This window comes from Gobio gobio, assembly GCF_949357685.1.
Source record: "Gobio gobio genome assembly, chromosome: 10".
Classification (NCBI taxonomy): domain Eukaryota; kingdom Metazoa; phylum Chordata; class Actinopteri; order Cypriniformes; family Gobionidae; genus Gobio; species Gobio gobio.
Window position 1 is genome coordinate 58,014,116 of NC_137116.1, and position 72,089 is coordinate 58,086,204.

The 72,089-nt window shown below is 42.8% G+C and overlaps 1 protein-coding gene across 1 annotated transcript; it reads left to right on the forward strand.

Annotated features, from left to right (window-relative positions):
* Positions 1-29,010: 29,010 nt before the first annotated feature.
* Positions 29,011-52,046, forward strand: LOC307132713 (uncharacterized protein). Its single transcript, XM_079827223.1, has 3 exons — positions 29,011-29,049; positions 31,109-31,327; positions 47,157-52,046. Exons 2-3 carry the CDS (start codon positions 31,168-31,170, stop codon positions 48,608-48,610), a joined length of 1,614 nt encoding a protein of 537 aa, XP_079683349.1. The 5' UTR covers positions 29,011-29,049; positions 31,109-31,167; the 3' UTR covers positions 48,611-52,046.
* The last annotated feature ends 20,043 nt before the right edge of the window (positions 52,047-72,089 follow it).

Genomic DNA, 72,089 nt, shown 5'->3' on the forward strand with positions numbered 1-72,089 from the left:
GTGAAGAGACGCCCCCTCCGCACCCAGACCATGAATATGCTGCACTGCCTCCCTCACTTGAAGATCAACTTGAAGAAGCTCGCAAGACCATCTGTGAGCAAGAAGTGTTAATAGCAGAGCTTCAACAAAAACAGTTTATAGTGTCAAATTTTCAAGGTAATGATAAACAGGTATCATTTTATAAAGGGTTCCCAGATTATGCTACAGTTAAAGCTGTATTTATGGCCCTGCAACCTACTGCAGAAAATATGGTGGGATGGAGTCAGGCTCAGCGACTCAAACATACAAATGTGGAGGTAATTCGGCAAGGCTTTAGCGCCTCTAAATTGTCCACTATGGACCAGTTTTTCTTTTTCACAGTCAACAGTAAGCAGGATCTGCGTGACCTCGATCAACTTTTTGTACTTTATGTTGGGAACACTTCCAATTTGGCCTTCAAGAAAAACTGTGGGTGGACGAGCTTATGCCAGATTGTTTTAAATGCAAGTTCCCAGGTACTAGAGTTAGGCTATGTTGGATTGCACAGAAATTCATGTACAGAAACCTAGCTCCAAGGTTCTTAACTCAGTGACTTACTCACACTACAAAGGTAACACCACATTTAAGGGTCTAATTGTCATTGCACCCTCAGGTGAAGTGACTTTTGTCAGTGACTTATATACAGGTTGCATATCTGACAAGGAGATAACAAAACAATCGGGTATCCTTTCTGTGCTTGAAGAAGGAGATATGGTCATGGCCGATAAAGGTGTCACAATTCACCAGTGTGAATGCCCATGAGAACCACCTGAGGGCACTCCACTCCAGACTGTCACTCCATCAAGGACTACATTACCCATAATCATTTGCCCAGACTCATCATCACTCATTGTTTGCACCTGTGTCACATTACCTCATTACCCCATTACCCCAGCCTATATAAACCATATTCACTCTTTCATTAATGGCGAAGTCTTGTTTGTCTATACTGCATTTCTGAGCATTCTCCCTGGTTTCATGTCTCTTGGTTTTGGATTTCTTGCCTGTTCCGTGGATTACCCGTTTGCCTGTCTCTCCTGTCTTTATTTGCCTGTTTGGACTGCTTACCTGTTATGACCTCTTGCCTGTTTTTGACTACGAGTGTGGATTACCCCTCCAATAAAGCTGCATTTGGATCTTCTACCTTCTGTCTCAGAGCAGTACATTACTGTAGAGGTTCGGGTAAGAAGGGCAAGGAAGAGGACACAGGGGTCGGCTGAACTACTGACGTTTTTATTAATAAACTCAAGGTCGTTTCGTATTCGCACTAGAGTGCACATTCAACTCAATACATTCGTCGTAAACACTTCCGGGTTGCTTCCATCCAGGAACTCAGGGCACACGTCAGTAGTTCCTCCTCTCTCTCCCCGTCCTCCGTTTCTCCATGGCTCTTATACTCTCCCCGCGCCCATTACTGGAATGAGAGACAGGTGTAGGTGGTTTGTGTCTAACCCACTCACTTACCGCTCGTCTCCCGCCTTTCTCTCCTGCTGCAAACCTCGCTGAACCACGCCCCCTCTGCCACAATTACAAAAGGCTTTCTCATCAAGGACCTTCTCTCTGAAATGCATGTCTCCCTTGTAATCCCTCCTTTTTTAGGCCCAAGTGGGCATTTCACTGCAGATGAAGTTCGAAAGACTCAAGCAATAGGAAGACTGCGAATCCATGTAGAACGAGCCATTAGGCAGATTAAAGAGTACCATATATTTGATAAAGTGTTACCCATGACACTGGTAGGCTCTATTAACCAGCTGTGGGCCGTTTGTGCCCTTTTAACAAATTTCCAAGGTCCTCTCTTTTGAAATTGTAATGTCAAGTCAAGTCAAGTCAACTTTATTTATATAGCGCTTTTAACAATGTAGATTGTTTCAAAGCAGCTTTACAGTGTTAAACAGGAAAATAATGCAGCATAATTTTATTCAGCTGTATAGCCATTCTGTAAACATAGGTACATAATGTAAATATGTACCTATGTTTTGTAAATATCTACAACTGTAATGTTAATATTGACAAATATATTCAAACTTTGTGTAAGTGGTAATCTTTTTATGAATGTGTACTAAACCTTAACCATTAGGCCCTATTATTGTTAATCTTTACTACATTATATTGTTTATCTTTACTAATCTATACAAAACCTTAACCATTATTATTGTTCATTTTTAGGAATCTATACAAAACTCTCACTTTTATAATAGTTCATCTTTATAAATCTACAACACCTTAACCGTTATTATTGGTATTGGTCCTTTTTGTGAATCTATACAAAACTCACATTTATTGTTCCCTGTTTTTTTCTTTTTCTTTTCTTTTTTTTTTTTTTTACAAATCTGACCTAGTAATCACTTCACATGCTCTTTGATATACCTGTGACTGATTATTTTTTTTATGTGGGAATGTATAAGCTAATGGATCTCTCTCCGAATGAATAAAATGTCCATGTATCTAAAGAATAAAGTACAATTGTATTACACATGGATGATGTCCTTCATAACTTTACAACTTAGTATACAGGAACCAGAACTGGTCAGAACATCAGAAAGAGGTCATTCAAAAACATTGATAGGCACACTGGTCTAGGCTTGTAAAGGTAACTTTGTACATAGTTATTGGTTTGGAGGAAAACAGTCAAATGGCCTGCTTGTAATACTGTAAGTTATTAAAAAGAACTGGAACAGGTCAGAACATTAGAAAACAGGCTATTCAAAACATTGATAGGCACACTGGTCTAGGTTTGTAAAGGTAACTTTGTACACAGAGCCGGCCCAAGGCATAAGCGAACTAAGCGGCTGCTTAGGGCCCCCTTGGCCACCAAGAGCACAATAAATTACCATCCGGCAATATTATTTTACGATGATTGAAATTGCGAAATGGCCTTAAACAATTACTAAATAAACTGCAAAATGTTAAGTTTTCTAATATATGCATGGATTGATACTGACAGCCCTGCACAAGCTCGCGGCGCCATTGGCTGGACACTATTCGCTTGTTAGTCAGGGTTCAAAGTCCAAAGTGCGGAAAAATCAGCACATTTAGTGGGGGAAAAAATACAATATTTGCCTTTAGAGTCTAGAACTAATACAATAATACTCAAGTAAAGTAAAAATATCTCACTTTTATGCATATGTAAACTTGCAGGATATTAAATCAAATCCCTGTCAGAATGTGTGCTAATATTTTGAACACTGTCCCCCATCATGACATCAATACTTATTGTGGGTGCATAAGCATGTGGTCAGCCTCTGTTGTTGTTATTGTCATAGCCCTAGTTGTATATTTTGTTTTAGATTCTACAATTCTCCTTTTTTCCCCCACAGAGAGACAGTCCACCCTGGAGAAACTAATGAGGACACAACACCAGTCCAGTCCAAAACTTCTAAGCAAAAGAAAAGGCAGGCCAAACCCCAAGTTTGCTGAAGAGGAGACCAGTAATGATGGACCATCTAGCCCCAAAAAGGTCACAAGATTATAATTTTTTTTGTTTTCCTCCAAAACCTAAATTTCTTTTCGACTGCAGAAAGAAAGACATCGACATCTTGGATGGCATCTTGGATGGGGGTTACATTTTTGTCAACATTTCTGAACAAGCTTACATTAGGCAATATACACAACAAGCTTATTTATTTACTTATATATCTTAAGTTTTTCTTTTAGTTGAAAACTAACAATATGTGTAAACAAAAAATATAAAGAGCAAAAGCATTAAAAAGCAAAAGCTTAAGCAGCGCAAACGGAAAAAAAAACTTTGATAAAAGAGACTGTGCCAGTTATCGTACAGAATGTACATGAACTCGAGTAGCATTATGAGATGTTGAGATAAACAATAATCTCATCATCTTGTGTTAACAATAATCTCAGTAAACAATAATCTCAACATGTTGAGATAAACAATAATATCCACGTTCGAGTGAGAAAACGCACTACGCTGACAAACGTTGCAGAGACACAGGGCCCTATTTTAACGATCTGAAACGCAAGTGTCAAAGCGCGAAGCGCAAGTAACTTTGTGGGCGGGTCTCGGCGCTGTTGCTATTTTCCCGGCGGGATAAATGGCTCTTGCACCCGGCGCAAATCTAAAATGGGTTGGTCTGAAGTAGCTTCATTATTCATAGGTGTGGTTTGGGCGTAACGTGAATAAACCAATCCGAGCGTCATCCAACATTCCCTGTAAAAGCAGGTGCGCAAGTTCCATTATGGATTGCTATTATTATGGCGTATTTACCAGGCGCACGCCAGGAGCGGTTCACAGCCGAGGAGACTGATGTGCTTGTAAGAGCAGTGAAAGACAGAGAAGTTGTGTTGTATGGGGATGGGAGAAACCCACCCAAAATAGCGTCGGTTAAACAGGCGTGGGAGGAAATAGCCACAATTGTTTCATCAGCTGGCATCCCCAGGACGTCGCACCAGTGCCGCAAGCGCTACAATGACATCAGAAGACGGGGAAAGTCCAAGCTTGCCAGCATCAATCGGGCACGCCGTGTAACGGGAGGTGGATCTGCCTCTATTCAGGACCTGACGCCAGCAGAGGACATCGCTGCGTCCACCCTCACCGATTTTTTTTCCTGGTTCTTGACGGACAAACCAATTTGTTAGATGTCCTTATATACATATATGTCTTGCCAGAAGTTGCCACTATTGGGCAAACAGGTCTCCTTAATTATTAGACTACAATTAGCCTGAATAATTTGTAAGCTAGATTTATGCCTATTTTTTCACATCTTCGTGGCACACCACAATGATTTCCGTCATCTCATGTGTTAATATTTTTTAGTGTAACAATTTATGATTTGCAAAAATAACTGTTGCATCTGTGTAGATTACATGAGCAAAGTGTATGCGCGTTGTGTACGCTATACATTATGGTCAAGCATGCGCCCTTAAAATAGCATAATGAACAACGCGCAACGCGCCACTGACTTTAGACTAGGTTTTTTCTGGTCAGTGGCGCAATTGTTTAATGGAACAGCAAAATAGCACCAGGGATTGTTTGCGCCGGAACACGCCTCCTTTTTTGCGCTGAACCGCCCAGGTAGCGCAAGTTCATTCACTAGTTTAGCGACGTGCTTCTGTGGAGGGAAAAGCGCGCTTTGCGCGGGTGCAAAATAGGAATGACACATGCGTCGGTGTACAAAGTCAATTGCGCTGGGTGCAAGATAGGGCCCACAGTGTGCAAAGGGAAGTTTCTTACAGCACTTTGCGTCTTCTGTTCTTAAACCTGTCTCCCTCAACAAACTTAAAGGAAGTATATGTCTCTAAATCATTTTGCTATCTGATAAGTTATCATCTCGGATCACTTGGGGTTCAGCTGCGCTTACCGTGCGCTTCGTGAATGCAGTGATGGACAGCTGTTTATCCTCATTCAAACTTTATTCCCAAAACTTTACATATTGTTCCCCTATACTTACACATGTATACTTTATAGGTACACTGTAATTACCGAAAGTTACACTGTAAATTAGTTTTAATTACGTAGTACTCTCCGGGCCTTAATCTAAAGCGTTACCGAAATCTCATCATTCAACAAATATGGCTGAAGCTGTCTTATTCCCTGTATGCTGTCTGGCTCAGTCTGTAATTCCTCAAATAAAGGTGAATAATTAGACAGCTTGAAATTGCCCGAACTGTAGTACGTACTTTGCCCCTGTTAATTTGGAAAAGAGGCCTAAGGAGTGACGTCACATGGTTCATGTCTGTAGAGGCATCTTATTCTTGTTCGTGGTTGTGAAGAGCAGCTGATCCCATCTAGTTCTTGGTAATGGAGGCAGATAAATTCAGAGAGAGTGTGATATCATCATTTAATTTTTTTCAGCTCTTTGTTTTTAATGTTTTGTACTAATATTTTTGTCATGTTTTATAAAGAGGCAAACTAGTGATGGAAATTTGGACAGGGAGATTTTGGAGAAAATAAAATTACACCATGGACCTCGATTCCCTTCTGCTACAACTTCAGTTGTTCCACCATCACCTACCTCACCATCTTCTGCCTCACCTTCTTCCGCACCACCGGTTCCTAACTGCCCACCTGCACCACCCTCAGCTCCACCTTCACCTGCCTCCTCATCGTCTGCTTCATCTACCTCACCTTCTCCTGATCCTCCTTTGCCTGACATCATAGCACAATTAAAGGCAGAAAATGAAGCTCTCAAAATGGAATTAGAGAACCTAAAAACAAATGTTGTCAGTCGTAAGTGTTAATTAAAAAAATTCCAAATATTTATAAACTAGTTAGCAATCCATATAAGTTTGCCCTACTGAAATTTTTTTTTAAACTGTTTTGTTTCCTAGAAATGCCAAAACTCCTTAGTACAATGAGCAAGCTGGGGAAATGAATCGAAGCAAAGGAGCAGAGCCCACAGGAACAACTGGCATCACCTTCCAGCATACAGGAAACTGTGAGTATGCTGTTTTCCAAACCACTACTGTAGTAACAGCTATAACAGCAAGGTATGACAGCAATGACTTATTAAAAAAACAATTCAAATACCAATAAAACATGAAGAAGAACCTTATACATACACAAAATGGCAGCTAGCACAGCACAACATTCTGAAACCTTTGTTTTGATAATAGAGACAGTGTATTTAGGCCACGCCCACATTGACTTTGTATTGCGAGAGGCTCCCTCCTTGTCATTTATGACTTATAACAAAAAATAAAACAATGTCTAAAAGCTGCTATGTGACATGGTGTAAAGCAAACAAGCTAAACAACACAGAAATATGTTTTTATAAGCTGTCGACCCCAAAAAACGAGTGTTTAAGGACATTAAAGTAGATACAGGCAGTTGAGACAGAGCGTACGCGTCTCATTACTCTGAGAACTAACGTACGCCCGCTGGAGGAGAACGTAATCGGCAATACAGTATAGCTTATCTTACAGAAATATAATATATAAAACTGACATTTGGATATTTGACTCACCAGTGACAAAAGGTTTAAAGTTGTAGTCGGCAACTCAGGAGGATTGAGATAACTTAGCCACAATTTTGAATGTTTACAATATCATGTCCCTCCCCCACTACCACGAGCTCCTCCCATTGAGCTCGTGCTCCGCAGCTCGTCATCAGATTTTCTGTGAACGCGCCCGTCTCTTCAGCATCGATCTTCTTTTCTTCATGTGTTTTCTTTACCTTAGTTGTTTTGGACCTCCTAGCTCTGTATCCACTGAGCAAAGTTATGTCCAAAAGACGTCTTTTCAATGTCTTTGCCACTAGAGGCGTAGCCTACGTTGAAAAGACGTCCACTGAGGAGCCAGAATGAAAGTTTTTATGACGTCTATTTTTGACGTGTTCTGCATGTCCGATATAGACGTTCATGGAACCTCAAGGTTAAAAACTAGTTAAAATGTGCTCATTGTGGACCTTTCCATTTGTAATTGCAAAGCAACTCACAGACAGTGTGTGTTTGTCCAGAAATCATGAAAAACAAGGAGCTGAGAACACCTTTAGTCACTTTATCTTTGCTTTCTCAGCCACAACTATAGTGTTTCACACACACAGTTACAGCAGCCAAAGAAAAGCTAACACAATTACGGGGACCAAGAGCCCAACTAAAGCAAACGCTTCCCACCACAATGGTGATTTCAAATGAAACATCAATATCAACATCTAAACCTCTGTTAATTCTCAGTAAGAGCTTCTGTAGACGTCTGACAGAAATAGTCAAAGTGTCTCTTATGTCTGTGATGAAGGGCAGCACCAATGGGAAACACTGTTTCCTCACAGCAAGAAGATCCTGGATTGAATCCCACAATTCTCTCACGATCCAAAGATGTGTGAATTGCAGATTCTAAAGTGTCTAAAGGTGTGAGCTAAGTTTCTTTTATTTTCATGATTTCTGGACAAACACACACTGTCTGTGAGTTGCTTTGCAATTACAAATGGAAATTATGTCCACAATGAACACATTTGAACTAGTTTTTAACCTTGAGGTTCCATGAACGTCTATATCGGACATGCAGAACACGTCAAAAATAGACGTCATAAAAACTTCCATTCTGGCTCCTCAGTGGACGTCTTTTCAACGTACGCCTCTAGTGGCAAATACATTGAAAAGACGTCTTTTGGACATAACTTTGCATCCGAGGAATTTGAAGCTTGTTAGTCGATTTTCTCTCTGCCATCACGCTTTGTACAATCCAACTGCAAACTTCAGGCGTGTGCATGTGATATTGTAAGTACGTGCGCGAGGGGGTGGGGGGTGGGGACGACCTGTGATTGGATATCACACAGCCCTGCGCAAAAAGTTGGGACAGTATGGAAAACGCAAATAAAAAAAAAAGAAGTGATTTCTAAATTTACTTTGACTTGTATTTCATTGCAGACAATATGAACACTAAATATTTCATGTTTTGTCTGGTCAACTTCATGTCATTTGTAAATATGCATCCTTTCCTGTCATTCAGACCTGCAACACATTTAAAAAAAAGTTGGGACAGTAAAGCATTTACCACTTTGTAATGTTGCCATTCCTTTTCACAACACTTAAAAGACGTTTAGGGACTGAAGACACCAAGGGCCCGTTCTTCGTACCTCGCTTAATACATCTAAGATGATTTGACAGATCCCAGATCTTCTAATCGTGATAACTGATCTCTGGCTAATTTGGTTCTTCAAACGAATTTGCGGATTGGATTAAAATATCTGGATTAAATGATCTAAGATTACCGAGCGTTCTTTTTCCCCCTGAAGAGGGCAGATGCATCGATACTCAAAACCACGATCAGCAATGCAGCGATTGGCTGGCGTCAAGACAGCAACGTAATGACATCATATAATTAAAAAGCCACCTGGCAAAAAACTTGACAAATTACACAAAAACCCCCACGAATTTCTGAACCTTTATAAGGAAACAGCCAAACGACCAAACCAACATAAAAGTTATAATAGATAAATGATAAATGTTTAAGAGATTATGTTGAAAATGTTTAAAAGATTACCAATTATTTATATTCACGATTTTATCCAGTATTTGTACACCCTTTACATTTTTATTGCAATGCTGTAATTTAATTTTTAATTCAATTTGAAGCAGATTTGTAACGTGACAGTATTCAAGTTTCTTATGGGTCAAGATCAAATTATCCTCTCTTGCGCTGCATCAAGCCACTCCCATAATATCCGTGATCATTTAATGCATGGCTCAGATTAACTGTACAACGTGTGTAAACCAATAAAAATAAAATTATAGAAAGTAATTATTCCATCACAAATAAATCGCTCAATCAAGTGGCTGTCTATAGTAGGCCTATTATACACAACATTATACATTCTCATATACATATACAATATAAACATTTTATATTATTATTTAAAATTATTATTATTACCCCTGGTTCAATAATGAACTCTTGTAATAAAGTAGCAGTGGCTGGGACAGATTTTAAGTATCACCTCAAGATGCAATCTAATCCTGTTTACATGAAATAAGCCTGCTCCCGAGCAGGTTTAAGCTTACGGACCTGTTACTATGACAGCAAGTCCAGGATGAGCTTCGAAGAACCAAACAATCCAAGATCATGTCAAATCGTCAACAATCAAATCCAGCTAACTGAGTTAGCGAGGTACGAAGAACGGGCCCCAAGTGATGAAGTGTTTCAGGTGTAATTTTGTCCCATTCTTCCTGCAAACAAGTCTTAAGGTGGGCAACAGAACGGGGTCTTCGTTGTCCACATTCTCTATTGGAGACAGGTCGGGACTGAGGCAGGCCAGTCAAGTACCCGAACCCTCTTCCTCCGCAGCCAGGACTTTGTAATGTGTGCAGAATGTGGTTTTGCATTGTCTTGTGGAAATATGCATGGACGTCCCTGGAAAAGATGTCTTCTTGAAGGCAGCATATTTGAAGCCCCTTGAGATGCAGCATCTCGTTTTCAAGGGGGACCAAGAACATACAACAGATACAGTGCACTCAATACAATACAAAACAAACAAAACATTACAAGACAAATCTGCTCAAAGATCCTCCCTACCCTCCCAGGACCATTTCAGAGTCTGCAGAGTATACAAATGTTTACAAAGACAGTTGTTTCAGGAACCATAACAATTACAAAAACTGACTTTCAGTTTTTAAGAACAAGATATTTCAAGAAACCATTACAATTAAAAGCATTTACAATCAGTTTTCAAATAGTTTAACAAAAAAGTTCTAAAGGAGCTTAAAGTAGTATTAGATCTCACAGATGGAGGCAGATTATTCCAGTCTGAAGGAGCATTATACCAAAAGGACCTCCGACCGACTACTTTGCACATAACAGGGACCGTAAAAGTCAGACATTGAGAATGTCGAAGAAAATAAGTTGGAGTATATTGTACAAAAAAACTTTTCAGATATGGTGGTAAGTTCAAATAGATGCATTTAAAGTTAAATTGAAACCAGTGATACTGTCGTCTTTTATCAGGCAGCAACCAGTTAAGCTGATTATATAATTGGCAATGATGAGTTCTATCTGGGCACTTTAAAATGAACCTACACAGATTATTAAATAGAACATCTAATGGTTTAAGATATATATTGTACGTGTTTTGATAAACTATATCTGCCTAATCAATAATTGGTAAAATTAATTGGGTAATTATCTTTTTTCGTACTCTAAATGTAAAACAATTTGATGACCTGTATAGAGGCATTAAACAAGAGTATGTTCGTTTTATTATGTAATCAATATGTGGTTTGAAATTTAATTCTGGATCAAGCCAAATTCCCAGATATTTAACAGAGGTCTCTTTTGTCACTGGAGTACCATTATCAAAATACAGGTTAAGTTCAGCAGATTTAAGAGAATGATGAGTACCAAAGAGCATACATAATGATTTTTTCATATTGAGTTTTAAGAGGTTACTTTTAAGCCAATTTTGAACTGATTTAAGATCTGTCTGTAATTTGTTGTGAAGAAGAAATTAGTTGGAACTTGAAAAATAGACAACAGTATCATCTGCATATAAATGTACTTGACAATTATTACACACTTGCGGGAGATCATTAACAAAAATAGAACAAAAAAGTTGGCCAAGGATAGAACCCAGTGGCACACCTTTTTCCATAATACATTCGTCAGCCTGTGCATCTTTAAATTGAACAAACTGACGTCTGTTATTGATATAAGCATTAAACCATAAGAGAGCATTTCTATTAAAACCTACGGATTTAAGCTTGTGCAGGAGCAAGTAGTGATCTAACAAGTCAAAAGCCTTGGAGAGGTCAAGAAATATAGCACCTTTACAGTGGTTCTTGTCACAGGAGGAGAATACATCGTTAGTGAATTTAATTAAAGCAGTTGTAGTAGAGTACCCAGAACGAAAACCTGATTGATAAGGAGATAATATGTTTAATTGATTAAAGATATTGATATAATTGTTGATAAATAATCTTTTCAAATATTTTGGTAACTGTACAAATAATAGAAATTGGACGGTAATTACATAAATCTGTATTGTCACCTCCCTTAAATATTGGAGTTACTCTTGCTGTTTTCCAAACAATTGGAATGGAACTCATATCTAAAGACATATTGTACAAATCAGAAAGTGGATGTATTAATATACTGGATCCAAGTTTAAGAAATTTGGCTTCCAACCCATCAGGTCCAACACTACCATTTTTTAATTCAGAGATGGCTTGAAATACTTCAGATGGCTGAATTCTAGAAAATGAAAAGGATCCATCAGTTTGATTTGATGAACTAGAAGAAACTAAATAATCAGAATATAGTGAACTACTAATTTGAGAAAAATGTGCATTAAATGCCTGAGCGATCATAAGAGAATCAGAAATAACATTATCATTTACAGTAACGCTATTAATAGAGTCATTATTTGATTTATTAAGGAGGTGATCCAGATGTTTCCAGAACTGTTTCGGATTATTCCAATTTTGACTAAAGGCATCCTTATAATAATTAGATCTTGCATTCCGAGTTTGTGTTTTGCAGTGGTTCCTAAGTTGTCGATATATTTCCCGATCAGTAGGGTCTCTAGATTGTTTACATTTTTCCCACGCTCGATCACGTTTTTTAAAAAGGCATATTAAATCAGGACTAATCCTTGGGAGATGTCGACCTTTCACACGAATCGTTTTAAATGGAGCATGTTGATTAATTACATTGTTAACTTCAGAATAGAAGAAATCCCATTGTTACGTGTATCTGTGCTTATACCGTTTTGAGTCCATAGGTGGCGGGGGAATCCCCAACTTGTGACAAAGACATGACGTCACCCGGGATACCGGATAAAAGGGCGTTGGCGGCGACATGGAAGCTCTCTCTCTCATCTCGTGTCCTGTTGACATCACGGCTGCCGCTCTCCTCGCCTCTTAGAAGCATTTTTGTTCTCCTTTCTTTATTTGGTTAATTGGTGTTTCTTTGTGGTTTTGTTGAGTATAACTATTTGTTTAGACTTAGCATTATTTACTCACTTCTCCCTAAGTTCAGTAACTGGTAGGAATTATTTCATTATTTCACTTTATGGTTATTTAGAAAGATTATGGAGGTAAGCAGAGGCCCGGAAGATTCACTTGTCTTTGTTTTGTCGGAAGCCAGGTAAGAACTGCTGAGTACAGACGCAGGCAGGTGTTCTCTGTTTACTTTCTTAGTTGTCCTACCAGTTTACTGTTGTTTATTACTTGCTTGGTTTATGTTTGTTAATAGTTTATGACCTGTTTTGTATTCTGATTTGTATTCTCTTTTGGGTTGTGTACATTTGTTTCTCTTGTTCATTTCTATAGTAAAAGAAGGCGTACATGGCGTCTTGAAGCGTTACCTTGTGTCTGTGATTGACTCATGTGTTCGGTCCGAATCAGCTGTTTAAGTTAATTTGATTAATGAGCCTTATTTGCTGGTTATGGCCATAACATTTCTCAACATTCTGCATTCTCAGCATTCTCAACAGAAGGAATTAAATAAAATCTAGTCCAATTAATATTAGCCAGGTCATTTATAAATTGTTCAGTATTTATGTTTTTGCATTGTCTGACTTTAATATATGTGACCCGTTACGGCAACCAGGGACACAAGTCGGCAGCACAAGTTTCGAGCAAAATGAGAATGAAGCGGGTTTTTTTCAAAATTGGTGATTTTCACTTTTTTGCCGAATCTGTTAGTTGAGATCATGAAGAAGCCGCTCCATGTTTGAGATAGCAGTATTGGTATATTTAATAGCATACACTTTGAGGTTGAAATCGCCTTGTTTTTAGGATATTCTAGCATGCAGCAGATGCGTGTTTCTCTTTTGTTATTGTCCCGCCATCTAAGGGAAGCGTGGCTCAATGTTGCCAAGTCCGCTGTTTTTCATGTCCGCGGGTTGAAGCGACCCCAATTATGTGATATTTAGCCCCGGGAATGTGAATTTTAGTAGGCAACCATGCCAAAAAAACACATATTTTACCCCCTGAAATGCGATTTGTACCGGAGAAGCCCCCCTGAAACGCGATTGGGCTTGTTTTGGGCTAGTTTTGAGTACCAATTGTGCGGGTTTTGTTGTGAAAACCTGGCAACCCTGGTGGCTGATACACAAGCAGCGAGCAACGAGCAGCTGATACGAAGTGCAAACCTCCCAGATAACACAATGTCTGAAGCAGTAAAGAACCAACACGATCATCTTTCCCTTGTGCCGAAAGAGAGGGCTGAGTACAATGACATGACTGAAAGTAAACATACATACAGGTCCTTGAAAGTGCTTGAATTTATTTTGTGCAAGAAGTTTTCTGGAAGAAATTCCATATTATTCTCTCCGGTCCGATAATGTGTTATTTCGCCAACACTTCGTGGACTATGGTTGATTTACGTTTGTTACTTGCATTTATGCATTACATTAAGTGTTTCCCGCGTGAGGTACTTTGTGTTGTACATTGCCATCATGTTCACGCGCGCACAAAACCACTACGGTACCTCAGCGTTTCACAGACACACAGTGAAATATTGCAAAAATAGACTGGTTACATGAGCCTAAGCTCTTTTCAATAAAATCCATGCAAAAGTTAATATCAGATCATTTTAGAATACAGTATAGGATGTACCGAATATTATTCAGTTTTATGCAAAACAAAAATATGACAAATAGAATATCAGACCTCTGTCATATGGCCAAAAGTAAAGGGTTGAGAGAGGAAATGTCATTGCTGGCTATGCAGGCCTCACTGAGTCTTCGGATTTCAACAAAAATATCTTCATTTGTGTTCTGAAGATGAACGGAGGTCTTACGGGTGTGGAACGGCATGAGGGTGAGAAATAAATGACATTATTTTCATTTTTGGGTGAACTAACCTTTTAAAGACCTAAAATAAAAATAAGGCAGCAATGCGATTATGCTAATAGATGATATTTACACTAAGTGCAAATAGCTGTAGATGCTGTTTACTAAGTGAAAATAGTGATATATTCTATTTACACCATGTAAAAGATTCAAGATTCAAGATTCAAGAGTTTTATTTGTCACATACACAGTTATATACACAATATACAACTGGCAGTGAAATGTAAACAGGTCCGCTCCATGGACAGTGCAAATAACAGTTACAAGAAATTAAATAGAAATAGAATAAAATTAGAATAGAAAGTATTAACATAAGTAGAATTATAAATAAATCAAGTTAAGATAAAAATAGGAAATAAGATAAAAATAAAAATATAAAAAATATGTGGATATGATAAGTGAGATAAACTGTAGACTTAAAAATAAGTGGTTAACATAAAATATATAATATGTATATATAAAGAAGTATAATGTGCAAGGTTTATTACAGGTTGTTACGCAGTAACAATAGGGACGTAAAGTGCAGTGCAATTGCAGTATGTGGATGTTAATGTTAAAAGACTGGATGTTTATGTGTGTGCGGGGGTGAAGTGAGTCACGTGACTGAGTTCAGGAGTCTGATGGCCTGGGGGAAGAAACTCCTCCTGAGTCTTTCAGTCTTTGCCATCAGGCTACGGAAGCGCTTACCAGATGGCAGCAGGGTGAAGTGAGAGTTTGCAGGGTGATTAATGTCTCTGATGATTTTAGTAGCTCTACCTCTGCAGCGTTTGGTGTAGGTGTCCTGCAGAGACGGGAGAGCTGAGCCTGAGATGCGCTCGGATAAGCGCACCACTCTTTGCAGGGCTTTGCAGTCGTGACTGGTGCTGTTCCCGTACCACGCTGTGATGCACTGAGTCAGGACACTTTCTATCGCCCCTCGATAGAAAGTTTTCAGGATGGCTGGTGAAACCCTGAATTTCCTCAGCTGGCGCAGGTGGTACAGTCTTTGCCTGGCTTTTTTCACCTGTGTCTGGATGTGTGTAGTCCAGGTCAGATCCTCGGAGATGTTCACACCCAGGTATTTGAAGCTGCTCACTCTCTCTACCGGTGTCCCGCTGATCATGAGAGGGGAGTATGACCGATGCTGTCTCTTCCTGAAGTCCACAATCAGTTCTTTGGTCTTGTTAACATTCAGAGAGAGACAGTTGTCCTGGCACCAAGATGTCAGTTGCTCCACTTCGTCCAAGTATGCCGTCTCATTGTTGTTGGAGATGAGACCCAGGACAACAGTATCATCAGCAAACTTGATGATCGAGGTGGAGCTGTGTGTGGACAAACAGTCATGGGTGTAGAGAGAGTAGAGCAGGGGACTCAGCACACAGCCCTGTGGAGCTCCAACACTCAGGGTGATGGAGGTGGAGGTGAACTGGCCTACTCTCACCGCCTGGGGTCTGCCAGTGAGGAAATCTTCAATCCAGAGGCAGAGAGAAGAATTCAGGCCTAGATCCAGGAGTTTGTGTGTTAGCTTAATGGGAACTATGGTGTTAAAGGCTGAGCTATAGTCAATAAATAGCAGCCTGACATAGTTCCCACTTTTGCTGTCGATGTGAGTGAGGCAGGAGTGAAGGACGTGAGAAATGGCATCTTCAGTCGATCTATTGGGACGATAGGCAAACTGAAGAGGGTCCAAAGTGTCAGGAATGGAGGAGCAAATGTTGTTTTTAATGAGTCTCTCAAAGACCTTCATGACTAAAGATGTGAGAGCCACTGGACGATAGTCATTTAGGCAAGAGGGTTTACTGATCTTAGGTACAGGGATGATGGAGGATCGTTTGAAGGAGGTGGGGACAACAGATGTAGCAAGGGACTCGTTGAATATGGATGTAAAGAGCCCTGCGAGCTGATCAGCACAGGACCGCAGAACACGACCTGAAATACCATCCGGCCCAGCAGCTTTCCTGACATCCACACGTTTGAGTGCCCTCCGAACCTCGTCCTCCGAGACAGAGATCACGTGACCGTTGCTGCTCTGAGGGACTCTCTCTGACGCGTAGTCTCTGATTGCAAAAGTAGTTCTTTGCAATATGTGTAAATAGTAACTAGATGCTATTTGTATTTTTTTTTCACAGATACATACTATTTGCACCTCAGTATTGTTGTACATTAACAGGATGCAATAATAACAGAGTGTAAAGATTAAATTTATTAAAATTATTAAATAGATGCTGCCTTAATGGGACACTAAAAGCCCTTCCTACACCTACCCCTAACCCTACCCAATAAACACCTTTAGAACATTTTCTTAATTTTTATTGAAAGTGAATGCCTTTCTGATGTGATATGTGATGAGAGGGATGAAGGATGAAGGGAGAAAAGCGAGCTCTGCAAAAGGCGGATTCAAACCCGGGTCAAACTCGTCAAAAACAAGATCCTGAAGCTTTACACTTTACTGACTGCGCCACTGAAGATGTTTTGTGTTTGCTCAAATGTTTGCTTTTGTGTCTCTTTATCAATTGTGCTCAGCTGATTGCCGCTAGTTCGCTGTGCGCCTGTTTATTCTTTCCTTTGATTTGTCTGCTATTTAGTTTCTTTTTTTTCTTTGCTAGATTTTCTCATGTCTGCTCACGCTAACTCACTCCTTGTCTATTCCTGTCATGAGAAGCTCCGATTTGCTTTGTTCTCTGTCCAGTTTACATGTGCCTGCAGTGCCACCCTCTTTGGTCCCGGATTGTCTTCCTGGTTCTGGACTTATGCCTGCCTACTGATTTCTGGACTTGCATTTCTCCTCTGGATTTGTTAATGTTTCCTGGACTGACTCCGGTTACCGACCTGATCGCCCGGTTTTTGACTACGATTTTACGATCTACAGAACTCATGTTTGTTCATTAAATGTTCTGATCTATCTTTGCTTTTTATGTTTGATTTATTATATTTCATTTATTTATTTTTTACAAAATGTATGTCTTTTGTAAGACAATTCGATTACCAAATGCATTTTTAATAAAGTTGAATTAGTTAACCTTGTATGTCATTTGTATGTTAACCTTGTATGTCACTTCAAAAGTGTGTTGCAGGTGTTTATTATAATTAATTAATTTACTGTTCGGCCCATAAATAATAATAAGGATAAACAATAGGCCAATATAAAAAGTTTAATGTCTGACATTAAAAAGGAACCACATAACAAGCTAAATGGGGAATATCTATAGCTAGCATAAAAGTTCAGCACATAGATGGGTCATTCCCATTCAGTCGGTCACTCTCGACGCCACGTCGGAGTACCGACGAATAGGAATCTCGCTCGCGAGAGCCAATCTACTTCGAGTGTAACTAAACGAGCCAATGCACATTGGCATGCAATGATTGCACCAGGTGCTCATGCCACGCCGTGCGGGTATAAATGAGACACAGGTGATTGCATCAAATCAACCTTTTGCTTCGGAGCCGGGTGGTAGATGGTAACGCCAGATATCACTCACTACTTCGCAGTCCTGACTGAAGACGGAAGCCGCCTTTCGGAAGCGATCTCTTCAGTCGGTGTTGGTGTGACGGCACAGCAGCGGTCACGTGGTTCTCGGATCATCTCTCTGTGTTGTTTGTTTAGAGCAATCACAAAGGCTGTTCTCACAGCTGGTTCGGTGCGCTAGGTGGAGAGCGCTGAAAAGCCGTTCTTACAGCTGGTAAGAGAGCGCCTTCGTGTGAGAGCTGCACCCACCCCCTGACTGTGTCGCCGCGACCCCGCCCCCTGCGTGCTTCAGCACCAAGGAGAGCGTCCTTCTGAAAGAGCAAACACAGATAGAGCTTGCGTCTTTTTCAAGATGACATTCTATCTGTGTGTTTCTGGATGCGGTGGTTACCTGTCACCAAGGGATGGTCACCAGCGCTGTATCTCGTGTTTGGGCGTTCAGCACGCTGAGGCAGCGTTGGTGGATGACTCATGTTCTCACTGCGGGAACATGACCATCTCGGAGTTGCGGTCTAGACTCCATCTCGCAAGGGGTGGAGTCCCCGTGCCTCTGCCTCGATCTAACCCTCCACAGAGGGTTACTTCAGGCAGTAGCACGGGTGATTTGAGGGTTACGGTGAGCGCGCTTCCCCCAGGGACCCCCGGGGAACCCTCATCCCTCACGCACTCCGCAGCCAGTAAAGCTGCCGTCGGAACGTGGTGGGCCGTCCTCGAGATGTGCACCATCCGTATCCTTCGGGGCTCCCCCTGATGATCAAATGTCCATCGCTGCATCGGAGGGAGGGTCAGACTTCTCTGGAGATGACGTGTCGGCGCAGGGGGCTCCTTCAGGAAGATCCGCTGTGCCCGATACGGATCCGGAGATGATGGCCATGCTTTCCCGGGCCGCCGAGAAGATCGGGCTCGTGTGGAACCCTCCACCGTGTCCCGAACCTTCAAGGTTGGATGATTGGTTTCTCGGGGTGGCCCGTGCTGGTTCTCATTGTTGAGATGGCGCCGCCGTGTTCGGTCGCCGTTCAGGTCGCTCCGCTAAGACTTTGCTTTTATTTATTATTCTACTCTCTTTTACTCTCTATTTTTTCCAACGGATCATCTGCTTTGATCTGTTACGACAGCAAAACACTTCTGGAATTTGGTTACCGCTACACTGACCTGTTTCAGGACACTTTCTCCAATCTTCCATCTGAGATTCGCCGGGACGCCGAGTTGAACAATGGCCACTCGAGTCGACGGCGAAGATTCAAAAAACACCGCGGGAAACGCGCTGGGATCCGCAACAGACTGAGAAAAAGAGCATTCAGTCCTCCTCTCCCGAGCATTTTGCTCGCAAATGTCCAATCCTTGGAGAATAAGATGGACGATCTTAGAGCCAGGATAAGTTTTCAACGGGACATGAGAGACTGCAACATCTATTGTCTGTCCGAAACATGGCTCACGCCAGCGGTCCCGGATACAGCCGTGACGCCGTCCGAGAACTTCTCTGTTTTTCGGATGGACAGAACAGCCGAGGCCGGGAAATCTAAAGGCGGTGGAGTGTGTTTCATGATAAACAAGAAATGGTGCGATCCTAGGAACATCTCCATTCTTTCGCGATCCTGCTCGCCTCACTTGGAACATTTAACTATCATTTGCCGGCCTTTCTACCTGCCGAGGGAGTTTTCCTCGGTCATCGCCACTGCCGTTTATATTCCACCACAGGCAGACACGGGGCTGGCTTTATCTGCCCTCCATGATGTGACCAGCGGCTTCATAAACAAACACCCCGACGCTGCTTTCATCGTCGCGGGTGATTTTAACAAAGCAAACCTAAAGAAAGTATTGCCAAACTTTCACCAGCATGTCTCCTGTCTCACACGAGGAGCAAACACACTGGATCATTGCTACTCTCCGTTTAAGAACGCCTACAAAGCTCGGTCACAGCCAGCTTTTGGCAAATCGGACCATGCCGCCATTTTCCTCACACCGGAATATAAACAAAGGCTCGTTCAAGAGCCTCCGGTGAGGAGGGAAGTCAAACGCTGGTCATCCCATTCAGAGATCACGCTACAGGCAGCTCTTGATGACGTCGACTGGGACATGTTCCGCGCGAGTTCTGAAGACGTCAGCGAGTTCACAGAAGTGGCGCTCTGCTTTATCAACACACTGACAGAGCAAGCCACACAAACAATAACTATAACGTCCTTCCCTAATCAGAAACCGTGGGTGGACAGTTCAATTCGCACTGCAGTAAACTCGCGCACTACCGCTTACAATGCCGGTCTCCTAACGGGGGATATGAGGGAGTACAAAGCTTCATGTTACGCCCTCCGGCGCGCCATTAAAGCCGCAAAACTCCGATATAAAGACAGAGTGGAATCTCATTTCCAACTCAACGACTCCCGGCGGATGTGGCAGGGACTGAGGACCATCTGTGCTTTTGGAACTAAATCCTCTGCAGAGGTGAGAGCTGATCCGTTGCTGGTGAACGAGTTAAACTCTTTCTACGCTCGCTTTGATGGTAATCGCGGCAGCGCGGCTCCGGCGAGTGACGCGTCAGAGAGAGTCCCTCAGAGCAGCAACGGTCACGTGATCTCTGTCTCGGAGGACGAGGTTCGGAGGGCACTCAAACGTGTGGATGTCAGGAAAGCTGCTGGGCCGGATGGTATTTCAGGTCGTGTTCTGCGGTCCTGTGCTGATCAGCTCGCAGGGCTCTTTACATCCATATTTAACGAGTCCCTTGCTACATCTGTTGTCCCCACCTCCTTCAAACGATCCTCCATCATCCCTGTACCTAAGATCAGTAAACCCTCTTGCCTAAATGACTATCGTCCAGTGGCTCTCACATCTTTAGTCATGAAGGTCTTTGAGAGACTCATTAAAAACAACATTTGCTCCTCCATTCCTGACACTTTGGACCCTCTTCAGTTTGCCTATCGTCCCAATAGATCGACTGAAGATGCCATTTCTCACGTCCTTCACTCCTGCCTCACTCACATCGACAGCAAAAGTGGGAACTATGTCAGGCTGCTATTTATCGACTATAGCTCAGCCTTTAACACCATAGTTCCCATTAAGCTAACACACAAACTCCTGGATCTAGGCCTGAATTCTTCTCTCTGCCTCTGGATTGAAGATTTCCTCACTGGCAGACCCCAGGCGGTGAGAGTAGGCCAGTTCACCTCCACCTCCATCACCCTGAGTGTTGGAGCTCCACAGGGCTGTGTGCTGAGTCCCCTGCTCTACTCTCTCTACACCCATGACTGTTTGTCCACACACAGCTCCACCTCGATCATCAAGTTTGCTGATGATACTGTTGTCCTGGGTCTCATCTCCAACAACAATGAGACGGCATACTTGGACGAAGTGGAGCAACTGACATCATGGTGCCAGGACAACTGTCTCTCTCTGAATGTTAACAAGACCAAAGAACTGATTGTGGACTTCAGGAAGAGACAGCATCGGTCATACTCCCCTCTCATGATCAGCGGGACACCGGTAGAGAGAGTGAGCAGCTTCAAATACCTGGGTGTGAACATCTCCGAGGATCTGACCTGGACTGCACACATCCAGACACAGGTGAAAAAAGCCAGGCAAAGACTGTACCACCTGCGCCAGCTGAGGAAATTCAGGGTTTCACCAGCCATCCTGAAAACTTTCTATCGAGGGGCGATAGAAAGTGTCCTGACTCAGTGCATCACAGCGTGGTACGGGAACAGCACCAGTCACGACTGCAAAGCCCTGCAAAGAGTGGTGCGCTTATCCGAGCGCATCTCAGGCTCAGCTCTCCCGTCTCTGCAGGACATCTACACCAAACGCTGCAGAGGTAGAGCTACCAAAATCATCAGAGACATAAATCACCCTGCAAACTCTCACTTCACCCTGCTGCCATCTGGTAAGCGCTTCCGTAGCCTGATGGCAAAGACTGAAAGACTCAGGAGGAGTTTCTTCCCCCAGGCCATCAGACTCCTGAACTCAGTCACGTGACTTCACTTCACCCCGCACACGCATAAACATCCAGTTTAAACATTAACATCCACATACTGCCATTGCACTGCACTTTACGTTCCTATTGTTACTGTGTAACAACCTGTAATAAACCTGTTTGCACATCATACTCCTGTTTGCACATTATACTCCGATTTGCAATTATACCTATTGCATGCACATCATACTTCTCTATATATAAATATATATATATATTTTATGTTAACCACTTATTTTTAAGTCTACAGTTTATCTCACTTATCATATCCACTTACTTTATATTTTATATTTTTATTTTATTTTTTTATTTTTATCTTATTTCCTATTTTTATCTTACTTGATTTATTTATAACTCTACTTATGTTAATACTTTTTATTCTAATTTTATTCTATTCTATTTTAATTTCCCTTGTGTTCTTGTAACTGTTATTTGCACTGTCCATGGAGCGGACCTGTTTACATTTCACTGCCAGTTGTATATTGTGTATATAACTGTGTATGTGACAAATAAAACTCTTGAATCTTGAATCTTGAATCAGCGCCCCACCCCGGTTCCTTTCTTCCCGGAGGTGCACGAGGAGCTCACTAGGTCGTGGACGGCACCTTTTACTGCCCGAAACCGGCCCAGTGGATCCTCCTCCCTCACCACCCTCGATGGCGGACCTGCAAAGGGTTACATGCAGGTTCCTCCCGTGGAACGGGCCGTTGCTATGCAACTGTGCCCTAACTCCACATCCAGGGGGAACCCGTGTCTCCCCTCCCGAGCCTGTAGGTACTCGTCCGATCTGATCGGAAAGGCCTACCAGGCTTGTGGAGAGGCAGGCTCCGCCTTACACGCTATGGCGTTGTTGCAGGTTCATCAGGCCCAGGCACTGAAGAGCCTGCACGAGGGTGGTCACGATCCCGCAGTTCTCCAAGAACTGAGAACCGCAACGGACCTCGCGCTTCGTGCGACGAAGGTTACGGCGCGGGCCGTGGGTCGTGCGATGTCCACTAAGGTGGTCCAGGAACGCCATCTCTGGCTTTGTCTGGCAGACATGAGGGAGACCGACAAGATCAGGTTCCTTAACTCCCCCGTCTCCCAGACCGGCCTCTTCGGCGACGCGGTCCAGAACTTCGCCCAGCAGTTCTCGGCCGCACAGAAGCAGACTGAGGCCATCAGTCACATCCTGCCACGGCGGTCAGCTGCTGTCTCCACCCCGCCGCCGGCAGCACCTCAGTCTGCTCGTCGCCGAGGGCGGCCGCCTGCGTCTGCCTCCGCTCCCGCGTCGCAGCAGCAGCCTCCACCCAAGCGACGTCGTGGAGCCGGGCGCAAGCAGGCCGCCCAGCCCGTCCAGGCTCCTGCCAAGAGAGGTGGCAAAGGCAAGGGCAAGGGCAAGCGGCCCTGAGACGGGCGACCCGGAGATGGGGAGGACTGCTCTTCTGGAGACGGTGACCGCACCGCTCCATCCCCCGGAGGAGGGCCAGGAGGAGAATTTTGTGTTCCGTTTTTTTCTGTTCCGCCGCTGGGCTCAGCCCCAGCGGTACCCAAATTTTCAATAAAAGAGCAGTTTCCTCCATCTCTGGGTCCTCAGGGGGCTCGGAGAGTTGTGGCCGGTCAAACGCCGGACCACACTCATCCTCCCCCTTCGCCAGCAGGCAGCAGTGGACGACCTCCTCACGTTCCTCCTGCCCACCTGTGGAATCAGGTAAGTGTTGCACAGCACACTCTCACCTCGCTGCGGGCCGCCTCCACGAGACAGCCGCCCCAGCCCGGTACCTGCATTCCACCTCGCTGCCCCACCATGGGTACGCCGGTGGTCCCTATGGTCCCGCTTGCACGGTCTCTGCGAGCCTGGCTAGAGCTCCCCAGTCCGTCTCGCTGGCTCATTCGGACCATCAGGCTCGGCTATGCGATTCAGTTCGCCCGGCGCCCCCCCAGGTTCAAGGGCGTCCGCTTCACCTCGGTGAATGCTGCAGATGCCCATGTCCTGCGTGCGGAAATCGCTGTCCTACTGGCGAAGGACGCGATAGAGCCGGTCCCTCCAGCCGATATGAAGACCGGCTTCTACAGCCCGTACTTCATTGTACCCAAGAAAACCGGTGGGTTACGGCCAATCTTGGACCTGCGAGTCCTGAATCGGAGCCTCCACAAGCTACCGTTCAAGATGCTCACGCAGAAACGCATTTTCGAATGCATCCGTCCCCAAGATTGGTTTGCAGCGATCGACCTGAAGGACGCGTACTTTCATGTCTCGATTCTTCCTCGACACAGGCCGTTTCTGCGCTTTGCGTTCGAGGGTCGAGCATATCAGTACAGAGTCCTGCCCTTCGGGCTGTCCCTGTCCCCCCGTGTCTTCACGAAAGTCACGGAGGGGGCCCTTGTGCCCATGAGAGAACAGGGCGTTCGCATCCTCAACTATCTCGACGACTGGCTCATTCTAGCACAGTCCAAGGATCAGTTGTGCGAACACAGGGACCTGGTGCTCAGACACCTCAGCCAGTTGGGTCTTCGGGTCAACTGGGAAAAGAGCAAACTCGCCCCCGTGCAGAGGATCTCTTTTCTCGGTATGGAGTTGGATTCGGTCGAACAGAAGGGTTAGGGTTAGGGTTAACCTAACCCTAACGCCTCACGGAGGAGCGTGTCCAGTCGATGCTGAACTGCCTGAACACGTTTCAAGGCAGGATTGCGGTTCCACTGAAACAGTTTCAGAGGCTCCTGGGGCATATGGCGGCCGCTGCGGCAGTAACACCGCTCGGCCTGCTTCATATGAGACCGCTTCAGCATTGGCTACACGGCCGAGTCCAGAGATGGGCGGGGCAACGCGGCACTCACCAGGGTGAGCATCACACCGGCCTGCCGCCAGTCCTTCAGTCCATGGTCAGACCCCTCGTTCCTTCGGGCCGGAGTGCCCCTGGAACAGGTGTCCAGGCACGCTGTGGTTTTCACGGATGCCTCTGCCATGGGCTGGGTAGCCACGTACAACGGGCATGCAGTGTCAGGGGTTTGGACGGGCCCGCACCTGCATTGGCATATCAATTGCCTCGAGTTGCTAGCAGTGCATTTTGCTCTGAGCCGCCTCAAAGCGCGGTTACGGGGCTAAGATGTACTGGTCCGCACGGACAACACTGCGACCGTTGCGTATATCAACCGACAAGGTGGTCTGCGCTCCCGTCGCATGTCGCAACTCGCCCGCCATCTCCTCCTCTGGAGTCAGAAGTGTCTGAGGTCGCTTCGGGCCATTCATGTCCCTGGTGTGCACAACCGTGTGGCCGACGAGCTTTCACGAGCTGCGCTCCCAGGCGAGTGGCGACTCCACCCCCAGGTGGTTCAGCTGATTTGGAGACAGTTCGGGGTGGCACAGGTCGACCTGTTTGCCTCCCCAGAAACGTCCCACTGCCAGTGGTTCTATTCGCTGACCGAGGGTACACTCGGCACGGATGCCCTGGCGCACAGCTGGCCCCAGGGGCTGCGCAAATATGCGTTTCCCCCAGTGAGCCTACTTGCACAGACTCTGTGCAAGGTCAGGGAGGACGAGGAGCAGGTCCTGCTGGTGGCGCCGTACTGGCCCAACCGGACCTGGTTTCCAGAACTTATGCTCCTCGCGACAGCCCCTCCTTGGTCGATTCCTCTGAGGAAGGACCTTCTGACTCAGAGACGGGGCACCCTTTGGCACCCGCGTCCAGACCTGTGGAAGCTTCATGTCTGGCCCCTGGACGGGACGCGGAGGTTCTAGGTGACTTACCCCAAGAGGTAGTTAACACCATCACTTCGGCACGAGCACCGTCTACAAGACAGGCTTACGCCTTGAAGTGGAACCTGTTCGTCGAGTGGTGTTCTTCTCGCCGAGAAGACCCCCGAAGATGTTCGATCGCGTCTGTGCTTTCCTTCCTGCAACAGGGGTTGGAGCGTAGGCTGTCGCCCTCCACCCTCAAGGTTTATGTTGCTGCAATATCCGCCTATCACGACCATGTAGAAGGTAAGACGGTTGGGAAGCACGACCTGGTCGTCAGGTTCCTTAGGGGGGCGAGACGGTTAAATCCTCCTCGCCCCCCCTCCATACCCTCTTGGGATCTTGCTCTGGTGCTCCGAGCACTTCAGAATGCCCCATTTGAGCCTTTGCAGTCAGCAGAGCTAAAGATTCTGTCAATGAAGACTTTGCTGTTGGCTGCATTGGCCTCCATCAAGAGGGTAGGGGACCTGCAGGCATTTTCGGTCGACGAATCGTGCCTAGAGTTCGGGTCGGGTGATACCCACGTGGTGTTGAGACCCCGGCCTGGCTATGTGCCCAAGGTTCCTACCACTCCCTTCAGGGACCAGGTGGTGAACCTGGAAGCGCTGCCTCCGGAGGAGGCAGACCCAGCCCTAGCTTTGCTCTGTCCCGTCCGCGCTCTGCGGGTTTACGTGGATAGAACTCAAAGCTTCAGAACCTCAGTTCAGCTCTTTGTCTGTCACGGAGGCCAGCAGAAGGGAAAGGCTGTCTCCAAGCAGAGGATGGCCCACTGGATAGTGGATGCCATCACCTTGGCTTACCAAGCACAAGGTGTGCCCTGTCCGCTCAGGGTGCGAGCACACTCTACTAGAAGTGTTGCATCCTCCTGGGCGCTGGCACGTGGCGCCTCGCTGTCAGACATCTGTAGAGCTGCGGGCTGGGCGACACCCAACACGTTCGCTAGATTCTATAGCCTACGTGTAGAGCCGGTCTCCTCCTGTGTTCTCACCTCAAACGGGTAGAAGCACTGAGAGGCCCCGGCTCTTGTCGGCTTGCTGCGCTACGGCGCTTATATTCTCCAGAAGCAAACTCTGTGAGTCCTCCACCGCCCTCGGTGCCGGACGAGGCGGAACGTCTGGCATCAGGCCCCTTGCCGCTGAATCCTTGAGAACCGGTATTGGGCTTGGGCCATATGAGTGACCCTGCGGGGATCCCATATTTTCTTCCACGGTCGCTCCTACGGGAAGCCCGTGTCTTTCCCTTGGGAGAGCCTTCCCTGCAGTGGGACTGAGCCCCCTTCTCCTGGCGGGCTACGGCTCAGCATTGTACTCCACATAACTCCTTCGGGGTACGATGTGGGCTCCGCAGCGTTCCCTTCTCTAGGGCACGCTTTCCCAGTGTTATCCAATAATCACTGAGCGGGTCATGCGGAACAGCGGTGATGGACTTCCCGGTGTGAGCCCCGTCTCATAAGGTAAGAGAGCTCAGGTGGCTCACACAGGGCACTGGATGGGGGCAGAAGCCATGGCGCTTTGGTAGGGATTCCTATTCGTCGGTACTCCGACGTGGCGTCGAGAGTGACCGACTGAATGGGAACGTCTCGGTTACGTATGTAACCCTCGTTCCCTGAAGGAGGGAACGGAGACGCCACGTCCCGTCGCCATGTCCTCTGTACCCTGCTGGGGTGCCTGTCTACCTACCCGGCTCCTCAGCAAAAGGCTGATTTGATGCAATCACCTGTGTCTCATTTATACCCGCACGGCGTGGCATGAGCACCTGGTGCAATCATTGCATGCCAATGTGCATTGGCTCGTTTAGTTACACTCGAAGTAGATTGGCTCTCGCGAGCGAGATTCCTATTCATCGGTAGTCCGACGTGGCGTCTCCGTTCCCTCCTTCAGGGAACGAGGGTTACATACGTAACCGAGACGTTCCTGGTATGCTGTAACATTTTGGCTTCATAAATGTTGGGGGAAAAAAGTACATGTTTTTGATTTTCATGTTTTTAGCATTCTACCAAAATAGTGACACGTTAAACTATCAGGAATACATATTGGTCAAGCTCAGGGACTTAAAAAAATAATTATGGGTAGATTCATTGTTCAGACACTGGCAGTGAAGGTGTTCCACCCTGTTAGGGACATATACACAGTTATCACAAAATATTAATAATGTAAATGTTAAACAATAATGAGCTTTTCTTGGATAGTATATGTCCCTTATGCCATCATGGTATTGTTTTTTATTCTTGAAACAATAACACAACTATTATTGATGAATAGAATGTCTTGATTATTAAGAACAGGTACTTTTTGTACTCATTTTTGCCAACAGGATGGTAAATAATTAAAATAATTTGTTCAAAAACATATACTGTATATGCTGTTAATGCTCCTCACCTCTCAAAATAAGACATAAGTATGCAAAACATTTAACGTTGCTGTCAAATTATTATTTAAAAAGGACCCGCCTAACAGGGTGGAACCATTTATAACAGGGTGCATTGATTATTATGTCAACCACATTTACAGTATCATTTTTATATGGAGAGTGGTGGAGATGCAACATTGTTTACATTAATGTTAATGGTTTTCTTGTATTTCGCGCTCAGGTATTCCTTACTAATTAGTCACACTTATACTCATTGGTGGTCAAATGTGACCATACACATTAACTATTTTTATAATAAATAGCCTATATTTTAGTTCAATAATATTTATTGAATATTTTGAGGAGATCTTTTGGTACGAAATACTATTTGTGCAATAATTATTGTCCATTAATGACCACTTAAAACATATTTTTTCTATTTTTATTATTTATATTACAATTAGTGTAGTAATTAAGGTTAAAATAGAGAATTCCAATGCAAAGAGGCAAATTAGAGTCATTTTGTGACTGTTTTTTTTTTTTTTTTTTGTAATGCCATTACCCACTATAGGTGCCTTTATGGCTCTTTAATCAATATACATGTATCTAGTCTAGTTGCTCAAAAAGTATTGCAGATCATAACTGCTTACTTATTTGTGAAATTTTAAAATGTTAATAATAGTGAATAGTAAAGAATGCAAGCAAATATAATTTAACCCCAAAAAAGTTTAAAGTAGTGCTAAAAGGCAAACTTATTTTCCCTTATATGTAGAGTAGGCTATATACATATGAATTCATACTGAATCAAGATCGAAATCAATATTTGTGCCCATCGTCTCATAAGCTAATGCTGATTTTAGGCATCTAGGCTGTAAATCAACCAGTTAGCTATGGTGTTGTGGCACATACATTATACAGGTTATATATATATATTTTATAAGTCGACTAAAACTTGATTAACAAAAAAGATATGTGAATGACTAAATCTGACTAAAACTAACAACGACATTTGGCACAAGACTAAGACTAAATTAAAAATAGGTGACAAAATTAACACTACGTGCCACATATGTTGCCACAATGTAAATGTTGCTGGGATTAACTCTCAATGTAAACCGTATTATTAATTTACAATTGTGATATTAAATGCATTTCACCAATACATTAAACTCTGAATTTTTAAATAGATTTTTTCTAAGTAAATGTCTATTCACTGATTTTAGACTCAGCAGTGAACAGGACTTTTATTTTGGTGTTGTGGTGTGACGTCATAAGGCCGCGCCGCACTCCTGCATCTGCTGTGGTTCTGCTGAAGAGAGGTTTGTGTTTTAGGCGTTTAAGCGTTTAAAGTGACACATAATGAATGATGTATTATTAAATGTAACTTTGCATTGCTTTATCTAACATTTATCAGCGTTGTGTGAGTAAAGTAACAGAATAAACTCATGAGTAACAGAAGGAGTGGCTCATTTCGCTCTTTTGAACCGATTGATTCACAACAAATCATTAAATAGCTGAACTGCCTAATATAAGGGTCTGTATAATTTGCTTTGTTTTGTTAATTTGTTGTGTTAGTTTTGAGTGTTTTTGGTCCATCACTCTGAATGAATAGAGATGTAATTGTATAATAGAATTCATGATTAATTGAATTAATTCATGATAGAATTCAATAATATATTATTTAACAGACACTTAAATGTAAGGCATAGTTCAGTAATACTCAAAAGATGAGCATCGGAATTCAACAACAGTCCAACTAATATTAAGAATAATAACATTAATAATAATACTTCATCCCCTGTCTGTATAAGTGCAGTGTAAGCTAGCCGTACTCAAAGCTTGTGAATTATGCTGCCTTCACGTGCTATCGGAAATGTCCTAATTCCCACTTTAGAAGTCGTGATTACGAGCTTGTTGCATTCAAGTGCTTTGTTGTCGGAGTGAACAGGAATCATGGTGGACACCAGGTTATTCTTGCCTATTTATTGGGAAAGTCTTATTAAAACCATCATCATTTGTAGTCTCCATGCACCGACAACCATAAACATTCCACATAGTCCGCTTTCTGCTGATTCTGTAATTTCAGTCAAATGCAGGCTATTTTCGCTGTGTACCAAACATACAATACACTTCATATGATTACTCACATGTAAATATGTACTACGTTAATGTCAAGACAAGACGACCAAGCTGTTTTGGACCTGCCACAGCAGTCCAGTTCTCCCCGCCACCATGTTTAAAGCTTATGACACGCCCATCTCGGGAATTGGGGTATCAAAATTATTTCCGAACTTCCCAGTGGTAAACACGACTTCAGAGGGCGTTCATGTGCAATTTTTACCTAGGAAACTCGTATTTACGATAATTCCGATAGCACGTGAAGGCAGCATTAGTCCCAGAGGCAGCGGTTTCAGATGCTGAATTCGCCTGAGACCAGGGAATTATTTTCTATAGATGGTTTACTTCTAGCAAATTAATAATAACAACAGCAACTAATTCATAATAAAAAATATTTTGTTTTGGTGTGTGATATGTGTATTATTCCAAATTAAAAAGGAGTGAGAGAAGTTGTTTAAGAACCAAACACTGCGTCAAAAAGACTTTCTTGTGAAAATGAGATAATTGAAGATAATTGAAGAGGTGTTTTGTTAATATCAAAACTGCATTTAAGAAAAAAAATTATACTACCAAGTTGCTTAAATAAATGGTTAGGGAAAACAGAGCAATCTTTTTTAATAATTAACTCTTCAAACATTTATTTTTTAGATCAACTTGATTTAATTGATAATAAATGCAGTAATCAATCGATTAGATCTCTTCTCCTCCATCTAAATTAGTTTGGGTTCATATGTTTCCCTCATTTGAGGGGGAGATTAGTGGATATTGTATAACAAATAAAACCAAAGAAGTGTTATTTAACATTATTGACAGAATATATCCTGAGAAACACATTAGATATGAGATGTCTCAATTTATACTTTTTTATTATTTATACAATTTACTTCATTCAAATGAATGACTTTCCAAAAGAAACATATATATATATATTATTGATTTGTTTTTGTTTTTAGGAAAATGTCATATTCATCAAACTAAATGGAGTAATTTAAAACCAAATTTTGCTCATTTTTTTGCTCATTTTCAAAAAAGTGTGAATTAATTTAACATGATTGCGATGCCCTTTACTTTTAAGTTCAACTTTTTTGTTTATTTTTATTTAAATCGTTATACAAAATGTGTCAAGAAATTCTGTAAATTCTGCTGTTGAAATTAAAATATATATATATTAAAAAAAACACTCACTCTCTTGCCAGTTGAACTACTGAACTAGGAGAGATTTGGGATTTATTTTTCTTTCTGTTAATTATTCTTAAACAGGAAAAACACAGAAAAACTCCTGGAGAAGCGACTGAGATCCACATGACACTATTATAAAGATGGAGTTTATTAAAGAGGAGAGTGAAGACCTGAAGATTGAAGAAGTATTCAGTTTGAAACATGAAGAAACTGAGGAACAAATAGAGAAAGAGGAGAGAGAAGACCTGAAGATTGAAGAAACATTCAGTTTGAAACATGAAGAAACTGAGGAACACACAGGTTGGTTTCATTCTCAAAGCTGAATTATGGCCTAATATTTTGTTGGTCCCCATTTTGCTGTCATCGAGGCATGGACTCCTCTAGACCCCTGAAGGTGTGCTGTGGTATCTGGCACCAAGATGTTAGCAGCAGATCCTTTAAGCAGGGCTCGACATTAAGCTTGTTCACGTGCTTGTTTTTGTGTTGTAAATATCATTTATTCTGAAGCAATATTCTCACCAGTGTTCAATCAGATTTGACATATTTACATGTGATATTTTTACCTTTTATAAAGGGCATTTTTTCCCTAATCTTATTAAATATAGGCTATGCTTCAGCTTTCATTTTATCTTCTTAAATTTGATCTATAAATTAAATTAGAATAAGACACTATAGGGCTGTTACCAATCAAATTAAATAATTTTGCATTGAAAAATTACAACTGCATTAAATAATGTTATGAGATTGTTTAAAACAAGAAGAGTTGGAAAGAAGGTTTCAGCATGGGACTAAAACGCCAGTAGGTGGCGGCAGGTGAACGTCTGAATGAGCGAGTCATTGAGTCGATTCGTTCAGGAATGAGGCAGTCGTTTACGAATAGTTTATTGAATCTTTTATTCAACCGATTCATTCAAAACGCTGAATCATTCACTAACACACTGTTGTGGTGACACGCTTTTTGCTGTGATCTTGTTTGGAACTATTTTCGCTGCTGAAATGGAACAAAAACACTCAATATTGCATCTAAAATGTAAGTGACTTAGTCATATGAAATCAGTGTCATTTTCAGGCGTGATGTTATTCAGGAAAACAGCACTCTTGGTAATGTGACGTTGCAACTATCATATGTTATAAATATAAATACATTTCTACATTTTTAAGGTTGTGTGTTAAGTGAGTTTCTCTGTGTGAGCGGTGCACATTTGTTTTGATTTCTCCTCGAGAGGCTGCCCGAGCGTCAACAGTGCAACGTTATAGTTACCGTCAGTTCAATACATATTATTATCCACTATCGATCGTCACTTACAGTACACTAATGAATGCAGAATCATTCTTGCATTTTGGTTATTCCCTAGTTATTTTTAGTTAAGGCCGTTTTATCAGGCTACTTGTCCGTCGGACAAGTAAGACTCTTTCACTTGCTTCTTCAAAAAAATCCACTTGTCCCGGACAAGCGTTAATGTCGAGCCCTGCTTTAAGTCCTGTAAATTGTGAGGTGGGGCCTCCATGGATCGGACCTTTTATTTGTTCAGCACATCCCACAGATGTGCACAGAGCTTTGTTTACAAAGGAAATACATTAGCAGATAAATGTCACATCGCAGCCATGAAAACAGGCTGAATTGTATCAGAAATATCCAAATGTGTTTACTGTTTGCGTGATCTCATGCTCAAGGAAAGAAAGATAGTAATGCATCTTTATTTGACTTATGCAGATCAGGAGGCAGAGGAAAGGCCTGAAGACAAGTCTCATGTCAGTGATCAGGGGAATGAGGTTGTAGTGACTGACCCTTTGACTTTGACGGTAACTTGTGAAAAGCTTGTTGAAGCTCAAAAGAATGACGTTTCACTTGACAAACCTGCACTTGATGTCTCATTTTTGGTGAAAGATGGACTGCTGATGCGGAAGTGGCATGAAAATAATACTATTGAGGATGAGTGGAATGTTTCAGGTTGTGCTTCCTTACATTTTTCATTGGCGCATGATCATTTGCTGTCAGGAAATTTAGGGGGAGACGAGAACGTACAACCATGTTTTACAGCATTTGTTTGGTATGGTTTGAAGTGTGATGTGGTACAGTATTGCATGACTTGTCATGATTGCCAGTATGATGGGAAACCAAACCAGGTGATTCCACCAGCCACTTTAATCCCAGTTCCCTTTCGTTCAGTCACTACGACGTAACGTTAGTGACTAACGAATGGGGGTTTCGCTTAGAAGCCTATCATCTTCGAGCTTAGAGAAAACGCACAATGGCGTGCCAATGCCATGGGGCATGCGGAATTTGCATACGTAACTCCGCCTCACCGCGTGAGTATATAAGGAAGTACGTGGCAATATCGCATTATGTTTCTGCTTTCGGAGCCAAGAGTACCTACCTCTTCACTCCTACAGCCTTCTGAGACTCTGTCAGCTTCTTCGAGACGAGCAGCTTTCCAGTCGGTGTTGGTGTGACGGCGCGTTCCAGTGATCGCATACTTCCTGCCTGCTGATCTGCGCAGTGGTCCGTTTGACAGCTGGTGTGTGTTTCCCTGGGCGCTTCGGCATCGACTGCGAGGCTTTCCTCTCACAAAAAGAGCTTGCGCGTGGCCCGTCTTTTTCAAGACGGCTCGCCCGTGCACTTCCGGGTGCGATCGATCTCCGCTGCTGTCTATGGGCACATTCACTGCTCAACGTGTTTGGGCTTCAGCACGTTCGGGCAGTGTTTGTGGATGTGTCATGTTCCCACTGCGGGAACGTGACCATCGCAATGTCGCGGTCGAGACTCAATGATCTCCGTGAGGAGGGAGAGTCCCCTCTGCCACACCCCAATCTACCGTCTCTGAGTGAGATGGTGCTTTGGCTGGTGGCCAGGGTGACCTGACGGCGGTGCTGTGGTATTAAGAACCCCGACGATCATTCCTCGGGCCACACCCCCCTCTCGCACATCGCTTCCCGAGAGTGTTGGACTGAAACAGCGGCCCATCTCTGACGCCCCCTTCGTTCAGTTCACGCTCCGGATAGCAGTGAGATGTCGATCGCCGCATCCCAAGGTGGGCTGGAGTCCTCTGGGGATGACGATTAGGTGGTGTCAGCACTGCCTGATCCGACCTAAAGTTGACAGCCATGTTATCTCGGGCAGCCGCGAGTCTCGCACTGGTGTGGAACTCTGCCCTGTCACGAGCGCTCGTGGTTGCGCGATTGGTTTTTGGGGGCGGCACCCGACAGCTGTTGGGCCCCGCCCCCAATGCCTTTCGCTCCCGAGGTGCATGAGGAGATCACGCGGTCCCGGAAGTCCCCCCGTTCCCTCCGCCTTCTCTGCCCTTGATGGGGCCGCGGCCTAGGGTACACTGGGGCCCCCTCCCCCCCACTGTTGAACTCTCTGTTGCGCACTACGGTGTCCACAGAGGGCTTGACGTGGCGTGGTGTGGCTGTCCTAAGCACCCTCCCAAAGCCTGTGGGCTCGTCTACTTCGGTGGCGTGGTCAGTCAAGTCAAGTCAAGTCAACTTTATTTATATAGCGCTTTTAACAATGTAGATTGTTTCAAAGCAGCTTTACAGTGTTAAACAGGAAAATAATGCAGCATAATTTTATTCAGCTGTTTAGCCATTCTGGAAAAAAAACGCTGATGTCATCAGTTCATTTCAATTATCATACAGTGACAGTGTGGGCTTAAGATCAATAATTCGATCAGTAATTTAGTTTAAATGGTTAATTTAGTTTATTAATTAGATTTATTTCGATGTTTAGTTGTAAAATTTAGTGTCCCCCAACTGAGCACGCCAAGCCAGAGGCAACAGTGGCAAGGAAACCAAAACCCCATCAGGTGACCTAATGGAGAAAAATAAACCTTGGGAGAAACCAGGCTCAGTCGGGTGCCAGTTCTCCTCTGGCCAATTAACAAACAGCGTATTATTATTATTATTATTATTATTATTATTATTCTGGCAGCTTTACAGCTCAGAGGTTATAATAGATCAGAATATTCGAGGGACCGGGGGCAACATGCTGAAGACGTGTTTATTGAGGATGATGTTGATTAAATAATTATTAAAGTGCAATATTGGAATGATCGGAGGCAACACGCTGGAGACGGGTTTATTGAGGATGACATATCGATTAAAGTATTATTTATTTGTAATATTTGAACAATCAGAGTCAACACGCCAGAGACGGGTTTATTGAGATGCCGTGTCGATGAGGCAGTTTCAGGGGAAGTCTAATCACGGTCTCAGACACTTCGGGGTCCTGTGTTGGTCTTCTCTGGGTGCAGGTCCACCATCTGAACTGGATACGGCCCGGATCCGGCTGACTGCAGTAAACCTCGGGATAAAACAGAGACACTATCATTAGCGTAGATGCCATTCTTCTGATGATGTAACGAGTACATCAGGTGTTATGGGAAGTGTTCCCGGTTCCGGCTGACCTAGTTAATGCAGCCTAACAATCATTTCATTGAAAAAGTGTTTTATGTGTATGCCACAGTAAAGAGATGTGTTTTTAGTCTAGATTTAAACTGGCAGAGTGTGTCTGCTTCCCGAACAATGTTAGGAAGACTGTTCCAGAGTTTCGGAGCTAAATAGGAAAAGGATCGACCGCCTGCAGTTGATTTGGATATTCTCAGTATTATCAACTGGCCAGAATTTAGAGAGCGCAGTAGACGTGATGGAGTATAATATGTTAAGAGCTCGCTCAAGTATTGGGGAGCTAAACCATTTAGTGCTTTGTGAGTAATAAGTAAGATTTTAAAATGTATGCGATGTTTAATAGGCAGCCAGTGCAGTGTTGACAGAACTGGGCTAATATGGTCATACTTCCTGGTTCTAGTAAGAACTCGAGCTGCTGCGTTTTGGACCAGCTGGAGTTTATTTATTAAGCGAGCAGGGCAACCACCCAGTAGAGCATTACAATAATCTAACCTTGAGGTCATGAACGCATGAACTAACTGTTCAGCATTTTGCATTGAGAGCATGTGCCGTAATTTAGATATATTTTTAAGATGGTAGAAAGCAGTTTTAGAGATGCTAGAAACATGGCTTTCAAACGAAAGATTGGTATCAAAGAGCACACCCAGGTTCCTCACTGACGACGAGGACTTGACAGAGCAGCCATCAAGTGTTAGAGAGTATTCTAGGTTACTACTTGTGGAGCTTTTTTGTCCAATAATTAAAAATTCTGTTTTTTTCTGAATTGAGTTGCAGGAAATTACCGGTCATCCAATGTTTTATATCAGCTATGCATTCCGTTAATCTTGTGAATTGGTAAGTTTCTTCAGGGCGTGAAGAAATATAGAGCTGAGTATCGTCAGCATAACAATGAAAACTAACGCCATGCTTCCTAATGATATCTCCCAGTGGTAGCATGTACAGAGTGAAGAGTAGCGGTCCTAGCACTGAGCCTTGTGGTACTCCATACTGAACTTGCGATCGGTGTGACATATCTTCATTTACTACTACAAACTGATAACGGTCGCATAGGTATGATTTAAACCATGATAATGCAATTCCACTAATACCTACATAATTTTCGAGTCTATTCAAAAGAATGTTGTGGTCGATAGTATCAAATGCAGCACTAAGATCGAGTAACACTAATAGAGAGATACAGCCACGATCGGATGATAAGAGTAAATCATTTGTAACTCTGATGAGAGCAGTCTCAGTGCTATGATACGGTCTAAATCCTGACTGGAAATCCTCACAGATACCATTTCTTTCTAAAAAGGAGCACAATTGTGAAGACACTGCCTTTTCAAGTATTTTTGACAGAAAGGGTAGATTTGAGATTGGTCTATAATTGACTAAATCTGTAGGATCAAGTTGCGGTTTTTTAATAAGTGGTTTAATAATAGCCAACTTAAAAGTTTTCGGTACATATCCTAATGACAAAGATGAATGAATGATATTAAGAAGAGGATCTATGACCTCTGGTAGCATCTCTTTTAATAGCCTAGTCGGTATAGGGTCGAGCATACATGTTGTCGATTTTGATGATTTAACGAGTTTAGCCAATTCTTCTTCTCCTATAGCAGTGAATGAGTGTAATTTTTCCTCAGTGACACTACAATGCTCTGTCTGATGTGATACTGTAGTAGACAGCTGCATGGTTACAATTTTTTTTCCTAATATTATCAATCTTACATGTGAAGAAGTTCATAAAGTCATTACTGCTGTGCTGTTTACAATCATCAGAAGTTGAAGCTTTATTTTTGGTTAATTTAGCCACTGTATCGAATAAATACCTTGGGTTGTGTTTGTTTTCTTCCAAGAGAGTTGAGAAATAAGCAGATCTAGCAGTTTTTACGGCTCTTTCCACGAATTACGAAATACCTCTAATTTTGTTTTCTTCCAGCTGCACTCCATTTTTCTGGCTGCTGTTTTAAGGGCCCGGGTGTGCTCGTTGTACCATGCCATTGGACTATTTTCTTTAATCTTCTTTAAGCGCAGAGGAGCAACTGTGTCTAAAGTACTGGAAAAGAGAGAGTCAATAGTTTCTGTTGCAACATCGAGTTCTTCTATACTATCTGGGATGCTGAGCAGATGATACTGATGAGGGAGATTATTTAAAAAGCAATCTTTAGTAGCGGCAGTGATTGTCCTGCCATTTTTGAAGCGAGGGGCGGCTTTGCAACCTTAGCTAAATTAAGTATACATGATACTAAGTAATGATCTGAGATGTCATCGCTCTGCTGCAGAATTTCAACGGTATCAACATTTATTCCATGTGACAATATTAGGTCTAAAGTATGATTATGGCAATGAGTGGCTCCTGACACGTGTTGCCTAACTCCAATAGAGTTTAGTGTGTCTTTAAATGCTAATCCCAATACGTCTTTTCCGTTGTCCACATGGATATTAAAATCACCAACAATTAGTACTTTATCTACGGCCAGTACTAACTCTGATAGAAAATCAGCAAATTCTTTGATAAAGTCTGTATTATGCCCTGGTGGCCTGTAAACAGTAGCTAACACAAATGTTGAGCGGGTTTTATCATGTACACTACATAACATTACATAAAGCACCAAAACTTCGAAGGAATTATATTTGAAACTAGACTTCTGAGTAATACTGAAGATATTATTATAAATTACAGCAACCCCTCCCCCTTTACCTTTCAGATGCGGCTCATGTTTATAACAATAATCTTGGGGGGTGGACTCATTTAAGGTAATGTAGTCGTCAGATTTTAGCCAGGTTTCTGTCAAACAGAGCACATCTAGATTATTATCTGTAATAATATCATTAACAATAAGCGCTTTTGGGGAAAGGGATCTAATATTCAGCAACCCAAGCTTTATCAATTGTTCATTTGTATTATATCTTTTGTTTATTTGTTGGACATCAATTAAATTTTTACTGTTGAATGGTTTTGATGTTTTTTTGTATTTACTAATTCGGGGAACAGACACAGTCTCTATATGATAATATCTAGGTGAAAGAGTCTCTATGTGCTGGGATTTATCTGACTCCGGTAACGTGAGACAGCTAGCAGACGGTCGGTTTAGCCAGTTTGTCTGCTTCCTGACCTGGGCCCTAGTGAGTCAAGGTTTAGCTCTAAGACTGCAGCTACGGGCAGGCCGCCGCCCCTTTGCACATGCACAAGGGTGGAGCCGACCCAGGGCTCTTCAATGAGCTGCGTGCCGCAACTGATCCCGCCCCCGGGCGGTGAAGGTGGCCACACGCTCCCTGGGTCAGGCGATGTCCACAGCTGTGGTCCGGGAGAACACCTGGCCTTACCTGGTGATGTGGAGGACGTTGAGCGGGCCCGCCTACTCAACTCACCCATATCCCAGGCTGGCCTCTTCGGCGGCGTGGCTGAGAGCTGCGTTCCCCCGCCGAGGGCGCCCTCCCTCCTCCCGCCCGGCCCCAGCAGCAGCCTTCACCTGGGCCACGCCGTGGAGGTGGTTGAGGATGTCGCCCAGTCCGCTCCCCAGCCTGGTTAAATGCCAGGCTGGAGGTGGACAACTCAGAGATGGGTTCCAGTTCTTCCCAGAGGATGGTAGCAGGGCCTCTCCTTCCCCCGGTGGAGGGCCGGGGGAAAATCCTTCCTAGCAGCGCTTGGGAAGAACTCATGTTCCTGTCTCTGAGGACCCAGAGACCGGTGATGACGGTGTGCGCCACCCACGGGTCCCGCCACTCGCATCCCTCTCTGTCGCCACCCTCCTGGCAGAGCAGACCCCAGTGGAACGCGCGTCCTTCCCTGGTCTCCTCGGTCAGGACGCAGCCGTTAACCGCACCCCCACACTGGGACGCCCAACAGCCTCCCTTGTCCGGGTCGGTAACGCTGCATCGCTGCCCCACTCCGGGTACGTCTGTAGTCCGAATGACCCCGCTGGTGCAGTTCCTGGGAGCCTGGCTTCAGATTCCAGGGCTGTCCCGCTGGGTCGCGAAGACAATCAGGCGCGGCTACGCGATTCAGTTTGCGCAGGCTCCTCCCTGTTTTCCGCTTTACTATGGTCGGGGCCAATGCCCCTGTCATACGAGCGGAGGTTGCCACCCTACTGGCGAAGGGTGCGATCGAGCCTGTCCCTCCAGCCGAGATGAAGTCCGGGTTCTACAGCCCCTACTTCATTGTACCCAAAAGACCGGTGGGTTAAGACCAATCCTGGACCTGCGCATCTTGAACCGTTACCTACACAGGTTTCCATTCAGGATGTTGACAGCCAAACGGCTTTCCAAATGCGTTCATCCGGTCGATTGGTTTGCAGCGATCGACCTGAAGGACGCCAACTTCCATGTCTCCTCCTTCCTCGACGCAGAATGTTCCTACGGTTGGCTTTCGAGGGGCGGGCATGTCAGTACGCGGTCCTCCCATTCGGGCTATCTCTGTCCCCTCGCGTCTTTACGAAGATTGTCGAGGCAGCCCTTGCGCCCCTTTGCGGACACAGAGATCTGGTTCTCCACCACTTAGCCCGTCTGGGCCTTCGGGTCAACTGGGAAAAGAGCAAACTTTGCCCCGTGCAGAGGATCTCTTTTCTCGGTATGGAGATCGACTCGGTCGCCATGTGCGCGCAGCTTACGAGCGAGCGTGCGCAGTCTCTGCTGACTTGCCTCCGTCAAATCGAGAGCAAGTGTGCGGTTCCACTGAAACTATTTCAGAGGCTCCTGGGGCATATGGCATTTGCAGCCGCGGTGACGCCGCTCGGATTGCTTCATATGAGACCGCTTCAGCACTGGCTTCGCGATCGAGTCCCGAGATGGGCATGGCAGTCTGGCACGTTCCGGGTCCAAGTGACTCGGGCCTGCTTACAGACGCTCACCCCGTGGTCGAACCTCGAACCGGTGGCCCTTAGAACGAGTTTCCAGGCATGTTGTCGTATCGACGGATGCCTCTGCCACGGGCTGGGGTGCCATGTGCAATGGACAAGCAGCCGCGGGCTCCTGGACAGGACCCCAGCGCCTCCTGCACAGGACCCCAGCGCCTCCTGCATGTCAATTGCCTCGAGTTGCTGGCAGTACGGTTCGCCCTGCTGAAGGGTCAACATGTGCTTGTCCGGTCAGACAACACGGCCGTAGTAGCGTACATGAACCACCAGGGCGGTCTACGCTCCCGCCGTATGTCTCAACTCGCCCGCCATCTCAAGTCAAGTCAAGTCAACTTTATTTATATAGCGCTTTTAACAATGTAGATTGTTTCAAAGCAGCTTTACAGTGTTAAACAGGAAAATAATGCAGCATAATTTTATTCAGCTGTAGAGCCATTCTGGAAAAATTTCAAGTATCATACAGTGACAGTGTGGGCTTTAGATCAATAATTTGATCAGTAATTTAGTTTAAATGGTTAATTTAGTTTATTATTTAGATGTATTTCGATGTTTAGTTGAAAAATTTAGTGTCCCCAACTGAGCACGCCAAGCCAGAGGCAACAGGGGATCTCATTCTATGGAATCAGAAGCGTCTGAGGTCCCTTCGTGCTGTCCATATTCCGGGAGTCCTGATCCACGCAGCCGACGAGCTCTCGCGGTTTCAGCCTCTCCCGGGAGAATGGAGACTCCATCCCCTGATGGTCCAGCTGATTTGGGAACAGTTCGGGGACGCGCAGGTAGATCTGTTTGCTCTCTTGGAGAAGTCAACTTTATTTATATAGCGCTTTTAACAATGTAGATTGAGAACAAAAAGATAAGTCAGCACGACCTGGTCATCAGGTTCCTGAGGGGGGCGAGGAGACTGAATCCTCCTCGCTCTCCTCTCGTACCCTCTTGGGACCTCTCAGTAGTTCTAAGTGCTCTGCAGAGGCCTCCCTTTGAGCCTTTGCAGTCGGTTGATATTAAGTTCCTGTCTATGAAGACGGCTCTGCTGACCGCATTGGCCTCCGTTAAGAGGGTCGAGGACCTGCAGGCATTTTCGTTTGACGAAGCGTGCCTAGAATTCGGGCCGGCTAACTCTCACGTGATCCTGAGACCCCGGCCTGGATATGTGCCCAAGGTTCCCACCTCTCCGTTCAAAGACCAGGTGGTGAACCTGCAAACGCTTTCTTTGGAGGAGGCAGACCCAGCCTTGGCACTGCTCTGTCCAGTATGCGCCCTCCGCTCCTACGTAGACATGACGCAGTGTTTCAGGACCTCAGACCAGCTCTTTGTCTGTTATGGTGGAGAGCGGAAGGGAAGTGCTCTCTCAAAGCAAAGGCTGTCTCACTGGATAGTGGACACCATTGTTTTGGCTTACCAGCAGCAAGGTCGACCATGTCCCCTTGGGGTTCGGGCTCACTCCACTCTGAGTGTCGCCTCCTCTTGGGCTCTAGCGCATGGTGCCTCGCTAACAGACATCTGCAGAGCTGCAGGCTGGGCGACACCTAACACATTCGCCAGATTCTACAATCTCCGAGTGGAGCCAGTGTCCGACTATGTACTCGCCCCCCCGAGGGGCCGGTAATGGACTAGGCTCAGGTGTCTTCGCTTGCTCGCCACTCCACTCCTCGGACTGGATACGTGCGATATCTCCTCAGGTGAGCTCCCCGAGAGCCCTGAGTTCCTCCAGCACTGCTTACGCCGATACCTGTGTGTCTGCCCTCTAGCGAGCCCAGACCCTCGTGTCCGGCCAGGTGCCCCGTGTGCATGGTTCCCCTCCGGCGACCCCCACACGTGAATTTCACCGTAACCCTTCGCAGTGAGCGGGTTTCTTCCCTTGGCATGTCCTCGCCACCCCTAGGGTTAAAAATCCACCTTCGGCTGGTTCCCTAGAGTTTTCCCATATGCAGCCCTTAGCGGGTCATATGTGTACTCTTAAGTCCTCCCCACGGGTAGGCATCTTCGCATTCACTCACTGGGATATGCTTCCCAGTGTACCTTGGTATTCCTGTGTTAAGTGGGAGTCCTTCGTCCGTACTAGTCTTACGACAGGGTACTCACACTTACGCAGGGCACTGGAAGACAGCTGAGTGGCGGGATTATATTGGGACCCCCATTCGTTAGTCACTAACGTTACGTCGTAGTGACTGAACGAAAGGGAACGTCTCGGTTACGGATGTAACCCTCGTTCCCTGAGGAGGGAACGGAGACGTAACGTCCCGTTGCCACATCAGCTGTGCTACCTGGAACGCAGGAGTTCAGTCTTGGCTCCTCAAGCAGGTAACATAATGCGATATTGCCACGTACTTCCTTATATACTCACGCGGTGAGGCGGAGTTACGTATGCAAATTCCGCATGCCCCATGGCATTGGCACGCCATTGGCCGTTTTCTCTAAGCTCGAAGATGATAGGCTTCTAAGCGAAACCCCCATTCGTTAGTCACTAACGTTACGTCTCTGTTCCCTCCTCAGGGAACGAGGGTTACATCTGTAACCGAGACGTTCAGTCATGGGTGAACCTTTTGAGCATGTGATAGTGGATTGCGTTGGTCCTTTATTTGCGTTGGTGTGTTTTTTTTCTTTACTTTTATTTTTATATATCAAAACAATTCCCAAATAGTGAACTAACCATTCATTGACAACAGCATTGGCTCAAGTAAAGGAGGAAAAAGTACATAAGTAACAAGATAATAAAGAAAACACATTATGTGGAAAATCAAATAATACAACAACAATTACAACCCCAAATCAGAAAACGTTGGGACAGTATGAAAAAAAAAAAAAAAAAAAAGGGATTTCTAAATTTTCTTTGACTTGTATTTCATTGCAGACAATATGAACACAAAATATTTAATGTTTTGTCTGGTCAACTTCATGTCATTTGTGAATATGCATCCTTTCCTGTCATTCAGACCTGCAACACATTTAAAAAAAAGTTGGGACAGGTGCAATTTAGGGCTAGTAATGAGGTAAAATGGTTAAATAATGATGTGATTTGAAACAGGTGATGTCAACAGGTGATTGTAATTATGATTTGGTACAAAAGCAGCATCCAAGAAAGGTCTAATCCTTTAGGAGCAAAGATGGGCCGAGGATCGCCAGTTTGCCAACAAATACGTGAGAAAATTATTGAAATGTTTAAAAACAATGTTCCTCAAAGAAAGATAGGAAGAGATTTGGATATTTCACATTCAACAGTGCATAACATAATTAAAAGATTCAAGGAATCTGAAGAAATGTCAGTGCGTAAAGGACAAGGGCGCAAGCCTAAGCTGAACAACCGTGATCTCCGATCCCTCAGGCGGCACTGCATCAAGAATCGTCATCATCTAGAAGCCATATCACCACATGGGCTCAGGACTACTTTGGCAAACCTTTGTCAAGTACCACAATACGTAGTTACATCCACAAATGCCAGTTAAAACTGTACTGTGCCAAAAGGAAGCCCTATGTTAACAGTGTCCAGAAGCGCCGTCGACTTCTCTGGGCTCGGAGGCATCTGGGATGGACCATCACACAGTGGAAACGTGTACTGCGGTCAGATGAATCAGTATTTGAGGTATTTTTTGGGAGGAATGGACGCCGCGTGCTCCGGACCAAAGAAGAAAAGGATCATCCAGACTGTTACCAGCAACAAGTCCAAAAGCCAGGGTCTGTCATGGTATTGGGTTGTGTCAGTGCCCTTGGCAAAGGTAACTTGCACTTCTGTGAAGGCACCATTAATGCTGAAAAGTATATAGAGATTTTGGAGCATAATATGCTGCCTTCAAGAAGACATCTTTTCCAGGGACGTCCATGCATATTTCAACAAGACAATGCAAAACCACATTCTGCACACATTCTGCAGTCCTAGCTGCGGAGGAAGAGGGTTCGGGTACTTGACTGGCCTGCCTCAGTCCCGACCTGTCTCCAATAGAGAATGTGTGGCAACGAAGACCCCGTACTGTTGCCCACCTTAAGACTTGTTTGCAGGAAGAATGGGACAAAATTACACCTTAAACACTTCTTCACTTGGTGTCTTCAGTCCCTAAATGTCTTTTAAGTGTTGTGAAAAGGAACGGCAACATTACAAAGTGGTAAATGCTTTACTGTCCCTTTTTTCCCTTTTTTTTTAAAAACTTTTTTTGAAATGTGTTGCAGGTCTGAATGACAGGAAAGGATGCATATTTACAAATGACATGAAGTTGACCAGACAAAACATGAAATATTTTTTGTTCATATTGTCTGCAATGAAATACAAGTCAAAGTAAATTTAGAAATCACTTCTTTTTTTTTTATTTGCGTTTTCCATACTGTCCCAACTTTTTCTGATTTGGGGTTGTAATTAACAGTTCTAATTGTATTGATCAATTAGTTTTAATGCATCCAGATATATATACTGTCCACCTTTGTAAGAAGATGTCCACTTTCAGTTGGAGCCAGGCAGTCAAATATTCCATTTTATAAATAGATTCAAGTTTATCTATCCACTGGGCTATTGTTGGAGAATGTGGCTTCATCCAATTATTTGTTATAGTTTTCCATGCACTTAATTAGAATACATGCAAAATATCTCGTTTTTACTACACCAATCCTGGGTTGTCCCTTCAAGCAAGAAAAACAGGGGAGGAGACGGCACGTCTATATGCAGAATGGTCATGATCTCAGCCTTTTACCCCTCTGCAAAATGTGATATTTTCAGACAATCCCAGAATATATACGTGTGGTCTCCTATCTTCCCACATCCTCCAGCATTTCTCTGCTTCTACCACAACCCACGAGAAACATCAAAGAATCAGGTTCACCTTTAAAGGGGCACAATGAAGCGCATCTAAAGGTTGCGAACTGTACGTGCATTGACTTCGGTTGCTGAACAAGTCCAGATGCAATAGAGTCCAGAGTTTCTTGATGTTTTCAATAGGAGTGCGCTGAAGCATTCGATGTGTTTTTCATGTTGATTCCCACAAAGTTAACTTGAAGATAGTTGCCAGAAGGAGGAAATGTGGTGTCTCAAAAGAGATTGAGCAAAGATGTGCCTAATCAGGGAACTCTTAACCCTTTAGGCGCCAGAGGCTTTTTCCTAAATCGTTCGATTTTGACATCTCAAAAGGCTATATCTTAAAAGTGATAAAAGATAGAGACTTTCTGTAAATTAGAGAAATATTAAAGATGACCCAAAGTTTATGTAGGGATTACATTTTCCCGTCTAATTTGCATATTAAGACGTCATATGGTGGTGGCCATCTTGGATTATAGAATTTTCATGAAAAGTCACATGTTTAAATGATAAAATGCAACACTTCTTTCCCCCCAAAATGTCCCTCACCTTCTGTATGCTATATTGCACAATACTGAATGCTGAGGTAAATAGTAAACAAACTGTGTAAATCATTAATAATAAATGGTAGTAACAAACCCTGCCTCCACGTTGCCCCCTAACTGTCCTATGAATACTTCAACCTCGTCTAACATACCCAGTGGCATTAGACAAAGTCTCCACCACAATACTGTCGCCGCGATTGCGGAGAGGCACACGGTCAGAAGACAAAGCTTCATGGCTAGCGCGGTAAAAAATTTAAACAAAAAATACTATACACCATAAATTCTGAAATTAAAGGTTTCTTTTGATACCAAGCAAGATGGGGATTTGAAGACATTAAATCAATGATATATCATCTTTGGATATCAGCATTAGAAGTTGCAATAACATAACTAAAGAATCATAACTAGGCTAATATAAAAGGCATTAAAATGCAGGAGAAATAGTGTATACAGTTGGGACAGATTGATTGTGAGTAAAAATAGTCAATGTCCTTGTGTATTGGAAGTTTGTCTCTAGTTTTTGGCCAAATGGCTGGCGTCTGGTCTCCTGTGCTACCTTTGAGGTTTCCAGGCATCATCTCTGCTAAGGTCGTTCAGGAGAGCAGAGGTCATAACGGCATTTGAAGAGAGGTGGTTTGCGACTCTTTGGGCCAGCCAGTGATCAAGTTTGACCAAAGGGAAAGGGGAAGGTTTTTTTGGTGTCTAGAGCATTTTGATCATGCCCATCCGTTACAGTGTCATAAAGGCTAGTGTTGACAAGGGTTCAGAGCACTGTTCCATGTTAACCCATTCTGTTTCAGCATCATTATTAATCCATGCCACTATTTGGTAACCGGTTTTTATTGACTTATGTGCACAGCTACCAGATACCCGGAAGCAATTCCACTCTGAAAAAAATCACATCCCGAGCAGTTGTTAAAGCTTTAACAAAGTTTTTTACCATTTTTGTTCTACTGAGACAGATCACGTCCAGATTGATCAGGGGGCTTATTTTCTATCTTAATTGTGTGCTCAAGTCTTTAAATCGCTCAATATTACACATCGTATATCCAGTGCTTATCACCCAGAGAGACAGGGGTAAGTTGAAAGGTTCCATCAGACCTTAAAAGCAATGATTAGGATATACTGCCTCGAGACATGGTCTGAGTGGGACGAAGGTGTTCCTTTGCTTTTATTCTCAATCCATGAAACTGTGCAGGAGTCTCTCAAGTTCAGCCCAACAGAGCTGGTCTTTGGCCATACTGTGAGAGGACCACTGAAAGAGAGAATCTTCGGCATTGAGGACTCTAAGAAAACAAACGTGTTCGATTATGTCAGTAATTTCATGATCGGCTTCAGAAAACGTGTGTACTCTATATCAATGTCCCTCCATAAACTTCTGGGCCCTCCGCACTAGCAACGTGTGTGCTATTCCCCCAACCCCAACACCCTGGTGTGATGTCCATGTGAATAGGATCTAGTTGTATGTTGTTTTTGATACTTTACATGTCTAAATGTTTTGTTTGTTGCTTTGTACCATTAAACTGGTGTTAATTTGCATTTGTCTCTTTTTGCCTTAGACCTGACGGTGCTGAAAGAGGAGAGTGAAGTACTGAATGAAATCGAAGAGAAAGATCAATTTAAGAATCATGATTTAATAACTGGAGAAAAACCTTTAAGTTGCTCACAGCCTGAAAAGACTTTGTCACAAAAAAAGGCTAGAAATAAGGGAACTAGAAGTAATTTCACCTGCCAACAGTGTGGAAACAAATTCACTCTAAAAAAAAACCTTGACAGACACATGAGAATTCACACTGGAGAGAAGCCTCACACCTGCCAACACTGTGGAAAGAGTTTCGCTCTAGGAGCAAACCTTAAAATACACATGAGAACTCACACTGGAGAGAAGCCTTACACCTGCCAACAGTGTGGAAAGAGTTTTGCTAGAAAAGTAAACCTTAACAAACACATGAGATTTCACTCTGGGGAGAAACTCTACACTGGAGAGAAGCCGTTCACCTGCCAACAGTGTGGAAAAAGTTTCCACCGAAAAGAAAACCTTAACAGGCACATGAGGGTTCACACTGGAGAGAAGCCTTTCACCTGCCAACACTGTGGAAAGAGTTTCGCTTCAGGAGTAAGCCTTAAAATACACATGAGAATTCACACTGGAGAGAAGCCTTACACCTGCCAACAGTGTGGAAAGAGTTTTTCTATAAAAGTAAACCTTAACAGACACATGAGATTTCACTCTGGGGAGAAACTCTACACTGGAGAGAAGCCGTTCACTTGCCAACAGTGTGGAAAAAGTTTCCACCGAAAAGAAAACCTTAACAGGCACATGAGAGTTCACACTGGAGAGAAGCCTTACACCTGCCCTCAGTGTGGAAAGAGTTTTGCTGAAAATGGAATCCTTAACAGGCACATGCTAATTCACACTGGAGAGAAGCCTTACACCTGCCCTCAGTGTGGAAAGAGTTTTGCTGAAAATGGAAGCCTTAACAGGCACATGCTAATTCACACTGGAGAGAAGCCTTACACCTGCCCTCAGTGTGGAAAGAGTTTTGCTGAAAATGGAAGCCTTAACAGGCACATGCTAATTCACACTGGAGAGAAGCCTTACACCTGCCAACAGTGTGGAAGAAGTTTCAACCTTAAAGGAAACCTTAAAGGCCACATGCGAATTCACACTGGAGAGAAGCCGTTCACCTGCCAACAGTGTGGAAAGAGTTTTGATCAACATGAAAACTTTCAAGTCCACATGAGAGTTCACTCTGGAGAGAAATCCTACACCTGCCCTCAGTGTGGAAAGAGTTTTGCTAAAAAATTAAACCTTAACAGACACATGAGACTTCACTCTGGGGAGCAACCCTACACATGCCCTCAGTGTGGAAGAAGTTTCACTCTAAAACAACATTTTGAAAACCACATGAGGATTCACACTGGAGAGAAGCCTTTCACCTGCCAACAGTGTGGAAAAAGTTTCACCCGAAAAGAAAGCCTTAAACGGCACATGAGAGTTCACACTGGATAGAAGCCGTACACACGTGGAGACTGTGGGAAAAATTTTAGTTATAAAAAAGCCCTGGAGTACCACATGAGTATTCATGTATGAGAGAACTGGTTTCATATGTCATCATTGTGGAATTATTTTCACAGACAGGAAATGAATAATTAAATTACCTTATGCTGCATTCACACCAAATGCAAATAGAGCGTCTGCAGCGAAAGATTTCAATGTTAAGTCAATGTAAAGACGCGTTGACGTGGGTCTGGAGGTCCTGCGGTGCGATACACGCGAATCGACCATCTTGCACGAGTGGACCAGGAGCCTGCTTGCTGCTGTCACGTGGTAAAGTGACGTGATGAGAAACGCCGCATAAAAATACTACTGTTATTGTGTCACAATTTAGTTTTAAGACTTTTTCAGGTGAGAATGTAGTGGTTTATTTATTTTATTTAGAAAGCATCAGAAACAAAATTGTAAATGTACAATCTTTAATGATGTCTTATGATTCAACCGCAATTATCGCCCCTCAAGAACTACTACACCGCTTTACAACTATAGGACAGGAAGAGCTAAATAAACTTATCATTGCATCTAAACCAACAACATGTTTATTAGATCCAATACCCACTAAACTACTGAAAGAGTTGTTACCTGTAGTGGAAAGGCATTTTCTCAATATTATTAACTCGTCTTTATCTTTAGGTCATGTTCCAAGAATTTTCAAGTTGGCAGTCATAAAACCTCTCATTAAGAAGCCACAATTAGATAATAATAACCATAATAATAATAACCTAGCAAATTACAGACAAATTTCAAATCTTCCATTCATGTCTAAAATACTAGAAAAAGTTGTGTCCGCTCAATTGTGCTCTTTCTTGCAAGAAAATGATATTTATGAAAAATTTCAATCAGGATTCAGGCCGCATCACAGCACAGAAACCGCGCTCGTTAAAATCACAAATGATTTACTTCTAGCTTCTGACCAAGGCTGTATCTCAATACTAGTTCTACTCGATCTTAGTGCTGCGTTCGATACTATAGATCATAAAATACTATTAGATTGTAGGACCGCATGAATTCGCTCCAAGGATCGGTAGCGAACCGCGGTGAAGGCCGCACGCGTTCAGTGTCTCAGCTGGAAGAATGGATTTGATTATAATATTCTTTATCTGACTCCATTTATCAAAGTTGTCGCATTTAGAAGAGAATCCCAACCGGTTGTTTGGTCATCTATATTTGATAGTTAATCATACATCTGATCGTTCCGTTTGAACCCTTTGTTGCAATTATACCGTTCCACATTGGAGATAGTTAATAATTACAGATTAATTCAGAAAGGATCAAAATGTAACAATTTATTAACAATCAAGTAAATGTAAAATGTCAATTACATCATAGACATAAATCTCTTCTAAAAGGAAACACAAATACTAGTTATGGTTACACTTAAAATAGTTTCAAATAAATGTAAAACATAAACCATTAATTATGCTCTGTAGGCCTCTGCTTAGAATGTTACCTGTGAGATATATATATATAGAGAGAGAGAGAGAGCTAAAGAGCCCTCTCAAGAGAAAGCAGAGAATCAAAAGAGAGCGAGCTACAGATGAAATTCTCTTTTATCCTCTTCCCTGAAGTCACCAAATTCAAATCTGACTCTTGTAAAACTGACCAATCAGACCAAACCGTGAGACATTTGAAAATAACCAATCAGACAAAACTTCCCCCATTGTATCAAAGGTGTTAACCATTTGGCCAGCCAGCCAGCCATTCTTTTGTTCTATCTCCAAATGGCCCCTCTGATGGCGTTAAAGGGGGGGGGTTGAGTCAATTTCAATATCCTGATCATGATGATGGCTGCCAACAGCAAAGCAGATGATTTTGTTCCATTTCAAATATCTTTGATTATTTTCCACCTTACAAGATCGACTTCAAAATTACACTGGTGTTCAGGGACAGGCATTAAACTGGTTTAGATCGTATTTATCAGACCGCTACCATTTTGTCTGTCTAAATGGGGAAAAATCAAAGATGACGTCAGTAGACTATGGGGTCCCGCAAGGATCCGTGCTAGGCCCTCTACTATTCTCAATATATATGCTGCCACTTGGTAATATTATAAGAAAACATGGAATTAACTTCCACTGTTATGCTGATGACACTCAATTATATATTTCATCACGACCAGATGAAAACGCTAAATTATCTAAACTGACAGCGTGTGTTGAAGATATTGAACACTGGATGACGTGTAATTTTCTGCTATTAAATTCAGATAAAACGGAGGTATTACTTATTGGTCCAAAAAACTGCCCACAAAACCTCTCACAATACAACTTTAACTTGGAAGGATGTCCTGTCACTTTATCCACTACAGTAAAAGACCTGGGTGTTATATTAGACCGCAACTTGTCTTTCGAAAATCATATTTCATATGTTACAAGAACGGCATTTTTCCACCTTAGAAACATTGCTAAGCTACGTAACATGCTATCTATTTGTGATGCAGAAAAGTTAGTTCATGCATTCATGACCTCGAGACTAGATTACTGTAATGCTTTATTAGCTGGTTGTCCTGCATCATCAATAAACAAGCTACAGTTAGTCCAAAACGCAGCTGCTGGAGTTCTTACTAGGTCAAGAAAATATGATCATATAACACCAATTCTATCATCTCTACACTGGTTACCTATTAAGTTCCGTATCAATTACAAAGTATTGCTACTGACCTATAAAGCCCTAAATGGTTTAGCTCCAGTGTATTTAACGGATCTTCTATCGCGCTACAATCCATCGCGCTCTTTAAGATCACTAAACTCGAGGCTTCTGGTCATTCCTAGGATATCTAAGTCCACTAAAGGAGGGAGGGCATTTTCACATTTAGCTCCTAAACTCTGGAATAGTCTTCCTGATATTGTTCGAGGGTCAGACTCGCTGTCCCAGTTTAAAACTAGATTAAAGACGCATCTCTTTAGCCAAGCATTCACATTATAAATACGTTTTATACTACAGTTAAATCGGATCAAAAGCATTAGTATTCAGAACAGCAGCTATGCTAATTATTTCCCATCTGCTTTTCTGTTGTTATCTCGGGACACTAGTCCCGAGGTAACTAGTTGGTCAGCTCCAGTTTGTATCAGCCTCTCATGGAGACTTCAGATGCCCCGACACCTGTGATGAGACGACTCGACGCCTGTGAAGAGACGACTCGACGCCTGTGATGAGACGACTGGACGCCTGTGAAGAGACGACTCAACGCCAGCGTTGTTATGGCCTAAAATAATACATGATTGATTAACTTATTCTAACATTTTTCTTTAACATTCTCTTTCTAACATTTTTCAATGTACATTTATGAAATGCACTTTCTGTAAAGCTGCTTTGAAACGATGTGTATTGTGAAAAGCGCTATACAAATAAATTTGAATTGAATTGAAATTGAATTTATAAAGAGAGCGCCTATTTAAAAAAAATAATCTTGCCCAAATTTTTCTGAATGGTTTAAAGCATAGTCGTGTTAATGATGTCCTATAAGAACAATTTACTGCATTTATTTCCCCCGGTTTTTTTTATTCTTTTTTTTTTTTTTCCTTTCTTGAAAATCATATTTCAATGTGTGGCAACTATAGTTGCCGGTGGGCAAATATGTTGTATGCACCCCTTCAATGTCAAATTTGAATAGGAAGAAAACACCTACTGACTGTAGTAGGAGAATGTAAACTCATTACTTGTCTGAATTTCAACATTAGAATGGAATCATTCTGTAAATATTCCATCTTACACTGTATCCCAAGTTGTACTGGTAGCCATCCCAAAAGAGACAACAAGGGAGTGTAGCAATTATGGCCGCAGACATATAGATGAATTAATCTTCCAAATGATTCGATCAAATTAACATTCACAAAGCACAATTCAGCTCCAGACCCCAGGAAATCGACCATCGATCACAAGGGAGATGGGGGCTCGATTCTGCCCGGTGCTACTAGTTGTGGACAACTGACTTCCTATGGACTCGAAACTCAATTATCGGGGACAGGGGGCTCGTGGTTAACACAAGACAAAGAAACAGACCAGATCTCTGTCTTTGCAATGACCGGTAAATGAACTCCACGACACAGCTAAAACTCCAAGCAAGCTCACAGAAACTGTTAGCTTATGGAGTGCATCAAATAACTGATTATTGGACTTTCATTCAAATAGCCTTAGACATAGCTTGTTAGTGTGTTTACAACTAATACACGTGACTATTAGGCATGTATATTACTCACAATTCATGCAATTATGTAACTATTGAATGAGTGGATGAAAAGGCATTGTGTCTGATACCGGTGTGTTCGTATGGGTATAATCCAACAGATGAGCTGAATGAAATCTTTATAGAATTGATCATGTCCTTATAGTAAGAAATTAGGTCTAAATTTACTGTCTGCTTAAGAGCAGGAAACTAAATTCTATAGTTAACCCAATTTTGTGGGAGGGGTGGAAACACAGTCACCCCTGAAGCCTAATTGGCCAGAACCCATCCAGGGGATGGGCAAATGTTTGAGTTTAATCTCAGAACACGAACGAAGAGTTCAGTTCTGTACAGTTCAGACGAGTTCAGTGCAGAGTTCAGTTCACGTCACAACCAGTTCGGTTCGAGCTGGTTCGCGGCCTGTTCGCAGTTCAGAGATGAGCTAAGTCCTAGCAGTTTGACCAGAGTGAGTTCTGAACGGAGAGCTCCCAGGAGACGGTCTGACGACCGTGGCAGACCAAGATCAGAGAAAATGGGTTAAACAACGATTTCATTCAGGCCATCTGCTTTTCTCTCACTTTCCTTTCTTTTACTTAAAGTTTATTTTATTTCCGTTAAGTCTCGGGTTCTGTTAAGTTTCGCCGCAAAAGTCTCTCAACAACGAGTTTCTAACAGCGCGCTCCAACTTCAAACAACGCCCACAAGACTTTCATCCAGCCGCCAACACGCCACGTGGTTGGCTTCCCCAGACGTCGACCAGACCTTCAGCGAATCAAAGATCCGGGAAAACCCCTGTCCAGCCAGGAGAAGGGAATCCCCCTTGTAAGATGACACGCGAAACACAAACGCAAGTAATGCCTCTTGATTTCGAGCTGAACTGGTGCATTAGATCAAATGTAATAACCCTGCCTAAGAAACGATAGGAGGTTAAATTACTGATCAATGGTTTTTTCAGGTCATGTTTCATAAATGCATAGATTGCTTAGGATTTCATAATTTCTCTCTCTTAGAACTTATTCTTTCCTCACCTTCTTCCTTTCTGCAACGTGTGAATGTGCGAGTGCGTGTGTTTATGTTAGATATTAGTTTGATGTGTTAGAGTAATCAATAAAGTTCTGTTTGTATTCAAAGATAACTGTTCTTGTGTTATGTGCTTATCAATTTAATGTCTTGAACTGCCGATCTAAGTAACCTGGCTGTTAAATAGTGTTTCACTATTGTTCGGATATTAATATCCGCTGCAGAGTTGATATTTACTCGGCTGTAAAATAGACTCTCAAAATTCCCTATGAATTCATTAATTCATTCATTTGAGCTAAATATACATGTTTCCCTTTAACAGAGCCCCCTTTAAGTTCTTACATATCGGCGGACGAATAAGTTAAGATGTAAACATTAATTCTGAATTATTTATAAACTATAGTGTCATTCGAGTCTTTTTCATTTTAATTCAGTTCCCCGTTGAGTTATTATTTTTATCTGACTCATAGTCGCTATAGGAGTAACATGATATGATTTTCTAGCATTCATTAAAAAGCTTGCAGCAGCATTTTGTACCAGCGTCTTTAATTTTGAACCACTGTCTTTATCTGTCGATCAAATATAAGGGATGAGTCAAAAATGACTCCCAAGTTCTTTACTTGATCATGCAGGTAGACCTTCCATGGGCCTAAACTATTGTTTACCATCTTGCTACAAGCTGAGCGACCAAAAATAATAATTTCTGTTTTATTTTCATTCAATTGAACAAGATTTTCAGCCATCCACAACTTTACTTCCTCTAGACACTTAAAAAGTTTTGTTGGAGTGTCGTGAGCATACAGATGGTAAGAAATACCATAATTCTTAAAGATCATTCCCAAAGGGAGCATGTACAGTGAGAACAGGACTGGACCTAGAATGAAGCCTTGCAGGACCCCACAGGTAAAAGGTGAAAGCTAGCGAACCAGTGCACGCGGGGAAAAAAATGGAAATGACGACCCAAGTAAACGACGGAGTCAAGAGGGAACACACAGAACGCTTGTCACATTTGTTTACATGAACAAACACGTGAATATTTTAAAAAGATATGGCTGTGTGGACCGAGGCAAGTGAAGACGAATTGATCAGCAGGATCCAGGAAAGGCCGGCTCTGTATGACATTACGGAAAAATGTTATGTCAACCGTGTGGCGAAAGCTGAACTGTGGCGTGAGATCGCAAATAAACTTGTCATATCAGGTAAGATTTCCTTTTTGGCATTGAGGTCTTTAGAAAACTTTTTTGTTGATTTTCAGTAGTCCATATTAAAAAACTACACGTGTTAGGGTGTTGTGTGTGTACCAAAATAATTTGATTTATGGAAACAGGCAGTGCAATAACTTTTTTTATTATTATTATAATCGCTAGGACACATTTCTCATTACTTAGGTCACTTTGCTAAATTCAGTTTCTAGAGCCTCACACAAAAAGGAAGGAGAGCACCTCAAATCTGACTATATGGGTAAATAAACAATTTTTTTAATATATTTTTTAAATTTAAGAATAAAGATAAACATTTTGGTTTTGGTAAAGTGGCCACTGATTGTTCAGATGGGTCTATTTACAAGAAACTCAACACATTGACTTCCACATGTGCATCTGAATAGATCCATTTCGCCAATTTGCAGGGTATTGTTTTAGTTATGCCCTGTTATTGTTATGGATGATTGGTGAACAAGTGTAAGAATCTGTGGTATCACATCGTTCACATGTTGATTGTTTCTTTTAAGGAACCTTCGGCTGAAAGTGATTCCAGTTCACCCTCAGAAGGTACCAACAGTGACACCTGGACTGGCACCCATGAAGAGCCCGGCTTCATTGAGGCTGAGCTATGGCCCAGAACTCCCTTGGCTGAATCTACCATCTGTGGAGCTCAGTCCACTGCCAAGTAAAAGGAGCAAAGCATCTATGTTCAATCAAGGCCTCCGGGGAAGCGCAGGATGAATCCTCCACTGAGGAGTCCACAATTGTCCACTGATGCGCATCATCAGCATAACTGTAGAAAAGCTGGCATCACAAGAAAACACCAGTGATGCCACCTCGGCTTACTGCAAAAATCTAGACCACAGAACACAGTCAATATACAGACCTGTAATGTTGTCAGATTTAAGACACGATGTAAAGTGTAAACAGATTTTTTTAGCATATTGTAAGCTGTATTGTAAATGTGTAATATCACAGTTGTAATTTATTTTATAGTTATCGCACAATTCTATTAAATTAAATTAAATTCAAATTTATTTGTATAGCGCTTTTCACAATACACATTGTTTCAAAGCAGCTTTACAGAAAGTGCATTTCATAAATGTACATTGAAAAATGTTAGAAAGAGAATGTTAAAGAAAAATATTAGAAAAAGTTAATCAATCATGTATTATTTTAGGCCATAACAACGCTGGCGTTGAGTCGTCTCTTCACAGGCGTCGAGTCGTCTCTTCACAGGCGTCGAGTCGTCTCTTCACAGGCGTCGAGTCGTCTCTTCACAGGCGTCGAGTCGTCTCTTCACAGGTGTTGGGGCATCTGAAGTCTCCATGAGAGGCTGATACAAACTGGAGCTGACCAACTATTCACCTCGGGACTAGTGTCCCGAGATAACAACAGAAAAGCAGATGGGAAATAATTAGCATAGCTGATGTTCAGAATATTAATGCCTTTGATCCGATTTAACTGTAGTATAAAAGGTAATTATAATGTGAATGCTTGGCTAAAGAGATGCGTCTTTAATCTAGTTTTAAACTGGGACAGCGAGTCTGAACCTCGAACAATATCAGGAAGACTATTCCAGAGTTTAGGAGCTAAATGTGAAAATGCCCTCCCTCCTTTAGTGGACTTAGATATCCTAGGAATGACCAGAAGCCTCGAGTTTAGTGATCTTAACCCTCATGCCCTATTCACATAACAGCCCTTAATTGTTCGTTCGTGGACAAATGTGGGCACAGAGGTCTCAGGTGTGATCCAATTTTTTTTTTATTATAAATGTTATATCACTGTCTTCGATAAAATGTATACTATCCATTTATGTTTTTTTTTATTTTTGGGGTATTTTTGAAACTCTAAAAGTACCACATTTTCTATGTAAATTATGTTTATTTTTATGTTATATTTAATATTTCTTAAACTACATTAAAAAAAAATCATTCCACTAAGTTCCGAGAGTTAAAACCTAAAGATGAAGTGTCTTTGCTGGCATCTGGTGTCTTATATAGGTATTCAATTAAGAAAAAAAAACAATAATATCAATAGCCACTAGATGGCTATAGTACTCAATGGCTGCATATAGGCTGAACTCTATGAACCACTGTATAAAATGAATTTGACCTCTTAAGTTTTTGACTATCACAAGTTAAAATTGTAATTTAAAAAAAGATATATCCGTGTTAGGTGAGACTACACAAAGATGCCAAAATATGCTTAGATAAATATGACCATGTTATAAGGAAAAGACAAAGTAGTTGATCATTGCTGCATAAACATTTTGTTTCGAAGTATCAACAAACCTTGCAGTAGCACTTTGAAGTTTGAAGTGTGTGTGCGTGTGTGAGAGAGAGTCTGATGAGCCAGGTGGATGATTGGATCATACCAAAAAACATGGTCAGACATTGGCTCATTCAATTCTTTGTTTTTGTATGTGTGAATGAGTTTTTATTTGAAAAAAAGCCCAGATCTGTCATAGGCTCATTGAATGCATTGTTTGTTTGTGTGTGTGTGTGTGTGTGTGTGTGTGTGTGTGTGTGTGTGTGTGTGTGTGTGTGTGTGTGTGTGTGTGTGTGTGTGTGTGTGTGTGTGTGTGTGTGTGTGTGTGTGTGTGTGAGAGAGAGAGAGAGAGAGTGATGAGCCAGGTGGTTGATTGGATCATTTCATTGCTTGTCATCATTGATTGGATCATTTTTGTATGTGTGAGTGAGTTTTTATTTAAAAAAATAAAAAAAAAGCCCAGCTCTGTCATAGGCTCATTGAAGGCATTGTTTGTGTTTGTGTGTGTGTGTTTGTGTGTGTGTGTGTGTATGAGTGAGAGTTTTTGCCATGTTGAGAATGTTGTACAGGATCAGCCCTTCATTTGTGTGTATGATAGATATACGTTGTATTGGATTTATTGATTATTTTTTACAAAAAAACAACAAGAATGCTCTGAATTACAGTTTTTCCCATTCATTCCTATGGGTGCCCATTTTTGTCCACGAATAGACAATTAAGGAGGTTTTTTTTTCACCCATTTAACATTGTAGGATCGAGTCATTTATTTTTTTGTGTGTTCAGGTGGCAAACTTAGGAAAAGTAGCCAAGTCTTGTACCGCTCAGATCAAGGGAAGTATTTTTTAAAAATAAATCAAAATAATTTTGCCCACATTTGTCCCCAATAGGGTTTTAGGGTTAAAGAGCGCGATGGATTGTAGGGCGATAGAAGATCCGTTAAATACACTGGAGCTAAACCATTTAGGGCTTTATAGGTCAGTAGCAATACTTTGTAATTGATACGGAACTTAATAGGTAACCAGTGTAGAGATGATAGAATTGGTGTTATATGATCATATTTTCTTGACCTAGTAAGAACTCTAGCAGCTGCGTTTTGGACTAACTGTAGCTTGTTTTGATGATGCAGGACAACCAGCTAATAAAGCATTACAGTAATCTAGTCTCGAGGTCATGAATGCATGAACTAACTTTTCTGCATCAGAAATAGATAGCATGTTACGTAGCTTAGCAATGTTTCTAAGGTGGAAAAATGCCGTTCTTGTAACATATGAAATATGATTTTCGAAAGACAAGTTGCGGTCTAATATAACACCCAGGTTTTCCCATTTAGACAGACAAAATGGTAGTGGTCTGATAAGTACGATCTAAACCAGTTTAATGCCTGTCCCTGAACACCAGTGTAATTTTGAAGTAGATCTAAGAGTATTTTATGATCTATAGTATCGAACGCAGCACTAAGATCGATTAGAACTAGTATTGAGATACAGCCTTGGTCAGAAGCTAGAAGTAAATCATTTGTGATTTTAACGAGCGCAGTTTCTGTGCCTGAATCCTGATTGAAATCATTTTCTTGCAAGAAAGAGCACAATTGAGCGGACACAACTTTTTCTAGTATTTTAGACATGAATGGAAGATTTGAAATTGGTCTGTAATTTGCTAGGTTATTATGGTCTAATTGTGGCTTCTTATTGAGAGGTTTTATGACTGCCAACTTGAATATTCTTGGAACATGACCTAAAGATAAAGACGAGTTAATAATATTGAGAAGAGGCTCTTCCACTACAGGTAACAACTCTTTCAGTAGTTTAGTGGGTATTGGATCTAATAAACATGTTGTTGGTTTAGATGCAATGATAAGTTTATTTAGCTCTTCCTGTCCTATAGTTGTAAAGCGGTGTAGTAGTTCTTGACGGGCGATAGTTGCGGTTGAATCATAAGACATCATTAAAGATTGTACATTTACAATTTTGTTTCTGATGCTTTCTATTTTCTCAGTGAAGAAATTCATAAAATCATTACTACTAAACTGTAACGGAATATTTTGCTCAGGCGATTCTTGTTTATTTGTTAGTCTAGCCACAGTGTTAAATAAAAACCTTGGATTATTTTGGTTATTTTCTATTAGTTTCCTGGCTGCTTTTAGGGCCTTTTTATAACGTGACATACTTTCTTTCCACGCGATTCTAAAGACCTCTAAATTAGTTTGTTTCCATTTACGCTCTAAGTTACGAGTTTCTCTCTTGATAACATGTGTAGCACTGTTGTACCATGGTGCTTTAGTTTTCTCGCTAACCTTTTTTAATCTAATTGGTGCAACAATTTCTAAAAAAAAGAAAATGGTGCTCATACTGCTAGTCATTTCCTCTAGTTCATCTGTTTGTTTGGGTTCACTGAGCAGCTGAGACAGATCAGGGGCCCGTTCTTCGTACGTCGCTAACTCAGTTAGCTGGATTTGATAGTTGACGATTTGACATGATCTTGGATTGTTTGGTTCTTCGAAGCTCATCCTGGACTTTCTGTCATAGCAACAGGTCCGTAAGCTTAAACCTGCTCGGGAGCAGGCTTATTTCATGTAAACAGGATTAGATTGCATCTTGAGGTGATACTTAAAATCTGTCCCAGCCACTGCTACTTTATTACAAGAGTTCATTACTGAACCAGGGGCAATAATAATAATTTTTAATAATAATAATAATAATAATAATATAAAAATGTTATACTGTATATGTATATGAGAATGTATATAATATTATAATGTTGTATATAATAATATAGACACAGCCACTTGATTGAGCGATATATTTGTGATGGAATAATTACTTTATAATTTTATTGGAGGTTTACACACATGTTGTACAGTTACTCTGAGCCGTGCATTAATTTAAGTGATCACAGATATTATGGGAGTGGCTTGATGCAGCGCAAGAGATGCAGATAATTTTATTTTGACCCTTAAGAAACTTTAATACTGTCACGTTACAAATCTGCTCCAAATTTAATTAAAAATTAAATTACAACATTTAAATAAAAATGTAAAGGGTGTACAAATACTGTATAATTTATCTATTATAACTTTTATGTTGGTTTGACTGTTTCCTTATAAAGGTCCAGAAATTCGTGGGTTTTTTTTTGTGTAATTTGTCAAGTGTTTTGCCAGGTGGCTTTTTTAACTATATGATGTCATTACGTTGCTGTCTTGATGCCAGCCAATCGGTGCATTGCTGATCGTGGTTTCGAGTATCGATGCATCTGCCCTCTTCAGGGAACACAAGAACGCGCAGTGATCTTAGATCATTTAATCCAGATATTTTAATCCAATCCGCAAATTCGTTTGAAGAACCAAATAAGCCAGAGATCAGTTATCACAATTAAAAGATCTGGGATCTGTCAAATCATCTCAGATGTAATAAGCAACGTACGAAGAACAGGCTCCAGGTAAGGTATTTGAGAATCTATCTATAGTGGTTGGAAGGATTGTTCTGCCTGGTCGATAACGTGGCGCAACATGACAGATTTCAGCAGTACGCAGTATGCAAGTTACCATGTAATGGTCAGTGACATCATCACTTTGCGGTATAATATCTATATCGGTTGGGTTGGTTCCATGTGATATAATTAAATCTAGTGTGTGATTAAGACGATGAGTGGGACCAGTGACGTTTTGCTTGACCCCAAAGGAATTTAATAGATCTGTAAACGCAGCCCCTAACGCATCATTTGTGTTATCTACGTGTATGTTAAAATCTCCAACAATTAATGCTTTATCGACGTTGACCAATAGATCTGAGAGAAAGTCTGCAAACTCTTTTAGGAAATCAGCATAGGGCCCTGGAGGTCTATATACAGTAGCCAAGGCTAGAGATAATACGGATTTCTTTCTTACATCTAAGAGCGTAACATTTAGCACTAGTACTTCAAACTAATTAAACCTGTGACCTGTTTTCTGAGTAACATTTAGAATATCTCTATAGATTGTTGCAACACCGCCGCCACGACCAATCAGACGGGGCTCATGCTTATAACAGTATCCTGGTGGAGTAGACTCATTAAGACCGAAATAATCATTTGGCTTAAGCCAGGTTTCAGTAAGGCAAAGTACATCGAAACTATTATCTGTGACCATTTCATTTACAATAATCGCCTTAGGTGTGAGCGTTCTAATGTTTAGAAGACCTAGTTTTAGAAATTGTTTTTGTTCACTAATATTGAGATTTTCTGGTTTAATCACAATTAGATTTTTCCTAGATCCTACAGTAGATTTAATGTTTGACCTCACTAAGCGAGGAATAGACACAGTTTCTATATAATGTTCTACATTGGTACTTATGTCAATTAAGTTAGGACAGCAAAGACTGTGATCTGGACTTTGACTTACTAGTCATAGGGTGGTGTGTAAGGCCCTGGAGATGTTGTCCGACAGAAGAGCCGCTCCGATTCTGCTGGGGTGAAGGCCATCAGGACGGAAGAGCCTAGGTCGCCCCCAAAACAGATGCCAATTATTTACAAAGAGCAGCTTCTGTTCATTACACCATGACATTAACCATTCATTTAGAGCAAATAATCTACTGAACTTTTCATGTCCTAGTCGGTGCGTGGGAAGCGGTCCAGACACGATGATCGTTGCTTCAGGCGATGTTCTGCGCACCGTCTCGATCAGGCTCCTGTAGTCCTTCTTCAGAACCTCCGTCTGCCGCAGCCTGGTGTCGTTCGTTCCCGCGTGCAGCACGACAGCTCCGATGCGCTCGTCACCGTTCAGGATCTCGGGAACCTGCGCAGCGACATCGAGAACACGAGCACCAGGAAAGCAGTGAATGATTACCTTACCTTTACCTGAGGTAGTGTGGACATGCCGGACGATGGAAGTACCGATGACCACAGCGTCGCGTTCCGTCTCGCGAAGAGGGGAGAAGCGGTTCCGGGTGGAGATCTCGAAGACCGGGAGGGGCGGAGAGGTCCTCGCTCTGGTCCTGGCTCGCGTCTTCCGCTGTGGAAACACCCAGGGTCCATGGTGCTGTATCGGTGCCGGAGTGAACGAAACCAGGGATGATGATCGCGTCCTGGGTGCTTGGGTCCAGTGCAGAGAAATACGCGGAGTAGACGAGGTCGGAGTCAAAAGGTTACTATCCACTGACTTGAGAGCATCGGCGCCAGTGTTGGGAATAACGGCGTTATAGATAAACGGCGTTACTAACGGAATTACTTTTTTCAGTAACGAGTAATCAAACGAATTACTGTTTTTTCCGTTACAACGCCGTTAGCGTTACTGAGAAAAAAAAATGTGGCGTTACTATAATTGAGCTCATTGAAGCGGTTTTCATCCAAACAGGCTCTCTCTCTCTCTCTCTCTCTCTCTCTCTGTCAGTCGGACCTGCAACGCGCGCGCGCGCGTGTGTGTGTGTGCGCGCCAGCCATGCGTGTTGGGGGTTGGGTTGGGTGGTACACATAACTGATGATGATTGGTGGGTGGGAGACAAGGTTGAGGTTGATAGGTTGAGTTCACACACACACACACACACACACACGCGCGCGTTGCAGGTCCGACTGACAGAGAGAGAGAGAGAGAGAGAGAGAGAGAGAGAGACTGTTTGGATGAAAACCGCTTCAATGAGCTCAATTATAGTAACGCCGCATTTTTTTTCTCAGTAACGCTCACGAATATGCGCAGTCAGCGATGGCAGTCCAAGTCCAACGACTTCAAAGGTAGCTTTCGCAAACTGGAAGTATAAGCGCTACTTTTCCCTCGTTGAGGTGAAAGGTAAGAAGGTATATGTAACGTGCAGCTTATGCCCAGGAAGAAAGAGTCTATCCACGTCGGTGGCAAGTAATTCTATTTCTAATCTAATGAAGCCTCACGCCATCACAGCCACAACATTAGTGGCTAAAAACCCAGGTGATAACGTGAGCTCCACTACCAGAGGAGTAGTAAAGAAGTACTGATACTATTTACACTATATTTACACTATAGTAGGTCTACTGATAATATTTACAATAATATATTGAATTTGATAGGTGTCTCTCACATTGTTCCACAGCAACATTACAATAATGTACATTAATGTACAATGTTTTATAATAATAATTTATTCTATTTATTGTCCAATTCATTCATTTACATATTTAATATTGGGGGCATCCAAGTTATTTGACATATTTGAACATTTGAAGAAAAAAAAATGTAACACATTAGTTACTTTCCCTGGTAATTAGTTACTTTTATAATGATGTAACTCAGTTACTAACTCAGTTACTATTTGTAAGAAGTAACTAGTAACTATAACTAATTACTTTTTTTAAAGTAACGTGCCCAACACTGATCGGCGCGCGATGATTCAAGCGCTGATTGTCGCTCTCTCAGCACGGCTTGTCTGTCTAGTAAGCCGCGAATCTGCTTCTCCAACTACTCCAACTCCAACTGCACCGAATGCAGCTCAAACGTGTCCTCACCTGCACTCAAAGGTAACATTAGACACACATCCGAGTTATTCGCCATTGTAGCAGATGTGCTACGATGGCGAATTGTAGCTATCAGTGTTTACCGGGTGTAAACAAGTTACCACACGTGCAATGCTAGCGGGCTACGGCTAGTAGCGGAAGTTCGGATATAAGTAGCGATATCAAAGCAATCCGATTGTTTTTTATTGAGAATCGTATCGGAGATACGGTCACACGCTGTAAATAATAGAAAGTATTCGTTTGTAAGCGAGTGTTAAGAAGAAAATCAAGGATTATGAATCAATGCGACGGAGCTCCAACACAAACAACACGCTCACAACCTGCGCATGCGCCCTACTTTAACGGTATTCTTATCGGTTCTTTTTATTATACTGTATTTTTTTTTTTATGAAAAAAAAAACATAATTAAGAACATAATTAACATGGCTTTATAATCTGAAAAGTAAAATATCTATAGCAAAAGAAACCGCAATGTTTGAACAAAAATATAAAACATCTATTTGTAAATGGACCAGTGTGCTGGCATTCGGAAGGTCTGCTAACATTAATATTACTTAGAAAGAACAAACCTACAAAGAAATGAATGAAATGAAATGATAAGTAATGAAATGTAAAGTAATTCTGCATAGTTTTCACTGTATAAATTGATAAATTAATGCTTATAAAAGCTAAAGTTATTCATTCAAGAGATGTGAATATTTGCCTTTTGTTCGTTTTGAATTAATGGCTCAATGGTCTGCAGGTTTATTAGACGCTGCCCCTTTAAGACCGAATGCAGAACTAATAATATCATATTCTCCTATTTCTCCAAACTATTTACGCCAGTGGTCGCCAACCCGTCGATCGCGATCGACTGGTCGATCTTTATCACTGTCCCGGTAGCTCCCGATAAATAACTGAAAATGAATTAATAACATGTAACATGTAAAGTAGGATTAGGTACTGCTCCTTTAAGGCTGAACGCACGCACGCACTCACTAGCTGATGAGTGGGCAGTTCGTGGATGGAGCGCGAGCTGTGAACATTGGATGTTGCTCTTTGCACTGTGTATTTTCTGTTCAGTAACGCGGTTGTTAGTGGAGTGTTTTGCAAACTGCCTCGTGTGTGCGTGGGATCGACGACGCTGATAATAAACCCCTGTGAATGCGCAGATGGCGCGACCGCCTTTCTCCAAAGCGCAGATAGCGTGACCACAGTGTGAAATATCAAATACGTGAGTTTTGCTTACACTTGGTTACAACCATTCAGGCCAGCTATCCGGCCTCTCTGTGTAAAGCATTACAATTTACAAACACATAATCAAGGCTCGAAATCGCTCCATATGATCCCAAAATGTATTCTCTGCAACCTCAAAATTCACACCGCACAAATCGACCGATGTTATAGTTGATATGACAGCGCTACTGCAGCACACATCGCTGCAGACGATCCGCTGAATATCTCTTCAGCAAACCGTCGCAAAGGAAAGTAGTTGCAGGCGCTCAGTACACAATCATAATTAAAAGTAAAGAAACTAAATGATCAGTGCTTATGCCACTCTCTCCTTTTGCGGTCCTTGATTTTGAAATTAGCTGTTGATCAATAAAATGCAGCTCATGTTGATTTCGGTTACGTGAACTCCATTAAAAATGCACATAGTGTGGGAATTGAAGATTGGATTTATATCCGTTTTGCGGAGACACATTTATTTGACCAAGTGGAATCATTCTGATAAATCAGAGATATCTGATCTGTGAAAACATTAAGTGGACCAGGTATAAATTGTTCCCGCAAGATCACTGTTCGGGATGCTGAAATATAGGAAGAAAAATATACATATTGAATTGGGGAGGGGAGGGGGGTTACATGAATGTATCTCTGAACGAAACTGACTGTCTTCAGAATAGTTTCAATGGCATTTTTACAGCGGAAACGCTTCTTTTCCATAAGCACCTCCTACTGTCAGAGAGTGAATTTGCATTTTTATTCAGTCCATCTATTTTTGTTTTGTGCAGGTGTGTCTTATGTAACAATTTCACAAAGCTAAAGTCAGACCATTCTGTATTTGTCTTGAAATTATGCAATCTAATTTGAACCAAAAATAACTGCTCATGCTACATGTGTGTATCTTTATTTGGATCGTGATTTAAAATGCAGTGGTTGCCTCACATTTCAAATGGCAATTTTTTTAAAGCCCAGTTTGGCCTGTTATAGAGCAAATAAACAACAAATACATTTGCTTAAACAAAGAAAAATAAATAAATAAATAATCGACCGATGGTCTCAGAAATAAATAAAAAAAACCTCTGAATCGGCCATGAAAAATCTAAAGGTAGATCTTGCCTTTCATCAAGGCTGAGGTCAGGGATCTTTGGCTTAAAAGGTTGGTGACCACTGATTTACGCCCATTTAAGATATAAACTGTAAAAGTAACTACTCTCCAATCTGGTCATTTTGACACAGGCTATTTGTTGTTTATTTGATGGTTTAGACGCGCACACGAAGCCTAAAATATTAAGTTTAATTCGGTCCATTTCGCAGCACACACACATAAGCCGCCTTGAAGTTGGAAACAGCGTCTCTTGCGCGGATTATTGTGCATTTAATAGCTCTTTATTATCAAACACATCCCGCAGTTTGGCAACATTAGAGACTGAAGTTTACAACAATCACTGATTCTGACGTTTAGTTTAGGTTTAGGGAAAAATGACCGTGCAAGGCTGTGAAGGGAAGGATGAGCTCGACGGAACACGGCTATAGGAATAGTTTTACCTCATATCATCTTTTTATAATTCTTGGAAGCCGAAATCGAAAACAAAATTAGATTAATATCACAGCACATCCCTAAAGTTTAAGCAGACTAAACTTTTGTGTAGTTCTCTTGGCCACCGTCACTCATTAAGCTGAGTAGCTGACTGTGGTGTTGTGTTCGCTGTAGCTCCATGTGAGTTTGCTCGCTTTCTCTCTCTTCTGGATTGCGAATAGCAAAAATGCATCACGGACAAATGGTTTAATATTATCTCATATAGAAACGGCTGGCAAAGATAGAATTTTCCAGATATAATGTCTATCAATTATAAATAGTAAGTGCATTTTCTTAATTTCTCCAGTATGACAGCAGGCAAATTTACTGGTCGCACATGTGCGACTGGATGTAAAATTCAGTCGCACACTCTCAAATTTTAGTAGCAAAATGCAACCATTTGGTCGCAGTCTGGAGCCCTGCTATTGTAAGCCCACTCAAGGTGAGCATTGGGTTCTCACACTTACTGCGTCACAAGAGGACAAGGTACCACAATAGGTACTCAAGTTCCCTTTCGTTCAGTCACTACGACGTAACGTTAGTGACTAACGAATGGGGGTTTCGCTTAGAAGCCTATCAACTTCGAGTTTTGAGAAAACGCCCAATGGCGTGCCAATGCCATGGGGCATGCGGAATTTGCATACGTAGCTCCGCCTCACTGCGAGAAAATCTCTTTTCTCGGTATGGAGATCGACTCGGTCGCCATGTACGCGCAGCTTTCGAGCGAGCGCGCGCAGTCTCTGCTGACTTGCCTCCGACAAATCGAGAGCAAGAATGCGGTTCCACTGAAACTATTTCAGAGGCTCCTGGGGCATATGGCATCTGCAGCCGCGGTAACGCCGCTCGGATTGCTTCATATGAGACCGCTTCAGCACTGGCTTCGCGATCGAGTCCCGAGATGGGCATGGCAGTCTGGCACGCTCCGGGTCCAAGTGACTCGGGCCTGCCTACAGACGCTCACCCCGTGGTCGAACCTCAGCTTTCTACGGGCAGGTGTGCCCTTAGAACGAGTTTCCAGGCATGTTGTCGTATCGACGGATGCCTCTGCCACGGGCTGGGGTGCCATGTGCAATGGACAAGCAGCCGCGGGCTCCTGGACAGGACCCCAGCGCCTCCTGCATGTCAATTGCCTCGAGTTGCTGGCAGTACGGTTCGCCCTGCACCGCTTCCGAGCGCTGCTGAAGGGTCAACATGTGCTTGTCCGGACAGACAACATGGCCGTAGTAGCGTACATCAACCACCAGGGCGGTCTACGCTCCCGCCGCATGTCTCAACTCGCCCGCCATCTCATTTTATGGAGTCAGAAGCGCCTGAGGTCCCTTCGTGCTGTCCATATTCCGGGAGTTCTGAACCACGCAGCCGACGAGCTCTCGCGGTTTCAGCCTCTCCTGGGAGAATGGAGACTCCATCCCCGGACGGTTCAGCTGATTTGGGAACAGTTCGGCGACGCACAGGTAGATCTGTTTGCCTCCCACGACTCTTCCCACTGCAGCCTGTATTATTCCCTGACCGAGGGCACGCTCGGCACGGATGCACTGGCGCACAGCTGGCCGCGGGTCCTTCGCAAATATGCGTTCCCCCCAGTGAGCCTACTCGCACAGCTCCTGTGCAAGATCAGGGAGGACAAGGAGCAGGTCCTTTTGGTCGCCCCGTACTGGCACGGCCGGACTTGGTTCCCCGAACTCATACTCCTTGCGACAGCCCCTCCCTGGCCTATTCCTCTGAGACCGGACCTCCTTACTCAGAGACGGGGCACCCATTGGCACCCGCGTCCCGACCTCTGGAACCTCCACGTGTGGCTCCTAGACGGGACGCGGCAGGTTTGAATGGCCTACCACCTACTGTGGTCGCCACCATCACTTCCGCTAGGGCAGAGTCCACTCGGCATGCCTATGCGTTGAAGTGGAACCTCTTCGTCACCTGGTGCTCTTCCCGCCAAGAAGACCCCTGGAAATGCCCGATCAGGTCCGTGCTTGAGTTTCTCCAAGAGGGGCTGGAGCGAAGGCTGTCTCCCTCCACCCTCAAAGTTTATGTGGCTGCAATATCTGCCCACCATGATCTCTTGGAGAACAAAAAGGTAAGTCAGCACGACCTGGTCATCAGGTTCCTTAGGGGAGCCAGGAGACTGAATCCTCCTCGCTCTCCTCTCGTACCCTCTTGGGACCTCGCAGTAGTGTTAACTACTCTGCAGAGACCTCCCTTTGAGCCTTTGCGGTCGGTTGATATTAAGTTTCTGTCCATGAAGACAGCTCTGCTGACCGCATTGGCCTCCGTTAAGAGGGTCGGGGACCTGCAGGCATTTTCGGTTGACGAAGCGTGCCTGGAGTTCGGGCCGGCTAACTCTCACGTGATCCTGAGACCCCGGCCTGGATATGTGCCCAAGGTTCCCACCACTCCGTTCAAGGACCAGGTGGTGAACCTGCAAGCGCTGCCTTTGGAGGAGGCAGACCCAGCCTTGGCATTGCTCTGTCCAGTACGCGCTCTCCGCGCCTACGTAGACATGACGCAGTGTTTCAGGACCTCAGACCAGCTCTTTGTCTGTTATGGTGGAGAGCGGAAGGGAAGTGCTCTCTCGAAGCAAAGGCTGTCTCACTGGATTGTGGACACCATTGCTTTGGCTTACCAGCAGCAAGGCCGACCATGTCCCCTTGGTGTGAAGGCGCACTCCACCCGGAGTGTGGCCTCCTCTTGGGCTCTAGCGCATGGCGCCTCGCTAGCAGACATCTGCAGAGCTGCAGGCTGGGCGACACCCAACACATTCGCCAGATTCTATAATCTCCGAGTGGAGCCAGTGTCCGACTATGTACTCGCCCCCCCGAGGGGCCGGTGAAGGACCAGGTTCAGGTGTCTTCGCTTGCTCGCCACTCCACTCCACGGACTGGATACGTGCGATATTTCCTCAGGTGAGTTCCCCGAGAGCCCTGAGCTCCTCCAGCACTGTCGACGCCGACATCAGTTCAGTCTGCCCTTTCGAGCCCAGACCCTCATGTCCGGCCAGGTGCCCCATGTGCATGGTTCCCTCTGGCGACCCCCACATGTGTATTTCACCGTAAGTCTCCGCAGTGAGCGGGTTTCTTCCCTTGGCGTGTCCCCGCCACCCCTAGGGTTAAAAATCCACCTTCGGCTGGTACCCTAGAGATCTTCCATATGCAACCCTCTCCGGGTCATATGTGTCTCTTAAGTCCTCCCCACGGGTAGGCATCTTTGGCATTCCCTCACTGGGATATGCTTCCCAGTGTACCTTGGTAATCCTGTGTTAAGTGGGAGTCCTTCGTCCGTACTAGTCTTACGACAGGGTACTCACACTTACGCAGGGCACTGGAAGACAGCTGAGTGGCGGGATTATATTGGGACCCCCATTCGTTAGTCACTAACGTTACGTCGTAGTGACTGAACGAAAGGGAACGTCTCGGTTACGGATGTAACCCTCGTTCCCTGAGGAGGGAACGGAGACGTAACGTCCCCTTGCCACATCGAGCTGTGTTGCCTGGAACGCAGGAGTTCAGTCTTGGCTCCTCAAGCAGGTAACATAATGCGATATTGCCTCGTACTTCCTTATATACTCACGCAGTGAGGCGGAGCTACGTATGCAAATTCCGCATGCCCCATGGCATTGGCACGCCATTGGGCGTTTTGATTTGAAGTTGATAGGCTTCTAAGCGAAACCCCCATTCGTTAGTCACTAACGTTACGTCTCCGTTCCCTCCTCAGGGAACGAGGGTTACATCCGTAACCGAGACGTTTTCTGCATAATGCCAACCAAACTTCAGTAAATAAGACTATATTTTAAAAAAAAGCTGCTTTTATGAAAATGTTTTGGCTGCAGGCCATTTAAATAAAAGAGAAGCTCTTTTATTCTAAAAGCTGTTCTTGTGTTATATCATGTAAAGATGGTACTCCCCTGCATAGAGTTGACACTATTAAGTATCTTGGTTTATGGCTTGATTCTAAACTCTCCTTTAAACCCCACATTAATCATGTTTTACGAAAAGTCAATGTTGGAATGAGTATTTTGCATCGGTCTCGAAATTGCTTCACTTATAGTGTTCGTAAGAAACTAGTTGTTCAATTAATTTTTCCATTTTTTGATTACTGTGATGTGGTTTATCAGACGGCATTAAAATCTGATCTTGTCTTACTTAATTCGGCATATAATAGAATTTGTCGATTCGTTTTAGGATGTTCTTTTTCCACTCACCACTGTACAATGTATGATGCACTCCAGTGGCCATCTTTGAATGTGAGAAGGCAGACTCACTGGCTCCAATTTATATTTAAGTGTATTTACTTTCATTATCCTACTTATCTACAACAATACTTTGTACTCTTTTCTTCAAACTACCAAGTGAGGCATTCTGTCCAGACTTACTTTTTAGTTCCTCGTGTTAAAAAAACAATTGGTAAGAGAGCATTTATGTTTAAAGCTGTACTAGACTGGAATAATTTGCCTGTAGATATTAGATCCATTACTTCTTTTCGGTTGTTCAAACAATCTTTATTATCTTACTTTAAAGTAGATTGCACGTGCTATCATTGAAACTGTCGTTGTTATGTGTACTGTTGTTGTTTTTTTTTTTTTTTTTTTTTTTTTTTTTTCTTTCCTCTCTTTTTTTATTTTTTTTTATTTTTATGTATGTATTGTTAATAGTATTGTTAATTGTAATCGTATGTTCCCTAAGTTGTAATTGTATTTCATTGTAAGGACCCCCTCGAAAACGAGATGATACATCTCAAGGGGTTAATCCTAATAAATTCAAATAATAATAATAAGCAGAAAGGATAAAGTTTTGAAAGGGAACTTTTTGTAAAAACCAAAAATAGTAAGCTTTACACAAATTCAAGTAGCACGTTTACATTAGTGAACAGCAACAAAAAAAAAATGCATACAGAAATGATATTGTTACATAAATGTATGACAAAATCAAATATTTGCAGTTAAAACATATGCTTGAAATTGGCTCCTGGTATGAAAATTATATTGCTCACAGGCTTCAAAAGGGAAACAAAGGGGGTTCTATTTAGTTTGTGGAGTGGCTGGGATAACATCTCTATCAATGGGGTGAGGAGGAGACAAGACGGCTGGGGTGTGTGTGTATTGAGTTGTGGAGTTTTCAGAGGGAAAGTCCTCTTTCAGAAGCAACTCAAGTGGCGTAACTTTAACCTAGTAATGACGGACCCCAGTGCAGCCAAAAATATCATAACTAACTATAGGCCTACTGTAATTAAGACATATATTCAAGAAATGTATTAAAAGATGTATTAAAAAATGTATTAAAAGATGAATGTATTAAAAGATCAAGATGGTACAAATAGTATCCACTGTCGTAATTTAGTTTTTTTGTCCATTTTGACTTAATGTAATAATTGAATAATTTACACTTTTATGTAATAGTATACACTGTCGTAATTTAGATTTTTTTGTCCATTTTGACTTAATGTAATAATTGAACAATTTACACTTTTATGTAATAGTATACACCTGTCGTAATTTCGATTTTTTTTTGTGTACTTTGACTTTAAGTAATAATTGAAAAATGTCAA

Coding starts and splice junctions, on each gene's coding strand:
- LOC307132713 (XM_079827223.1), top strand. CDS start 31,168: ATGGAGTTTATTAAAGAGGAGAGTGAAGACCTGAAGATTGAAGAAGTA. Junction 31,328..47,156: donor AGAAACTGAGGAACACACAG/GTTGGTTTCATT, acceptor TTTTTGCCTTAG/ACCTGACGGTGCTGAAAGAG.